The sequence below is a fragment of the Falco cherrug genome, chromosome 13 (assembly GCF_023634085.1).
Source record: "Falco cherrug isolate bFalChe1 chromosome 13, bFalChe1.pri, whole genome shotgun sequence".
NCBI lineage: Eukaryota > Metazoa > Chordata > Aves > Falconiformes > Falconidae > Falco > Falco cherrug.
Genome location: NC_073709.1, coordinates 17,744,814 through 17,815,567, shown reverse-complemented (window position 1 = coordinate 17,815,567; position 70,754 = coordinate 17,744,814). Strand labels below are relative to the sequence as shown.

Sequence of the window (70,754 nt, the reverse complement as noted above, 5' to 3'; positions counted from 1 at the left end):
GGACCTCCTCGCTCCTACTGTGATCCTGTCACGTCATGTGAGTCAAAGAGGTTTGATCCAGGTCAGCTCTTAGTTGACAGTCCTCAGAGGAGAGGCCAGGATGTCACCAGACCCGACAACCTCTTTTCTGGCTCAGCATGATCGATCACCCTAGCCTACCCTGCAAGGCTCGATGAATATTAACTCCTAGAGACTGATCTGATGAAATGGGGACTTCACATCACCGTGACTGGGAAATACAAGTGCAGGCCATGCATTCCTCTCACGCCAGATTTCACTCTTTTTCTTTGAGCTGTGGGTATTTTTATTTCTTGACCCAAATTGCTGTGCTTAGGGGTCATGCTTCTTTGTTAATCTGCAGCTGTATTGCTGGCTCAGGGGAGCTGTATTTGGGAAGTAGGTGGGTGATGCACCAGTGAGTAACGTGCAGTTCATAAACACTTTGCATCCCTTCAGCTCAATGGCTGTGGGAGGCACATGGACGCAAATGTACAGCTAATAGAGTGGCGAAGTGATCAGTGCCTTGCTATTTTTTCACTGTCGACAATTGTCTGTGAAACCCACAGGCAAAGTGTCCAGAACAGGCTTACACAAAGGATGACAAATAGCTATTGCCCTCACTTACCCTGCTAGTTCAGGGCCTGAAGTCTGCATAGTAGATCTCATGGACACAACCCCACTGATGGTCCCTTGGGGGTCCGAGAAAGACATCATGCAATAAAGTTTATTTCCTTTTCTCTCGCTGCGCTTTAAAAATAAACAAACTCTAAAATTGCTTACAACCACTTCCTGCCCCTACCATTGAACAATTAATTCTTCCACTGTGAACTTAAATTGTGCTGTTTACTGTTTTTTCGGAGTCGTCACATCTTTTATGGTGTTTTTTCACCAAAAAGGCTTTGTTCACATATGTGTCTCTGTGAGAGTGTATATTGCATATTACATCCAGCTATGGCCTCTCTGATGTCCATCTGCAGTGGCAGGGGAACAACACGCGGCAGCATGGTGGGTCCAGCAGGATGTGCATGTGCGTTGGTGTGTGCATGCGTATGCAGTGGGGGTACCACGCTGCAGATCAAAAGGAAAATTAATCTCCAAAATGTTTAGTTTATAAAGTATATTGTTGTTGCACTGCCACCTGAGGTCTTCAAAGGGGTCCAGATTTATTGTCTCAGCACAGCTCAGAGATATTTATTGTAGATTAAAAATGGAAGAAATAGGAAGGGGGTCAGGCATGTAAATTACTGAGTAAAAATAGGAAATCTTACATTTGTTTGCTTTATGAGTTTGAGGTTTTGTTTTCTTCTACCCTGCTGGTGCTTTTTCCCCCTCCCTCTTACATTAGCTCCTAAGAGCCAAGGGGTCATGTCTGTGTTTTCTTGTGTGGCCACATGGAGCATGTCCTGACAGCTCTGTTATCTCTTAGGTAGAAACTGAGATTATCCAGGCATGGCTTTTGGAAAGGAAAACTCACTACAGACAAATCTGTTTTGCTTTTATTACTGGAGGTATCGTTTAATCTCAGCCCCTGACTGTGTCTCTCCCCACAACTCCTCTGCTTGGAGGAAAGTCATTGACTCAACACATGACAAAGAAATTAAGTCTCCTTTGTGGCCACAGATTTTAAAGAGAGGAGCAGTCATCTGGATCCTGCTCAACTGGTTGTGCGACACAGCCTAGAGAGCCTGAGCAGTGGTACCCCGCTGGTCAGCGAGGGTGACATGTCCCCAGCACGATGTGCCCAGGCGCTGGCTGTGACACTGCCTGCGGGCAGGCATAGCAGGAACCCACACTGCCGAGGAGACCCTCTGCCTGGGTCCATGCAGGGGGGTTGCCCAGAGCTTCAGCCCTCACTTAGACCTTGTACGCTGACCTTCCCCACCAAATGCTTGGGCTGAGGCTGGAGGAGGACACCCCAACTGGGCAGTCTCCAGTCACTCCTTTCTGCAGTGCGGCTGGGGTGATGATGGGGGTGGCAGGGGAAAGCATGGACTGTGAGGTGGAGAGATGAAAAGCATGGAAATACAACTTCTTTTCACCTTTACTTGTTAGCATTGAGCTCTTTCCCCCAGTTCCAGTGGAAAGACAGAGGTTTGTTTATGCCATCATGATCTGACTTTGGCCTGGAACAGGACAGGATTGTCCACTGAGGAGAAATTCAGAACTGAGGGAAAACCTAAGATCTCATGATACTTCTCCTCACTGCCTTTTCCTGATTGTCTCCTAGGTGAAACGGGCTGGCTATGTCCTCACTGGGGCGCTGGCTATGACTTGCTAGGCAAAATCTCTGGGTCACCATGCAGAATCAACAGAACTTCTCCAAAAGCTCACACTGCAGGTGGAGAAGACAGCCACGAGGTAGGAGATACAAGCCGAGAGAGGGAAAGTGAGGTGCTGAAGGCTTTTGAACCAGAAATGGTACGGAGCCACTTGTGCTTGATTTATGGCAGTTGATGCTGAATCATACTGTCTTTGTCAGTCCTCTGAGATGCTCTCTGGTTCTCCAAAAAGCTTTACTCGGCAAAGTAAATTCCCCTGTGCAGCTCTGGGCCTCTTCTGACAGCCCTAGGTGATTTTAAAGATCTGAGATGCAGGAACCTACATTCTGTCACTTGAGGGGAGCATCACCTTCATACTAAATGTGAGCCTTAGCTGTGTGAAGCTTACAGCCACAGCTGTGAGGAGAAATACTTCATCCAGGCGGCAACCCTGTTGGGTGACGGAGCATCCCAAACTGATCGCCCGCTAGTGCTCATCTTTCAGCGACTTCAGCTAGCTGTCTGGTAGCTTTCAGCTGAAGAGCTGGAAGCCATGCCGTCTTGCAAGACACCAGGGACCCCACTCAGCTGTGTTTGTGGTAGTGGTTAATCTTATGGGCGCTCACCCCACATCCATCTTGTCCCCCTTTACCTCTGCATCCTGCTGTCGGTTGCAAAGACCACCACATGTTCAAAGATCGTTGTCTCCAGTGAGGTTTGTGTATGGATTTTAATATCATAATTACAGCATGTAAACAAAACACCACTTGATTATTGAAGCCATATTCACTGCAGCCAAGCTCCCATGCCAGAGATACACATGAATTTAATTGCTGTTAAACCTCTGCAAATGTATTTGCAGTAAGGCGCTGGTATTACTTAACACACAGATCAAAACAACTACTGAGATCTAGAGCTGATGCTGCAGATCAGTCGGTGCGGGCTTTGGCTGCTTCACTGTACAGCCGATGATCGGTGGGATGCTTCCTGCATGCTGGCAGCTGGCAGGACTGTGCCGTGCCCGTGACATCCAGCTCCAGCCACGGGTCAGACCCAGCCAGTGGTTTCACTTCAGCTGTCCTCCTCACTGGAGATCAGATCAGACATAGCTGCTCTTAACAACCAGGGGCCGGGCTGGCTTTCAGACTGACAGTCAGCACCGGGAACAGCCTTGCAAAGGCTGGCGAGGCCCCGGTGCGGCCATGGGGGAGAGCGAGGGCGATGCTGCCCTTGTGCGGGACGCCCACCCCACCAGTCAGCGCCCTCGTGACAGCCCCCCCACCCCTCTGGCTGCTCTGCTGCCCGCAGCTTGGCTGCTTAGTTCTGCTGCTGACATCTGGAGCAAAAGCATGTACAAAAGACTATACAAAGCAAAAACATGCACAGAAGAATGAGATTAGGTTCTTCTGAGCTTCTTCCAGACTCAGCCTCCCCCAGAGCTCTTTGCTATGTTTTGCTTTGTACGCTGGGAGGAGAAGAGCTTGGTTAGAGAAAAAAAGAAGATGTTTTACAGATTAAAGGACCTTAGATCTGATCCAGGTGTTGCTTCCCAGGTCCTTCCAAACTCTGGTGACACCAGAAGACATTTTGCAGAGCCCAGAGGTTGGTGGGGAAGCCTGGGACAGCTTATAGATGAGAGATTTCCCTGGCCTTTCCAGCCTGACAGCCCAGCGATGGCTGTCTTTGGCTAATTGCAGCAGGACATCTGCAAAAGCAGTGAGCTGTGCAAGTAGGAAGCCTTGTGGCTTGTGGACATCGACAGGGAAGCCTCTGGATGGCCGGGCAGCAGCACCACAGTGGCACGGAGCCTCCTGCTCTGGTCCTGTCTCGGGAGCTCCGGGTGCAGAAGGGTAATGCCCCCCAGGCATGCCTTTCTGTGTCTGCCAGCACTGCCCACCTCACCAGGGGGAGTTTCTGTCTCCTGACAAAACCTCTGTGAAAATCTGAGGTACTGTTGTCCTCATTTTACAGACAGATCCTCAAAAGTATTTGGACATCAAACTCCCAGTTAAACCCAAGAGAACTCAGTACCTAAAGTGCCTACCTGCATCTAAGTGATTTGCTGATAACATGTTGATGTTGAAAATGAAATTTGGACCTTCCAGACCTTTAGCTGGTGGCCTAGCCCAGAAGCATCTTTTTCTGCCAGAGTACAGGTCTGTGCTCCCACACCGGGCAGGCAGGCAGCGTGTGGCTCGCCTCTGCCTCCAGCCTGGCCGGTGCTCCCCTGTGGCACTTGGAGAGCCTGGGAGGCTGGTGAAGGGGGAGCTGCAGAGAAGGGCTGTGCTCACAGGAGATGGGACATCAAAGTCCTGGCCACACACAGCAGGAGATATTCTACAGCTTGCTTTTTTTTTCTTTACAGCAACGGGGTGCCACCCTTGTTGTTTTTGGCAGTTCCCAATGGGAATAATTACATCGTGCATGCCTTAAATTCCCTCTTTTGCAATGACAACTGGATGCAATTTCCTTAGGAGTCTCACAAATGAAGCTCTCACATTGTTGGAAGCCATTCAGTGAGTGCTGCAATGTGTTCAGAGGTGGCTGCTTCTCAGCAGGACCCCAAGTGGTTTCCAGAAACCTTTCCTTAGCCTGTCAATGTACTTTGGGACCCACTCAGTGGGTGAGTCCTGGGCAGGGTCTTTCAGCTAAATGCAAACTTGTTAGTTCTACACTGCAGAATACCAAGACGGCCTGGTTGGAGGCATACACTCATGTATGGCAGAGTGTGAGATGCGAACCTGGAGGTTTAGAGATTTCGTATGTTGTCATGAGTGGGCTCAGGAAATGCCAAACCAGAACTGAAACCTGCACTTAAGGTTTGATTCTGGTTCATGCTTAACATTAATATTACTCTTGCTAATGAAATGTTCCCTGAAATAGCTCCATGGAGCTAAGGATAGGTCTCTGCAGAGGATTTTATGACCCGGTTGCCTGTGATAGCAAAGACTGGACACAGCCCATCAGGTCCCTTCCATTCGCATTGTCCTGTGATTAAAGAACAAGACTCACCAGAGCAGGCTGCTCAGGGAATCCTCCACACAGCAGCAAAAAGCTTCAGCGGTCGTTGTTGTGGGGCAATGACTTGTTGTTGGACCTCATGCCTACGCATTAAGGTGGTCTGTTTGGCAGGAAGGGGCAATAGTCCTTCTGATCAGGAGACATGGAGGAAAAATAAGTATGTCCCCCAGCAAAAGACTGCAGGACATGGAGGAAAATGCCCTGATGACAACGGAAAGTACCACCTCTCTCCTCCCTGCACACTGCACTGTGCTTAAGATGGCCAGCATTTGGTGCTGCTTGTTCTTCAGATTGCCCCTGTTGACTTGCAAAGACCTTCATGCCAACACCTCACCAAAGCGCTTGACCACTGGTGTCTCTGGGCAGCTAATGAAAGAGCATGATAACTAAAGAGACCTAATGAAGCCCAGCTCCTGCCAAATGCATGGTCGAGTGATCTGTGCAATGTACGGCGAGAGCGGAGAGGAGGGAGGATCAGGAGAAAAGACAATGCCGCTCGCTCAGACTTGAAAATGAAGGTCCAGGGGAGGTAGATGAGAGACAAAGAATGCAAAGGAGGAACAATGTGTGTTGTGGTTGGAGGGAAGGCGTAAAAGAAAGAAAGAGCATGCTTGTGTCATCTGTAACTTGGGAGGGAGGCCTCGCACAGATATTTTATTCCAAGTGCCTGACCTGTTCTCTGTCTGGGAAACACCCGAATTAAATCAGATATTAACCAAATGCTTTGGTCTAGCTGGAAAGCAGAGTGCAGTTATCTGGAACAAGTGAGGCAGAAGAAGCAGACCCTCTCCCCGCTTCCCTTCTGGAGTGGGACCCTGCTGGTCACAGGGATGACATTAGTATTTTTTGCCAGTTCTCTAATTCAACAGGCTCAGGGGGCATCACTCTCCGGCCACCCTGAATTCCTGCAGACACTGCAGTGGGTGGTGGGGAGCAGGAGCAGGGACCTCCCAGGTCTCAGGTGAAAGCCACAGTCAAACACCACCTCAAAGAAACTTTTCAAATCGACCTGGATAAAGAAATGACATCTCAGTCCTCAAGCATGGTTGGCAAGGAGCTGCCTGGAGGGGAGGGCATGGACTGATGGTGGAGCAGCGAGGACATTCTGGGAGCCGTGGTGGCTCCCACAGAGCTCGATAAACAGAGCTGCCCTTCCAACAACTGGGCACAGAAGTGTCACACAGGTACTGTTGTGTTCGTGTCACTGTTTTTCCCTTTTTCTGACAGTTGTAGCACCTCAGGTGTCCTTACGGCAGGGCAGTCATCTCTCCTCTCATGCAGCACAGTGCTTGCCAGCCTGTGGTCCGTGCAGCTCTCAAAGCATCTGAAGGTGCTCAGCGAATGGTGCAAAATACAACACAGACCATAACATTCCTGCATTTGCAGTCCCACGTATGCAATCAGAACTAGGGGAATGCAAAGGAATAAACAGACACCCAAAGGTGAGCATAATTTTTCCTTGGGCCTTAAGTACAAATCACTGTGGTGACTCTGCCATGTGATGCCTTCAGTGTATTCGGAAAAGGCTGGGCAGACCTTTGAGTAAAAGACATACAGGGATGCCGTTCTAATGCATACAGGGTAGAACCTAGGAGAGCAAGATGGGAGCATGGCAAGCGTATGGTCCTGAGGTGATCCAGGCTCTCAGAGCCAAACCGTGCCCTGCCATCTGAGACTCTGCAGTGCCTAAGGGCGGCTGGTTGCCTTTGAGGAGTTCATCAAGGCTGTACTGCATTTCTGTGGGTGCTGCAGGACCATGTTCTGAACAGCATGGCAGGCTGGTGCCCCGGGACACTGCTGGTCATCCTTCATAGAGCACTGGGGGCAGGGCAAGAATGTCTCAACCTCAATAGATCCAGCAGGACAAACCCTTCTTTCTGTATACAGAGTGGGAGTCGGAAGGTACTGGCCATACTCAAATCCAGGTACAGGATACGATGGCTGTCCAGTCCCTGACCTAAGTTCTATCTGGTTTACTTAGTTGCTGTGAAAAGAGGGAATTTTCCCCAAAAGGAGGGAACCAGGGCGTTCTCTCTGGTTCTATTCCATATCCCCTAGTGATTGTTTATTCTTGGGGAGCATCACTACCCATCCAGTCATCAAAGCGTCAGGTACTCATAGCCAAAGTCCTGGCCTGGGACCATCACCGCCAAAAGTGGAATCGTCTGCTTTGTTGTGGCCCTCTTGGGTTTTGGCAATATTTGGAGATACAGCCCCACGCTGATGGTGCCTGTGTGGTCTAATTACCTTTTACTGCTACTCTTGCCTGCCTGCTTACTCGCACGTTAATTTATTTGTCTCGAGATGCGCTTGCGCATCTGTTCCTTATTTCCTGTGTATGCATTTGTTTTCTCGCTAAATACTGAAAGGGAAGGAGATGAAATGCATTGAAGATCTTGATTTAAAGCTTCAGCCTTTCTCTAAATCTGTTAAGAACTGTTTTCTCATCTCCCCCTCCTCTCTACCCTCTGTGATGGCAGTGAGACATCCCGTAAAAGCATAGCAAGCTGTGATGCAGACACCGAAACAGAGACAGACCCCTGTTGCTCCACTGACCGCAGCAGATAATGGGCATTATCTGCCCTGCACCTGATCCTGGGTATATTTTTTGTGGTATCTTGACCCTGTAGTGCAGCATCATACACTCACCATTTGGTTCTTCCATCAGCTCTCCTGTGTCATTTTGGAGTTGATGACAGCACTGGTGGTGATGCACAGGGGCTAGCCCAGGATTCAGCTTGTTTAAGGCAAGGAAGAAAAGATGTGAGCAGGACAGGGTAGCTGCATGAATGGCCAGCTCCAACAGCCACTGGTCTACCTGTCCTGTGGCTGCCGAGCTGCCTTTTCCTTGCGACACTTTGCTACAGGTGTGCAACTTCTGCCGGTGGACCAGACCTAACCTGACTTCATGATGGACTTCAGCACGTTCCTTCTCCTTCACTTGCCATGCTCTGGCCAATGGAGCCTCATGTGTGTGTATTTTGGAGCAAGCATGTGCTACTAGAAGGGAGGGGGCAAACAAAGGTCAGGAGAGGATGGTTCCCTGAAGAGATGTGACACACAGACTGCTCCAGAAGGTCATAGCCTGGACTGGACCTTCTTCTTCACCAAACTGTCTTGTTTGGTTTACTCAACTCAGTATCATAGGAAAAAGGAGGGCTGAATAGCTGCTGGTTGATCCAGAAGGTTGGTGCGTTGGCAGTTGGTGAGCAAAAGCTCTGTCAGCACCCATCTGCTTCCCAGTCCCTTAAAAAGGGGCTTCTTTTGGTGGTGGGCAATGTCACTCCTGGTTCCCCAACACCACATACTTGTCAATCCATGCCACCTCTTGGTTCAGCAGTGCTGTTGCGATGAGAGGGGTTTGAGTTGGCTGGGAAAAGGCACATGTAAGAGAGGTCACTGAGATAGGTCGTCCCTTCCCACTGCTACTGAAGACCTGCATGACAAGTAGAAAGCTTTCCCTAGCAGGAATTGTGCCACTCTGGAGTTTACTGAACCATTTCTCCCATGCTTAACCCTGACGTTTGTTTCCTCTCTATGACACTGAAACCGCCAAAGTCATGGTAACAGCATTTCTCAGCTGCTGAAAAGATCTTTACTTAGGCTGAGGAAGCAGCTGGTTTGAACAGGCTGTGCTTAACCACTCAGCTCACTTGACACCTGCCTGGACTTGGACTGGGAGAGGAAAAACAGAGACCAGCTTGTGCCCACCCGCTACACTGGGCTGCTTCAGGGCATCCTGCCATTGCATGGCTCAGGCTCATGTGCTTGGGCCTCTGAGGACCAGCAGAGGCAGGAGAGGTCTGCACGACCTCTGCAGGCCCTCTGGAGAGGCAGTAGGACTGGCATCCTTGGCCAGGACAATTCCTTTCAGGGGAATGAAGAACAAACGCCCCTTGCCTTTAATATCACTGGCAAAGGGAGGTGGCGGGCACCTTGGAGAAGCTGCTCCCTCACCTGCAGCACATGCAAACTGCCTACTGGGCTGGCAACCACAGCTGGGTTGTAGGAGGGACCCCACACATCCCTGGTGTCCCTCCTGGCAAAGCCAGCAGGAGCTGTTGGTGGCAGGGTGTGAGCTGAGGACCCCTGCAAGGCACCCTGGCAGCTTCCCCCGCCCCGGCTCGCCCGAGGATGCTGTGCCATCGGAACCCAGCCTGCCGCGTGGAAAACCCCTGGCTGTGCCATGGGACCAAGTGAAATATTGTTTCCCAGCTTAATGGACAGATTTGTTATGCATACAATGAATTACCAGCTCTTTCACTGCAGTAACTGTTCACACATTGTTTCTGTGCCTCTTTCGCTGTTTTTTATGATTCATGCTGTTCGGTTGCCCAGTTGACATTTCCAAAATGAGTTTTTTAAGCTCCAGCTTCCCCCCTCCCCCCCTCCCCTTTTTGTTTGCCCGGTTTATGGGCCTGAGAGAAGTGTTTCCAATCACGATAATATCTTCATGCTTTGTTGACAAAAGGTCAACCTAGGAATAAGCCAAACTGGTTTTAGGAAAAATATTTGCTTATTTAGTAAGGGGATGCGTGTTGGAGACCAAATTTATGAGGGTGAAATTGAGACGGGTTATTTAAAGGATTCTGAAATGAAAGCTTCCCACCCACTCACAAGGGGAAGAACAAGACCTATAAATTTCTTTAAGCTGAAGGGAATGTAGAAATAAACCAAGTTTCTGTGCGAAAGGTAATAGGATTTAAAGCAAGAACTAAAACCAGAGTTTATGAGACAACATCCCATTCACTCCCTCATGCACAGCACTCCATTGATGCTATTATTCCTTACAGAAGAAAGGTCATAATTTTCCCCAATATGTGACCTTCAAGTTCCATGAGAACCATCCTCATCCATTGGCCAAACACTTGCCCAGACTCACAAAAGAAAGATCCAGCAGCTTAGCTGGTCATGGAAATCTGTTTTGTAGCACACTTTCTCTAGTTTGACTTTCAATTATAGTTCTAAGTTAGATTTTGCAAATCCTTTCATGAGAATGGCCCATGCCAGGAATCCCACTCAGTTCCTCAATACAGGAGGAACGATCTCTTCATTGAAATTTGCATGAGTAACATTGCTGAACACGCGTGTCTGGAGGATCACGTCCAAAAGGTCCTCTCTCTTTTTGCTGAAAAGACTAGCCAACAGTGCAACAGGTTAAGTAAGTCACCCTTTTCCATACATCCTACATATGAAGAGGGAGTATACCTCATAAATACATACATATGTCTTCATGTATTTTAGAAATGGATATGTGTATGTGTGTGTGTGTATGTGTATGCATATACTTATATATGAATTAGAATAATTCAGGCTGGAAAACACCTCTGCAGGTGATCATATTTAATCCCAGAAAGCCAGCCCAGCCCAGGTCAGGTCGCTCAGGCCCTTGTCCACTCGAGTGCTGAGCCCCTCCAGGTGTGAAGAATTTTTCCTAATATCTAATTGGAATTTTCCTCCCTGCCACTTGTGACTGTTGCCTCTGTCCTACCACCCCGCACCTCTGAGGATAGTCTGACATGTAGGTGTATGTGTGTATATATACACATACACACATATATATGCATATTAGCATATGCACGCACATGGTTTCTTATGTTTCTTCCTCTGTGCATCCAAGAGATAACAAGCTAAGTGGAGCCTTGTCTGCCCAGTGCAGCTGTTCTATTTCTAGTAAACTCCAAGCGGCTGCAGAGAGGATCTTGCATTTTCTTCCTTCTCCTGCTGTTGCACAGCTCCAGTTCCTTTGTATTATTTAGACACACGCCCCCCTCACGGCTTGGGACATGACTTTTGTTTCCTCTTTAAACATGATTATTACAAAATACAATTTGGAGCAAGAACTGTAGTTAAAAAGCCCTCTTCTGGTGAAGTCCCATTGACACTGGGTGCTTGTTAAAAAACAAAACAAAACATTAAGCAAGCCTTCACAGCGACTAGAGACAAAGACAGGTCGTTATTAAAAGAGTTTAACTAACTGGTTTGGGTTAACCCTACAGTCATGGCACATTTCAGCAATTTCCAGCTAGAGGGCAGGCAGGATACAACAATGAAGTCTGATTTGCTACAGATTTTATACTGTTTTTAAACAAGGTAACAATATCGTTTGTAGATACCCTACATCTCTCTCTGTATACAGCCACCACAGATCAGCTCTACTGGAGAAGATGTGTCATAAAACGCTGCTGGGTACAGGAGCTTCTCAAGCACAGCTGCATATATCTTGGGCTTACAGCCATAAGAAGAATGAAGCCCATTTATCTCCCGGCATACAGGCAAATGTGAGGAAGCTGCTTGATTGTGAAGCAATCCTTTTGCTGGGGAAGCCAGTCCAGATTTCACAGCCGTTCTGTCCCCGAACAGACCATAGCTGGTGTGATCTAGCCTGTGAAAGGATGATTAGGGAGAAATATGTGGCCAGTGCTCACAGGCACGGAATCTATTTCTGATAGAGTATAAAAGAGATTAAGCTATCGTACCTGTGGACCACCCAGCCAATTCTCTCCGTAATGGATGTTAGAGGATTTTTTTTTTTCATTCATGCTTTTCTCATATTATAAGGTGAAAGCAATCATACAGTCAGGGCTGTAACCTCTAACCATTACTCCGTACTCTAGAAAGAGCACAATTTCACTGTTCTGTCTTTGGGGAACAACCTGAGCCTAATCTGAGGCAGGATTTTAATTACCCAGGTGCCACAACAGCTAACCAATGTAATTTTTCTGGCTGGCATAATAAAACTGTATCTCCTGCTCGTCTGCTATCTCTCAGCGGCCCATCCAAGTATCTAGAAAGCTTTTCCATAGTCATTTCAAGCACAGCTTGAATCCTGCCTTTTCCTACACAAGAGAGGTCCTGTAATCCTCCCCTCCCTCCCACCACCCCTATCTTCAGGCAGAGGAGACCCTTGATGGCACCTTTCAATCCCAACCAACAAAGCTCTTCACAAAAGTCCTAGACTTGGTGCCAGCGTCTGTCAGAGACATCGAGGTCTCACTCATCGAGTGCAGCTGCATTTCTGTGAAATCAGCCGCATTTCACTGCTGGGCGCATTGGGCAGCAGGAGGTAAATGCCGTAGGAAGGGCAGAGGTTGGGAATGAGCCCAGATGCAATCTCAGTAGTTGGTTCTGCTTGGGCCTGACCCAAAGCTGTTTAATACTCATTTTGAGTATTTTGAGCGGCAGCGGAGAATCTGCAGAGCATCAGCGCTTCACGGCACGCCGCCTTGCCTGCCTGCTTCGCAAGAGCAGATGACAGTTCTCAGGCAAATCTGCTAATCTGGAGAGAGAAAACGGTTTCATCTGTTTTGCGGTGAGACACCTGAGAAGCCGAGAGCGCTGTTCCAGGAGGAAGCACAGGGAAGGTCTGTGTACTTACAGCTGTGCTTTCAACACTGGAAAATAAATCATCTTTCCACCACAGACCCCATTATAATTACCCTAGCATGTAAGAGCAATTAGGATGTTAGTGCCTTGCTGTTACGGAGCAGCCTGGATTGCTGTTTCTTGAAGAGGTGTAGTGGGAGCGGGGTGGATATTTATGGTTGGGGAATAAAGAGATGAATGAGTAAGTTTTGTGATTTCACATCAATATTCCTCTGGCTTTTTGCAAAGAAACGTCATCCCACCCTACCATGAGCTGACGGTTCTGCCATTTCTCCCCAGAAGAAATTTATAAGAGCGAATCTCCGACTTTCCCTGCCTCTGCCCTGGTTAGGGAGCACAAGAAGGGGAAGCCTTGGCTACCCGGCTGCCTGGTGTCGTGCCGCTTCAGACTGCCAGCTCCTAACCCAGCAGCCTGCCCAGCTCGGCTCGCGTGGCCGACGTTCCTCCTGCCCAGGGCAGCTCCCAGGCTGGGCACCGGCCCTTTCAGCTGGCTCCTGGAAGAGGTAAGGGCACAGCCTACAGACTCGGGCTGGGGCTGGAGCTAAACCAGGCAACCCAGGTCCGGCCAGAGATACTGCCTACTTTGTTCTGCACTGGATGGACCCCAAAAAAGGCTCCCAAAGAAAAGGGGCAGTTGGGAGACAGGTGCCCAACAAAAAAATATTTGGCTCAGGTGCCACTGGGAATGGAAGCCCCACTCAAAACTTCAAAATGCAGATTCAGATTCAGTTTCTGCTTGGGGGAGGTTCTGGTTTGCTTCAACTTCCAGCAAAACCACTTGTGCCACTCAGGAGCGGGATAAAATTTTGAAGGGGATGTTTTGAGGTACAGGTAAGGTGGAGATGGGCTTGAGGATGAAGATGAACAAAGGAAGAGGCTCATCACAATGTGGTTCTGCCCCACGAGGAATGATGAAACTTGAACTGGATTCAATGTGCAGGAGCAGCAATGGCAGAACGGAGGAGCGCCAGCAGCAGTGAAACAGACCCAACCAAGTCTGGTGAGAGAAAAGATACAAGATTAAATTAAATCAGAGAAAGCTACTGACAAGAGATAGCTTCAAAAGGTGTCTGCTAGTCCCTGGATTCTGCATGAAAAGAAAATAATCGATTGCCAAGCAGGAGAAAGTGTAAGAAGCCACGAAGTAAATCTTTCCCTTTTGGAGCAGACTCTGCTCCATGCATATTGCTTATGCCAGATCTTAAAAATTTCCTTATGCATGAAGATTTTTGCAGTTCAGACGAATACCAATTTTTGTCAGAGTCCATGTGTTGCATTTAAACCAAAGTACTGCACACGTTGCACGCTGACCATATGGTCAAGACTTCAGCAAGTGTATCTTTATATAGAGGGATATAAAAATGAGTCCTACAAAAACGGAGGCTCGGTGCCTTTGCCTTAAGTCTGGGGGAGCTGGTGAGCCTTCTACAGTGTGTCCAAGTGCTCTCATCGCCTGGGCCAGCACAGGTGAGTTTTGATCTGCTGTTCCACGAGGCTGATCTCAATTAGACCTCCCTTGAGCAAACACCTGCAGGTGGATTCATATCATATGCTATTCTTAGCCTGCATATCTAGGTGTTACAAGAAACTGGGTTTGAACAGATACTCAGCATAAACAGGAGAGTCTCTCAAAATGCCCTAAGACTGCAGTTTCAGCAGACTGCATCCAGCAAAAGCATGAACCTGAGTTTCAAGTGGTTTAACAGGTCAGAGCAGAGAAACAAAGAAATATATTCATGGTCAAAAGCGTGCATACACCTGCATATACAACCACACAGCTGTACAATCAACAAAACACTTCCACAATTTAAAAGCGTAATTAAGCAAATTGGGCTGATATAAGGACCTTTCCTTTAACTTAAAGAATGTTTTCCACATCTTACCTCACATTCACTTTGAAAATGAAACTGAGAACTCCTAAGACAGCACTTCATTTTCAGAATATAAAAAAATAACCTACCCCCCCATCATGTCTACAGCTATGCTGAGTGTGTATGTATAATTCTGTGCTCCCGACCAGCAGAATGTGTTGCTATGCAGGTATCAAAATATATATTGCTTTATGCATAGAACTGCAAACCAAAATATCTTGCAGCCAGCTGCCCAAATATTAGGTGCTCATGGGCCTTTGGGCATTGATGCCCCATAAAATTAAGAGTATTTATTAGGTGAATACAGAACTGGAAGTTTTGTAGCAGTGGAAAGTAAGTATGATAATGAGGTAAACACATGTTGCAAAGAAAATACCAACTAATCGTGTGCTCTGCGCAGGAAATAGCAGCTTTAAACAATCCCTTCTTGAACGCTGGAGCAAGGCCTGCGAGCTGACTACAGGATGCTCTACTTGTTAATGACACATCTCTGCGTCCCATAGCTTTTTACAGTGCTATAAATCCAGTTCGACAGGTGGGTCACCAAAGAGGCGTTGTGTTCCTTTGAATGCTTTGAAGGACCTTGTGAATGCTCCTTTCCATTCCAGAAAGTGGTGTGTTACGTGTAACTTCAGTTTTCCTTAGAAAAGCAAGAGGAAGCGTTCTTCAGGGGGGCATACCCACAGGCACAGCCGGGGGTCCCTCCTGCAGGTACCGTGAGCTCTGTGCACCATGAGCTCCATCTGGAGGTTGTTTGCTCTAACCTGTGGTTTGGAAAGAAGTGGAGCGAAAATGAAACAGGTGCTGGGTCAAAATCACCCAGCCCCAGGGGTATCTGGAAAAAAAATGGCCTTGCAAACCAGAAGAGCTGGCTGATGTGGTGGGATGAGCTCCGTTTGCCCAGGGTGGTGGGGGACCTGACAGCTACGCCTGAGATACAGCCTTTCAGGTATGTTTGCTTATTTATTGGTCAGTGCAGCAGAGAAAAGTCAGGAAACCCAGCACGCAGTCCAGATTGTCTTGCTAGACTGCTTATGACAAAAGCAGCCACCCTCTGAAGCCCCCAGGGTGTGTGTTTGAAAGTCTGTCTCTACCCTCACCCTCAAATGCAAGGGTGGTGGTGGAAGGGGCATCAGCCCGACCCGTGGCTTCCACCAGGCGCACACAGCAGTGAAAATGGTCATTCCAGGGGTTCGGGGCTAGGCAGTACATGGAGAAGCACAGGTTTGTTGATTTGGGTGAGGTATCGCTGCATGAAGTTCACAAAGCGCTCGTTTGGGGTGTAAAGCAAAGTTCTGATGACTTATGCCAGGTGTTTGATCTGTCTCGAAGCTGTCCACATGCACAGCCCCAGCTAGACTCTTCCACTGCTCATTTGAGCATCACGAATTCAGAAAAAAGTTTCAGACTGGGTCAGTACACTCATATGACGTCAGAGAGGGCCGAGATGTGGCCAGGCTTTCTGCCCAGCTACCCTTATGGTAAAAGCTGCAGGGAGTGGGGTCCACAGGACCCTGCGGCCCATCTGTGTTCCAACACTACAGACAAAAAGCGGTGCTGTGTGACCGAGCGAAAACCCACCACAGATGGTTATCTCTATTTTGTGGGAGGTCTCACAGCGCTTACAGGTCTGACTGGTGCAGAACGGTTAAGAGGACTGGTTAACATGGACTTCAGTCAGCTGCTTAATGACACCGTCGTGGGGCTATGCTTCTCTAATGCCAAGGGCTACGATGGCTGCTCAGTTGTCAGCTTCTGAAATACAGAACAAGTGTGTAATTAATCATCCAGGGTGCTAAACTGATGTGCAACTAGAGTTTTCATTTTCATACTCTTTAAATTTTTTACCCTAAGTAGTCTTCCCTACATCCTGGCTATCAAGGGCTGCAAAAGTTATTTCCCCCATTTTTTCAGCGCTGCCGACAATCAAAGTTACGTAGGCTGTCCTCCACCATAAGGCTGTGGCAGGGTGCACAGCATGGTGCTTAGGGAAAAAAAAGCAATTCTTGACATGTACACAAAGATCATGAGATCTTTGACTTGCAATAGAACTGAGTTACTATTGCCAGCAAGATGTAGAAATTTTGAGGGAGGCCTGCAGATGATACAGAAATAAGATTATGGTGATGGTCTGTCACACAAGAGACGAGAGTGTAAGTGATGAGAAGGTGAAGGTTTATCCTTTCTGTATAATATGGTGGCCCTTACTTACATGTCCACATACTGGTTTTTGGCTATCATTGGAGGAAAAAGGTGTTTGGCCACTGACATATATACCTGGCCAAAAAGGGAAATACTCAAACCTGTCAGGTGTTAACACGGCCGTGAGTATCAAGACGGAGCCTGCTTCTGGGATGGCTGAGTAGATCATTGATGGGATGACAACAACTTTCAAATATAATGGGTGCTTTTTCCACGGTTGTACTGAAGGCAACCATGAAAGTGACCGGAACCGTCCGGTGGGGACTGGCTTGGCATATTCATACCACACAGTGCAACAAAAAATGGCCCACCTAAAGAGAGCAGGCTTTACCATCAGCTCTGTATGGGAGCACGAGTGAGCTGCTATGAAAAGAAACAGATGGGGAGCTCATGGTCTCAGCCAGGGCCAAACTGCCCAGAGATGTGCTTTCTGGCAGCCAGCCAAATACCATTTGTCTGTGCTACAAAGCAGCCCCTGATGAAAAGACACATCGCTATCATTTTGCTAGCCTCTATCCTTTCATCAGCAAACCCGAAAAATATCCTCTTGGGAACCCAGAAGTCCTTTTTTTGAGAATTTCAACACCTACTGACCATCTACTTTGGGATGGTCAAAGTAAAGGTCTATCCAACTTCATGGGCTCTTTTTCCCTCTGTTTCTCACTCACATAAACGGCAAACTATCGTTTCCCTTGTGCTTCACTGCCTGAAACCTGCCAGGCCCTCTGCACCCACAGCGGTGAGCAGAAGTCCCCTGCAGACCCCTGGTGCATCCTGAAACTAAACAAGGCTCTGGAGAAGGGCTAGAGAGTCTGTGAAACCTATGCGGTCTGGCGTTTTGAACGGAGGGGCAACAGCCTTTCCTTGGATTAGGCAAAGATACGCTTCTGCCAGAAGCGGGAAGCCTCAGGCTGCCCAGATGCTGACAAAAAAAAAGCTAAATATGTTGAAGATTACAGGCAGAAGGAAGATGCTGTTTTGCAGGTTGAGCATATAAAGTAAAACCCTACAAAATGCCAAGCTGCCGAACTGTTTCAGATTCTCTGTGGGGTAAAAACTGGGTGAGCTCCATTGCTCCAACACAACCATTGTGAGAACCAGAGGAGTTGTACGGTTATCCCTTCTTCCCAGCTTCCGACACGCCCACCTGCAACTTCTCCACGAGGATGCAGCCACTGCCTGATGGAAGCACACCAAAGGACATGTGACCCCGGAGTACAAAACTAGCATTTCTACAACTTTCCTTGCCCCTGTATGTTTGTGCCTGGAGTTTTACAATCCCATAGATGCCCTGGGTGACCCTTGGCTTTACCACAACACAGGGACAACTGAGAGCCATCCAAGGGACTGGGCACCACTCCCACCCCCCCAGTTGGTGACTGTTTAGGTGAGCTGATGATTCATGACCATGGTACTGAGTTGGGGTCTCCAGGTCCCAAATCCTACCACTACTTAAGCACTGCTTAGAAGTTAAAGGCTTGACTTCAAATGCAGCAAACAGAAAAAGATGCATTTTTCTCCAGGAGCCCAGGCAGGGCTGCGCAGGGACAGGCAGAGCTCTGGTAGCCCCTTGGTGGCCTCCTTAGAGGGGTCCACAGTCCCCACACTCCAAACAGGGTTTGATCTCCAGCCTCAGAAAGTGTGTGTGTGGGGGCATGAATCTGCCCTTTGCTTTTGTTTAATAACTTCCATTCACATTTAAACTTCTGTTATTCGTTCCATTACCTGTTAGCAAAGAGTGTTTATCCAAGTTATATCCACACTTTTATGGATGTATATTTAAATTGTAATTCTTAAAATATATATTATTCACTATGCATATGCTATAAGGACATATAGGAAGCGCATCCATGAACAATATTTACAAATACTTGTATCCTCCTTCAGACAGATATACTCATATCTGAGACAGAAATGCCGATATTGTTATACTTGAGCACTCCCTGGGTCAAAGGAAACAGCTGGCCAGGCACCCAGAGGGTGTTACTGGGATCAAATGAGCCGGACCATCTTGGAAATTAAATGACAATCAATCACAGAGCAGTATGGGAATTGGTAGGGCCTGGCCTCGTGGTCTGTGGAGGCTGCCACTGCTGTGGCAGGAGGGGGCTTCCTGCACTGATGTACCGCTGGGCAGGGGGAAGAGGATTAGGTCCTTCCAATAAATGTTTGCAGCATTGGCACCTCTTTATAAGGACACCTGTTCATGTGGTGTCTTTATAGTCACAGCTCTAGCAACCTTTGATGGCAAGGAATTTCATACCCCAATTATACAGATGTTCAATACTATATCGGTGATAAATTAAGAGCAGGCATGCCTTAAATTGATTAAGATGGTGCTTTGTGTCGTGACAGAAAAAGAACAGGCTTTGTAAGCTTTTCCAGGTTTTCCTTCCATCATTTCCTCTGTTCCCCTCCGATTCGAGACGAGCAATGCCAGCCTCTTCACTTCTTTGGCATTTCTACACCTTTATAACATTGTACACTCACCATTTCCAGTCAATGCCATACCAAGTATTCCAGCATCTGCACAAGGAAGAAGCAAAATCAATTTTCTTTTCAAATTAGACGTTTTTTCCATAGGACAGAAACAAAACCCCAACACCCTCAAGTTTTGGATTGCATTTACCATGTCGGTACTTTCAAACAGCAGCCACAGAAGCAAACCAGTATGTTTCTCATTTTAATTGCATAAAACCAACACAAATAAAATTTATCAAGCCTGTAAGTATGCAGAGGTGTTTGGGTTTTTTTAATCCTTTTTGTATACTTTTATTTACAAAAGGAAAAATGAGCCTATGGTTTCAAGCCAAATAAAAACGATAAGGCTAAAAGTGGAAGAAGTGGCAGAAGAATGCATGAGTTTTTACTTTTAAAAAAGTATCTGAGAGACAAACAGAAGACACACAGACACAGGGAGAGCTAACGGCCAGAGTGGCTGCTGATGCCCTTGAATTTGGTACAGCGTCTGAAAAACAGCTCTTTCATCCTCCGCTTAATGTGCAATGGAAGAGTCCAAAATAGAGTCGTCCTTCAAACCTCAGACATACTCTGGGGCACTTGAAGCTTAGTAGCCATATTTTTCATTGAGATGAGTCTTGCCATCACCGCTTTGACCTAATGGACAAAGAGGAAGAGTTGCATTATTCCCCCCACTTCATCCAAGATAACTGTGTATCCAAGTATGAAATAGTCTCTAGGTAGCACCAGTCAAGACAAGTACAAAAGGGATAAGAAGTCAGACTGGATATTACAATTCAAATTCTTTTGATTTATACTTATAATTCCTCTTAACCTTACCAACAGCGTCAAGATTACATCATATATTCTTGTTTTGCTTTTGGTTGTTTTTTTGTTGTTGGTTTTTTGTTTTTTTTTTTTTTTAATTATTGTTCTTGTTGTTTTGTTGGATTTTCTTCTTTTCTGGTATCCTCATTACACCAGCTTAGAAGATAAATTGTCTCACCAGCAGGCAGAGACAGAAAACCGAGCTCCCTCTTATGGACACAGCTCGCTTGGCCATCCCAGATCACACACTCGAGTTACTACACTGGGTATTTTGTTCCAGTGGATTAATATGCCAGAGAAGTGCAGTCTTTTCACTGAAGGATGATTCACCAGATTACAGTCCTCTTCAGTGAAATTTATTCTAATTTTTCTTACTCCCTTTGGAGCCTGCCAATATTATAAGATTTTATATATTAACAATGACAGCCTTAAAAAAATGTAGTAATGAACCTACCAAATGAAAGCTAAGCTTTGAACTTAATACAAAAACGTCAATGCATGAAAATTAATTTTCCATTTTAGAGAAACCAAAAATTCATTACACTGCTTAAGAATAGTCTCACTTAGCTAGAAATACTCAGGAACTAAAGTAAAAGATTTCTTCAACTGTAACATATAGTGGATGTGTTCATCGATTATACAGTGCCTTCACCAAAGTGCCACCACAACCTCTCTCCAAAACACATGACCCAAAGTCTGTATTCCAATGATTTTTGCCAATATTTGCAAAGATTTTCAGATTTCACAGTTTTACAAAAACTGAGAACACTAAGATTTCTGGAAGATTTATCCCTAGTGAAAGTTAGAGCTTGTCTTTCGACGAGATCATCGTATCATTATGTGTGGATGGAGTTAGCACTCAGGTGTTACAAAACAGAAAAATGTCCATTGACATGAAGCTACTACAGATATGGTCTGTATTTCACTGCAAGAGTTGCATAGCCGTACAATGAACATAGTGCATAACATGCCAGAAAACATCAGGTTCTGGGTTAAGTACTCCTCAATTACTTTTTTTCTCAAGCAGTTACAAGGACACCCTGACTACTTAGTAGGTCTTGAGTTGTAACACTAAAAATGGTAAGGAAATGGTTCATACCTGGAGGAGGAATCCATATGCAGTAGTCTGGGTCATCATCTGGGTACTGTGAGGAAAAAAAAGGTTGCTGGACCTGCAAAAGGAGAAAAGATTTTTAAGGTGCTGCACCCCTCCATCAATGGTCACAGCAGCTCAATCTCTCATTAATTCAGAGACAAGTATTGAAAGGTGAGGGTTATTTCTACAAGAGTCAGAGATGAAAACAATAGTACAGAGGAAAGAAGAAATATCAAACTCTCAAATAGCTCCACTTTATTCCCAGTAGAGTCACAGAATAACAGAAATGCTAGTGAGCTGGGACCTCTGGAGTTCATCCAGTCCAATCTTTCCCTCCAAACAGAACCACTGCCAACTGCCCACTTCCGGACAGTTTAATCTTATCATCCCGATGTTTGGCAGTATCATTTGACACAGAATTTGTTTATGCAGGGAAAAGCTTTAGAGTGGATTTTCAAGAAGTGCTTTACTGATTTCAATGCACAATCCCACTGAAAACTTAAACCTGAAGTTGACTGTCGACCTGGAGTATATAAAAGTTCATGCTGTTACATAAAGATAACTTAGTTTTTCAAAAGAAAAGAAAACCAAATTTTTTCAGGTCTCACTGGCATCACTGAAATGTTTGAAGCAAACCAAAACAGATCACTTGCAATGCAAATGTTGACACAGTAACATCTTTTTGTCCCTAGATTTTTAAGTTTTGCCACATCAGCATAACTCTCTCAACCATTTTTGTTTTCAACAACTGCATATAGCTATCAAAAAATTCTAGAGTGCAAGACTTAAGAGCTCAAAATGTAGTCAAGTTACTCAGCACTGATTTGCATTACCCTGTAGTATCATGACACAGCCTTAAGTTATGCAGTTGAAGCAATTTTTCATTCCCTAAAAAATCCTTCCTTCCCCAAATTAAACTCTAAAACAGTTATTTTGGAAGACTAATGTTTTCCAAAACATTACAGACTTCAGAGTTGAACAGTTTTTAAATATGGCTTGTGAACAGTCACTTTAAAATTGTTTTTCCAGTTTGACACGACTCAAAGCTATTTCTCAGATATTAAAAGAGGAAAAAAAAAAAGCTGACTTCTGGTTGGTATTTTCCATGCAAGATCTGAGCCCAAAGGCAGAGACAGCATGTGGAAAAAGTGATTTGTGATGGGAGAGAGAATACAGCAAAGCCATCTGGAATTTGGAGAATGTTCAGTGTTAGAGTGAGCTCTGCGCTGATGAGAGGTGCTGACTTGACTGCCTCAGCATGAGAAGCTGCCTTGTTCTCCTGTATTCATAGAAATGGTACAACTTGGGCTTTAACAGCATAAATTTACTCTTGCTTTCTTTATCAACATACTTCATAAGCCAGCAACAAAAGACAATTGTAAAGGCTGTGCCTAGCTAATCCTTGGGTCCTTCACCCAAGTCCCCAAGGACTAACAAGGTGACAGTAAGCACACATAGGTTGCAGGGAGTTAAGTTTCTTTAAATAAGCGATGCAGGGCTAAAATTAGACAGCCACCACAAAGAAATTGTCATAATGGTCAGAACTCATGGTCCACCAAGTACAGTAATCTTCTTTGATGGCAGTCAGCGGAATGGTGGGATGCACTCTAAGGGGAAGAGCCTCACAATAATCATTAGGCTAGGAGCATGCTGTCAGAGAAGTTCCTTTTGAGCTCCTGGAAGGCAACAATTGCCTGCATTCCAAAACGCGCAAGGCTCATATACTTTACATTTTAATATAAAATCTTATGCACAGGAGGAACAGTCTGGTACATTCACACAAATTAAGTAATAATTTGGTTGCAAAAGACAATCTCTAAGACTCATGTCCTTCCACATCTTACAGAGAAGGATGAGGTTAGACCATGGCAATACAGACTAGCTACAACTTCAGTACAGCATGTTCTGTGTCAGCCAGTCCATGCTTCCTAAGTTACTCTCCAAGGAAAGTTTTGCCGTGACATTCCAACACCCAGAGAGCACCCATGTTCTACAACCTTGTGATACAGGAGAAGCAACAATTAGCAGAGGCTAACTGCCAAGTGAAAAGGTGAGAAAAATAAATTTGTGATTTAATTGAAGGCCTCTATCATGCTTGAAATGCTGTGTTTTATCTTTTCATTGGAGACACCAAAATCTGCGTCCAATGGTAGCGTGTGGTTCTACATTTGGGTCTTAGTCAGCAGGAAATCACTACCGACTCCAAGTCATACTCAAATTGTTACTATTTCACTAAAAAAGAGCCTACTAGATAATTTTGTGAAACTCTTTAAGATACAGGAATCAGTTTCATGACTGACCTTGCCCGAGTTATTGATTTTCTTAACTTTCTCAGATGTCTCTTCAGGTTTCTTATACTCTGCCTCAGATGCTGGGAAGAAAAAAGACTTGTATTATGACACATCACAAAGACACATTCAAAAGATAGCTCACTGAAACAAAATTCACACTTCAGACTGCTGGACATCTCCTTGTTTTTCATAGGTTTATTAACTTAAATTTAATACACTGTCAGTCATCTACCTGAATGCAGTTTAGTAAAATTGTCTATTTGGGATTCTGTAACACACTTTAGTTAATGTTTCTTTTTAAAAATATATTATCTACCTGTAATCACTGCAGTGATTGATTTAGAATGAAACAGTAGGAAATGTACAGGACCAACATGGTTTTTTTATAAAAAAACCCAAACAAACACAAACCAACCAAAAAACCCCATTCATACAAAAGAGAAAATAGTATGTTTTGTTTTTCTGCCACTTAAGCCACAAGAGTCTCAATATGTCATGGATTAAGTCTATGGCTGAGATGAGGAGGATGGGACAACATTCTTTAGTCTGAACTATGAAAAAATAGAAAATTCACACAGATCTCCATGTTCAGTACACTGAACAGTCTTCATTTTGAGGATCTGATTTATTTTTTTTTGTGTACATGTAGAGGGGTCATATGGGTCATTAATAGATCATTAGCTAACATTATATAGTATTTATCACTATAAAAGAAAGTTCTGTTTGGTAGTGCTAAGAGCTACTGCAAGAGAAAAAGGAGGGGAAAAAAACATGTTTATGCTCCTAGATTAAAATAGTTTTTCTTCTCATCTCATATGATTATTTTTTTTTAGAACAAAGGATCTCAAAGCAGTTAATGGCTATGAAAAGCAAGGAGAACTGAAACATAGCTGAAGTGACCTGTCTTCACCATGTACTTACCACTTCCTAAGCAAAACACAAACTTTCAATTCTAGATTTCTACAGGCTCTAGATTAGGCTTCCTTCTGCTCAGAGAATTCCGTAAGTCCTTTAGACAGTTTCTAAACCCACATGCTACTGTACAACAGAGTCTAAATTGTACTGCTCACCTTGAGATTTCTCCCGTGAGGGTCCCATCCGAGATTCATTCCTTAGTACCTTTGGCTCAGGCAGAGAATGAACCCCTGTAACAAAAACCAAAACACAAACAGAGCGAGGTGAGCACTCTGCAGTAACCCTGATGAGCACATCCCTCAAAGTACAAGAGGGAACTCTTAGGAAGAGCTTGTCTCCGAAGTCCTCTATTTTGTCCACCAAGTCCATTGCAATACCATATTAAAGAAATACTTGTGATTAGTTAAAACATACTTTTCAAGAGCAACCTGTCCAGCATTAAGACAAAAAGTTATCATTAGATTTCTGGCATGAGGTTTTCAAATACACCAAGCTGATATAGAAAATGAGGTAATGGAGATGAACCACACGGATACTAGAAAATACCTCTCCATTATCACTTCTTACCATTATTTTTCCTCCTTACAAATGGATCTGAAGCTTTACACACATTTGTTTTCTTATTAAGTTACTCTCCCTGCCAACAACACATTGAGTTTCCATATGAAAACAACTACAATCTAATGAAAGCAGGGCTTATCAGAATAGGACCTTTCTTGCGTTCAGGAGATTTCTTTTATTTCAGCAAAAGCATGGAAAACTGACTGCCAGGCAGAATTTCAACCAGAACCATGTGAAACTCAGCTGTTGGCACACAGTCTCTGAACTCATGGCAAAAATCATGGAAAGAAAAGCTGCTGGACAACCTGTGACTCGAATGTTAGGAAACTGACATAGCTCTGAAAAATTCAGCAGTAACAGTCTCAGCTTCGTTACTAGAAAAATCAAAACCAATAGTTTACCATCCTGAAGGGATTCTAGATTCTTGTTATTACAAGGAGAACCATCAGGAGCATTAGTTTCTTTTCCTGTTTCTTCCTCTGTTGTCATTTTCATTTCCAGGTTTGATGCTCTGCTGTTTACTGCATCTACTTCTTGCTCCTCCTCCTCTTCTTCCTCTTCTTCTGGTCCATCATCTTTCATCTTTAACAAGCTTTCAGGGACGTCTGGACGCTTAACAGGCAACTTCTGTGGGAGAAAGATGTGCATCAGTGATAAGATAAATAGAAGTTGATGTCACAGATACTCATTACAGGGGAAAGCATGCATATTACTGTCACAGAGACAGCTGGCAAGGAAACACTCTCAGGGTGAGGGATAGTTAGATCTTAAGGAAGAGTTATTAGTAGAGATGGAAATTAAAACATATGTCCAGTCCATAGACAAGGAGGGCAGCCTTTTCATAAGAGGGACACTGGAAACTGAATCAATCTTGGATACGATCTTAGCTGTAAGATCAAGAAAAATAAGAGACAGCTGAGGACCTGCTGCTGAGCTACAGCCGTGGTTCAGCCATATGTCCCCACACCGCCTCTACTTAATCCACCACGTGCTGACCGCAGCTGTGCTCCTGGAGACTGGCTGTACAAGGGCACAGAACAGCAACTGCTGGCAGCAAACAACATCCAACAGCCACTGTTTGCTGCCCTGCGCACCTTCCACTGCCACAGGCTTGCGCCTCCACGCTGTTGCAGGCATGCGAGAAGACAGTTGCCACCTACAGTCTCCATAGCCGGAGAAGGTGTCTGAGAAATAAACTCAACTCACAGCACTGAGTCCAGCTTACCCCTAGGCTTCCAGTTTTCAGCTTGAATTTGCTCCCCCCTTTCATTGCACCAAAGAGAGGTAGGGTCATCTTTTTAGGCTTGCTCTCTGCTTGCAGACTGTAACTCCCACTCCTAACAAAAATCAGATACAAAGGAAAACAGTTTACGAAGTATCAAACAAGTCCTATATTTACAAATGCAAGAAAAATCTGCAAGTTACAAGTGGATATATAAAAATCCTTAATTTCTCTCTTGCTTGCAGCATTCCAAGGAAGCAGCTGCAGGAGACTACTCCTCCAAGCTAAACATGTATTGTAGGATTCAGACACCTGCCATAGCAGGAAGCAATGAATAAATAAGAAAAAAGAAAATCTGTATCACAGACACTCCCTCAAATTCAATTTGCATGCACACACTTTTATATATATGTATATATAAACACACACTCAGGGGCCAAACTTCAATTTAAGTAAATTAATTAATTAAACCTCTAATCAAGCTGACACTAGCAAATGATGAACCCAGCACACACCCTCTTGAATGAACGAGCCACTACACTTGACTTCCAGGTACATTTCACAGGGTGTAAGTGGCTTTCATGTATATAGTACCTGCAAAATTCTTCAGTTCCTGTTGGATGCAGGTCGGAGAAAAAAAATAACGAAAAAAGCAAGACACTCTACTTTGAATGCCTTCCCCCTCTCATCCTCCCAGTGTGGGCTTACACCACAACACTGGAGTAAGTGGAGTATCTGCCTCAACCATAGATGCTGCATCAGCCAAAAGGCTCAGCAGCTCTTTAAAAAGATGAGCCAGATAGTCCAGAAAGCTGTCCTGCTTTTGGAAAGCCATCTATTGACTTTGCTTGCACAACTGTCCATGGATAACAACAATGGTGAAACTAACTACTTTATGCTTTAGCCAAGACTTACTGGGGCTTCAGCTCAGGGAGTTCTGCCGGCTTGACAAGCTTTATTAATCCTTTCAGCCTTTGTTGCTCTTTCTTTAGTTCAAATGACCGCAAGTGAAGCTTCTTTCGTGCCACACTGTCCAAGGTGCATCCTGATTTTATTTCAGTCATGAATTCATCCAAGGAATCTTGAGCTGCTGGCTGGGACTGGACTAGGCAAGGTAAAGGGAAGATACATATTGTTACAGGTGAGAAGATGAGAGCTATACTCATCAAATCCTACCTTTAGAGAATGAGGTATGTAGAAACAGCTACCCCCTATGCAAGTTTATGTTGAATGGTGAAATAATGGAGGTTGTTAGCCCTGGAAAGATGAAAGCATTTCTCCTAACAAAAGCCTGACAGCAAACTTTAATCCACTTATATAACAAAGCCTCTCTTAAAACTGAACGTTTCTTTATGTCTAAGTGTCTCTGTTCACCTCACTTCAAGATCTGCTGTCCCTAAAAAAGTGGCTTACAGGTTCTTTTTGTAGTCACAGGCTAAAATAAACACACCTACAAAGAATCCCACACCACTGCAAGGGGAATCCCATTGTGGCTTTCCTGGAATGTTTATGTAAAACATTTGCAAAGCTCAAAATGAATCAACACATAATACTGCCTCCTACCCCAGGACAACTGAGTGCATCCAAGAACAGTTTCACATGTTAGGCCAATCACACAAAATTTACCTTTGTTTTGAATGGATTTTCTAACAAGGTAACAACTGCTCTTTACTTGAAAAGAGTAACAACAGTCTTTCTATACTTGAAAATTTTATTTCAAATATTAATAATTCTATGCATATTTGACTGATTAAAATAAAACTCAGGAGGAAAAATTAAGGCTCTAATGACCAAGAAAAATAAACACAGAATTATAACATATGGATTTCAAATAACTAAACAAAAAAACCCAGAAAACTCCTTTCTTGGGCTTGAGCAATGCTTCAGAAGTTTTTACATAGTGTTCAAAAATAACTTGGAGGCAAACGGGAAAATAATTGTTAGAATTTTAACAAGCCTTTCGACAGGCAGTCTTCTGCCTTTTAATATTATTATATGAGAAGTGGCAAACCCTACATTTATTTGCTGCATTATAAACATTTGCACAATGTACATATGCGCAAGCATAATTATGTGGCCAAGGAGCTATTTTCAGTTCAGCTCGAGCTAATGAAGTAGCACTTAAAATTTTAAATGTGTTCCAAGTAAAATGTTTATTGTACATAAACAAAATACTGTATTAGTTATGTATACATAAATGTATACGTACAAATAACAAAGTATTAACTCAGGTTTACATGACTTAAATATTGAAGTCTGATAAGACTCATGTTTACAAGTGGACTCAATTGAAAAGGGTATTTCTGATCTAAAACAAAATACAGTTTACAATTTGCAAATACATGAAAGCCACCACAGTAACTGTTCAAAGGTATGCAGAATTAAGAGGCTTCAAAAGGTAACAGTTGTAGCATCTCCCTCCACGCAAACATGATGACAAAATATGTCACAAAAGACATTCAGATAGAAATACTCTTTTTTTTCGTCACCAGTATTTATATGAACCAAGACAAAACACATCAATGAAAAACTACTGTTAACAAAATGGTTAATAACTCTGAAACACTCCGCAGGCAGGAGCTGAGCTGAAAGATCATTTAATTTAAACATCGCATTTCAAAGATACAGTTCAGTGTCTGGTCAGGTAATTCAGAACAATTAAAGGTACAGTTCCACAGCTCACTTCTTTAGCTGTGCAACAGTGTCAGCGCTTCAGTCAGTGAGTGATCTTCAGTAAGTCAGATCACCCCTCCTTGCAAACACAATTCTCTGCTGGATTCCACCAGCAGTGCCTACGATCGGGTAGTTCAGCTTACAGGGTTACTGTTAGCATTTGTTACCTGCTGCAGCAGTTTTCCACACTATTGAAGTAATATTTGACATTGCCAGGAGGTAAATCAATCATGGCTATTATACTTTACGTTCCAGTGAAAAAAGGCTATAGCGCTATTTACTGCACCATCAACTTATTGATAATTTTCTTCTGAACAGGCAACCAAAGATGAGACTGAAGAGCTCTATGTATCTGATTTTCATTCAGCTGCACCAACGAGAGAAAGACACCAAGTCAGTCCCTCGGTAATTAGTCCTGAAGAACGCCAGAGAACAATTTGTGAACTTCTACTGCAATTTTTAGACAACCACTTAATTTCTCCAAGTGCTTGGTAAGAGGTGTTGCAATTTGGCTTGTCATTCACTCAGTCTCTCTACACCCTTGCTCTTAGGCTACAAATAATCATTTAGAGCAAGCAAAAGTGTGTTAAGGTTTCACAATGTACGTAATGCAGCAGCCCTACCAGACTGCTCATGACAGTGTAAAAAATCATGCATGATCAGTACACATGCTCATGGCTTACACTTATGTTCAACATCTGTGATTAACCTGAAGCATCCAAATAAGAGAAACCACAAGTATCCAGAAAACGCACACAAAGTAACTGATGATGCAGTATTTGCTATGTTCAGTTGTGGCCTAGTTCTCAGAAATTCCCACGCGATACTGAACTACTCCATATTGCAGTACGTGCTGAGACTGCCATTTTTCCAAGGCTCTAAACTAGCTGTGTAACCAGTTAAAATTTACCAAACCATCACAACGTGTATCAAATCATATGATGTTAGAAGTCTATAAATGAACTGATTCTTCCTGCTCCCGGCCTCTACTACATGATTTAACAATCTTGTTGAGAAAACTGTCAACAGAAACAAAAGGCATCGTAACATATAAAAGCTTGGAATTGTATGTCTCTGACAATATAAAGCGTTAGCTCCTCTTGCTAGTCAGTCGTTAACTACTTATCAGAACAGTCACGCTGAAAACCAGTCCTTCAAACACACTGGACCGACCCATCAGAACGCTCAGTGAAACAGTACTGCTTTCTGAATAGCGATCTGGCATAATCAATCGCCAACAAAAATTTGATACAAATGAGTCTTGGTGTGGAGCTGAATTACTAGAAACAGACATATCCGTACGATGCACAAAAGACAGCCCAGCCCAGACTGCTGATAGGCTGCTTGGAGAGAAACTCTTCGGACAAACTGATGTTGCAGCCTTCATTAATGCCAACTCTGTCAAAAAGGTTTGTGTATGAAAAACCAGCATAAACACATTTCCTTTATGCCTGCCTTTTATTCCACAAGACATCATCAGTAACAAAGCAAAATGCAGCTGTTTGTATAGTATGCTTTCAAATCGAACTCACTACCAGATACAACCACCACTACAGAAAGGCTCTGCCTTCACAGACAAAGGCATAATCCTAGAACCCGAATGGCACCCTTATAAGCTAGCATGTTTGCTGAACATACAGGTTCAGTGTCAACTGCTTTGGGTCCACATTTCTTTTCCCACCTTTCCTTTTTAAGGTGCATTTGCTATGACAGAGGTGGAATAAAAAATACTGTCTTTTCTGTCAGCCGCTTGCTCTTCTCTTATAAATGGTTTTGGAGGGAATGGAAAAAAAAAGTGTTCCTCAAACCAGGTCAGTTTCACTAACATGGGCAGATAAACAAATAATGCTCACCTTCTTAAGCTCCAGGAGCTTGTACACTCACCTTCTTACCTTAACTTAGATGTTGCTTTCTGCATTCATTAGCAGAAAAAGCCGCATTCATTAGCAAGTGACTATACACACAGAGTACATAAACTATTGGATGATGAAGAGTGTAAGAACCCTTTCCAGCTGACTCAGTGACCTGCACATCTTCCTACCCCTTTGTGGAAATGGGCACTAAGAAAAAAAGTACTTAAGACAGAAATCTGTAAGATACATTTCCATCTCTGTTTTCTTTATGGAAAGCACTGCAATCAAACTTCATGCCTTACCTTTTCCTGAAGCTTTTAGCTTCTCCGTTATCTCAGAAAGCTCACTTTCAGCTTCATTTAGCTTTGTGACCTACAAAAGAACAACGCGTTTAGCAGACCTTTTAATCTTCTTAAAACGCCCTTTTAAAAGCTACTCAAATATCCTACCAAATTACCTCCATTTTTCTACTTCTGATCTTTGGCCAGGAGTGTCTGAGCTGAAAAAATTATAGTCTAGATTGTTCCTAAAGAACTTATCAATCCTTTCACATACTGTTCAAATAACTTTATTTCTGAAACACAAAAATATGTATAATGCTCCTGCAGTAATGTTATACCACCACCATGATCCTCCGACCCTCCCTATCCCTGCTCCCCCACACTCTGTTGTCTGTGTAGGACTTTTAGTTGTCATATGCCTGTCAGTCCAGGCTGCTTACTCCTTGAAATAGAATGAGATTTTTCTTTGGAATGTGCCCTCTGCACTTGAAGGCTTTCAATTATTTTCTGATGCTTTGAAACTACTTTAAAAGTATCCTGCTCTGGCGTCTCATTTACTGACTGCCATGATTCACCAAGCAGAAGGCAATACTAGACAGGCAGAAGCAAGGTAGCAGGCTTCTGCTAGAATAAAGCAAGCAGTATTTCCAGTTATTTATAGATATCATTCCCAAATCAAAACCCCATTATTTTATTCTAAGTTGGCCAATTGAGAGCTAAAGATCTGCATGATATCAGAGTTGAAGCTAACAGAGAAAGATCAGGAAATATTTTTGATTTTCCTTCTTAGTAATAATACACACAAGAGAATAAGTCTGGCATGTCATAATAATTCTTCTTACCAGGGAGTCGTAAGTCTCTGGCTTTTCTTCTATTTTACCAGCTTTTTTCATTCTGTTCAGTCGTTTCTTTTCTACAGCACCAGTTCGATCAAGGAAGGTGTCATCGTCACTGTCATAAAAATCCTCATCTTCCCAGTTCTTTGATTTCCTTTTTCGGGATACTAGGAAAGGTAAGGAAAAATGCAAGAAACGAAATTATTTGTATGCCACTGAGCAATAAAACAAATTCAAGATAATCTCAAATCCCTAGTTCAGGGCTATTAGAACGATCACAACGTTTGACTAATTATTCACCTGCTTCTTGCCTCAGTACTCCACGAGCGTCAAGTAGCCTGCAAGCTTCCAGTGCACACTGTATCATTGCTTCCTTCTTCTTTCCTGAATGGAGAATCTCTGCCACCAGCTGCTTCCCTGATGCATCATCCACAGGCAACCTGTTCAGTTTGAAGGATCAAAGAACAGCCCAGATATAAACAGCTGTTCAGGGACTCTACTCAGATATTTCTTTTATCACATCGGCACTGTTCTTCCCATTTCATTTGTCATTTTTTGCAGGTTAAATATTTTCACTTTTAATTTCATACAGTACTAATCAAAACACAAGCATGGATTTCCTAGAGCATGCAAGTAAATTTTTATTTCACTAGACCAAACAATAATGCTTCCTATACTCATTCCATCAGGAATACAAGAAGTTAAAGCATCAATCCCTGAATCATTTTAAGCACCAGTATCTTGCATCCGCAGAACACTAGTAACAAATACTTTCCATGCTGAAGCAAAGGTTTCTTATGAAGCATAATCATTGCAGTGTTGTACCTACCCATTTGAGACCTATCCTGTTGACTTAATTTCCACCTCGCCTTCTTGTCTTGTAAAAGAAGGTTAGTGGCCTCTTGCAGAAACCCATCAAAAAATGCCTCATACCATAAAAGAACTGAAATTGAATACACAGTAGAATTTTTTTCTCTCCTCTCTCCCATTAAGAACTGAAAGATAGTTTCCTACTTTCTTCTCTCTTATTCCAACTTCACATATTTCTCAAAGTAAGGAAAACTGAAAGAACCTAGACCCTTGCTTTCCCGATTTTCATCTCCGTAAACCAAATACTGCCAGATGAGAAAGAAGCGCAGACACTAGGTGCTGATCCTTCAACTCCTGTTTCAGTATGTGGGCTTAGGTCTGATTTCAGCTAGCCTCCTTGCCAAGTGTGATAAAACACATAATTCCTTCAGCTTTTGTTTGTGAATTCAATGAAGCCAGTTTCTATGTACAAAAGTAAATGGAGATATACATACTTGATCCTGCATAGCCAGCTATTGTGCCCACGATCATCATATTCATATTCTAACTCTTCTCCTAAAGAGGAAAAGAAAGTTGATGCAGTAACCAAAAATGAAATAAGCAGGAACAATCTTCACAGCAGAGAAGAATGTCATGGTTAAGCAAAAAGAGATAAAATGTGCTTGTTACATATCAAAGGCCTAAATTTGCCATTTTTTCTTTTTTTGTAGTTCAAAACACAAACAATCTTGCCTCTGTATGTATTAAAGCAAATGACATTGAAATAACAACAGTTTACAACCTGGATTCACAGATATTGTTTATCTTGAAAACAAATTTTTCACTTTAGTACATAAGTGAGTCATCTTTAAGTTTCACTAGCAACCATCAAAAGTTACGTCCTCAATCCGGTCCCTGGTATGTACACACACACACCCACCCACACACCCACCCACCCCCTCTGCCGGGGTCTGGGGGGGAAACCAAGCAGCCGCAGATGACTGCCTGCCACTTCATCCGCGCACCGGCCCCTGATTAAAAAGTTTGAGGACCCCTGCTCCAAAGGAATACAAGGTGTCCTCTGCAACTCCTAGTTCAGGAATATAACTAAATCTCAGATACACAATGGTGAGTTAAGTTAAAAACCCACCAAACAAAACCCAGTCACTCCCCTCCCCATCCCAAACTTGACCAAACAAGAAACCTTACTCGCAAGGTAACAGAAAAGAGTTAGCTCCCACACCTTAATTCCCAAAGAAAAGCATGAGCACAAATGTCAATTTCAGTAAATAAAAAATTTCTATTAAAAATAAAAAGAAAAAAAGTACCTTCTCTGTCAAAAAAGCCTTGTAAGGCCTTCCTAGGATCTTTCATATAGAAGGCATCTTGTACATCCTGAAAATCAATAGCAATAGGGTTTTCTTCAACCTCATCCTCCTCAGCATCCTCCCCTAGAAGACGACATACAAAGAAAAAATGGTGAAATATTAGAAAGGCAACACCAGTATATCTTAACTTTCATTAGTTTGAAAGAAGTAGCAGCTCTATCATCCTAAAATTATTTCCCTTAACTTGAATATTATTTCTGCACCCAATAAAAAAAAAAAACTTGCTTCTTTTTTGCTATTATTCCATTTTAAGATACAGTTTTGCCAATGAACTTCACTGCAGTTTCCACTCTTTCAAGGGTTTATGTGCTTACACATTTCCATTCAAAAAATCAACTTGTTTTCTACTGAAAAGCTCATTAATTACAATTTATGTAGCTTAAGATCTGGACTTCCTGCTTAAATTTAAAGACAGTTATACCGCATAAAAGTCTCGAGCAATTAAATTTCACCTCTGGGGCAAAAGCGTGGACATCTAAACTCTAGTTTCATGGCCTTTTATAGGCATAGGCAAACCATTCTCCCACTTAAAAGGAGCTCTAGCACACTCCTCACCAGATAGAAGCCTGCCTTGTTACAGCACCTTTTTTTTTTTTTTAAAGAAAAAAAGATTAATTTGTACTTTAAATTTGTACTTGAGAACTTCCACTGGATTGGACACTTGGCAGCCACCTAGAAATTCAACCCTAGTGTTCACTGAAAACTGGCTTAGAGACCTTCCAAGGCGTATCAGCTGATGTGTACATCATCACTTACCCATTCCCCACGAGCAGCTCATATCACTGTTCTGACTCCTCTCAGTTCTCTCTTCTTTTTCCTCTTCCTCATCAGAGTCCTCTCCCAACATTGTCTTTTCTAATTTTGCTTGCTGCTGCTTACGCAGCGCCTTCAGTTCAGTCACAGTTAGTTCCGACTCAGACTCCTGGTCCTCTTTGGGTCCCTACATCAGAAACACTAACTTAGCAGAAGTGGTTTTTTTTTTTTAAAAAAAAAAAGAAACAAGTATTTTCATCCCACATGCAGATAACATACAGTAACATAAACAATTCATTACAGTGCTTGTTAAAAGCGGAATTATTAGTCCATTTGTTATGGCTTGCTTTCCCAAATACATTAATTTTAATGCCCTTTCCAAAGGGGAAAGGAAGAAAGGATTGTGTACTTGTAGTCAGACCAACCTCCAATATAACTGTATTTTAAAGGCAGGAGGCAAAGGTTCCCATTAGTGCCATGTGGGAGACTCCGAGGAACGAGCAGCTTCCGAAAAGCACGCGTGGGGCACGCCAAGTGCTCTTTAAGTTCCTAGTAACCAACGTTGCCCTTGTTCTCAACGAACCGTTCGCACACGGCGCTCTGTTGCAGCGCGATGCCTTCGGCACTCACCGCACCCCTGCCGCTGCCGAACCCCCAAACCCACCAACGCCCCCGGCGGCGCTGGGCCGCCCCCGCAGCACGGCGCCTCGGAGGGGCCTTCGCCCCGGGCCCACGGGGGATGCGGCTGGGGCCGCCGGGTAAATCCCTGAGCCTGGTCCCGGGAAGCCTTTACCACAGCCCCGCCGGGGCCGACCCACCTGCAGGAGGAAGAGGCGGGAGCTGCCGCCGAAGCGGAGCCCGTGGCCCACCCGCACCCGGCAGTAGGTGCGCGGCGGCACCCGCGCCTTGTTGAGGAAGGTGCCGTGGGTACTGCCCAGGTCGTACACGTAGAAGCCGGCGGCATCGGCGCCGTTGGGGCCGTCGGGGGCGCAGCCGGCGCCGCGGTACTGCAGCACGGCGTGGTGCCGCGACACCGAGGGGTGCTCCAGGGCCAGGGCGCAGCCGGGCAGCCGCCCCACCAGGAACCAGCTGCCGCCCTCCAGCCGCACCGAGCCCAGCGCCACGCCGCCCTTCAGCACCTCCAGCCCGTAGCCGGCGTCGGCCGGCGGGCGGCTGCCCCACGGCGGCTCCTCGTAGCGCGGCGCCGCCGGCGCGGCTGCAGGGCGGGCGGGCGGCGGGCTGGGCCCCGGCTCGCCGCCCTCGGCGGTGCGGGGCGCGGTGGGCAGCGGGCGGCTCGGGCGCTTGAACGCGGCAGGCTCAGTGGCAGCCTCCGTCTCCATGGCCTCCGCCATCTTCCAGGGTCCGCTGCTAAATAGAGTCCTCCGGGGACGAGCGCCGTTGCAGCTGCAGTACCGAGGGTAGGGCGCAGCTGGAGCGTATCGCGCCGCGGCCCAAGGGAGCGCTGGGGGCGAGGCAGGGAGGCGGCAGTAGCGGCGAAGAGGTATTACCCGTGGGGGACGCTCCTCCCGGCACCAAGGGGTGCTACCGGTGGGGGACCCTTTTCTGGCGGCGGACCGGGGTCAGCTTCCGGCGCGCAGCCGGAAGTGCGGCGGCGCGGCGGGGGTGCTGTGGGACGGCGCGGGGGGCTGCGCGCCGGCTGGGCCTGGCGCCGGGCAGGGTGCGGGCCGGGGTGCAGGGCAGCCGCGGGCCCGGAGCTGGGCCCAGGGAGGGCGGCGGGGCCTTGTGGGGACGGTGGCCGGGCCGGGCCGGGCCGAGCGCGGCCCCCAGAGTTTCTCCGGGCAGGTCATTGCGCGCCGCGGGACCTGCGCAGTGCCTGGCCCAGGTGGGCCCGCACCAGCCCCTGTTGCAAACAGCAACAATTACCGCCTCACGGGTGCGTTTCTTTCTCCCCACCCCTAGGAGAGGCAGCAATGTTCTCTTAAATGCCAGCGTTGCCATCGTGGGAACTGTGCTGCTGAGTGAGGCTCTGAGTGACAGTTCTCTTGACAGTGGTAGCTCACTTTTTTTCAGAGCGTTACCCCAGCTCCTGCTGCTGCCTAGAACCTAGCGCTCTTCCCTGCCACAGGGCTCCTTTGTACTACAGTATCGGGAAGCCTTCCGGGCTCTGAGGACCATACGTGACCTGTGTAAAAATGCTGCGATACTGGGGTGAGATTCCAGTTTCATCTAACCAGGCCAACCGCAGCTCCTTTGACCTGCTTCAACGTGAGTTTCGTACTGTGGAAGTCCAAGATCCTCCATTGCATCAGCCATCTGCAAACAAACCCCGGCCGACCACCATGTTGGACATCCCCTCGGAGCCCTGCAGCCTCACAATTCACACCATTCAGCTCATCCAGCACAACAGGCGGCTGCGCAGCCTGATCGCCATGGCTCAGGCTCAAAACCAGCAGCAAGCAGAGGGCATAAAAACTGAAGACAATGAACCTCTGCCATCTTGTCCGGCCTCTCCACCTCTCCCCGATGACCTGCTTCCTCTGGATAGCAAAACCCCCAAAATGCCATTTCAGCTGAGGCACAGTGACCCGGAGAGTGATTTCTACAGGTGTGTTGGTATTTCTTTGAGTTAGTTCTTAGCTGAAGGAAAGTTGAGTGTTTTAAAATACATATGAAGTTACGTTGATTCCCATAGGCTGAAGGGTCAAACATTTGTATGTAAAGTGTAAAGCAGGCTTCAAAAAGGAGAGATTTAGGTTTCTCCTGTGTCAATAACATGCACATTGTTTAAAATAAGCGTGCTTTTGTTTCCTGACTATAAAATGTGGATGTGTAGTGCTGATTTCTGTCTTGTTAGTGCTGTGCTGGAAATTTGTGAATGGATTTGCTATCTTCAGTGGTATTTTGACAAGTTTAGTTGCAGGATGTGAAGTCTCTTCTACTTAGGTCACTTACAAGTAAACTTGCCTTGTTGTAACTGAAAATTCAGAATACTCATGGCTGAATTTTGGCTGTTTAGTTGTAGGTTCTGAAAAGATGATTTGGTAACATTGGTAAGATTTCAGTTGCCAAGGTCCTGTGACATAGTAGCTATCACATTTCACCCTGTTTGTTGCTGTTACTCTGGTGGAGATGGTGATGAGTATGGGTAAAGGGAATTCTTGTCTCTGATACTGGCTCCACCAGCCAAGGGCTGAAGAAAACGTAAAGGAAAGCTGCATTGCTTCTGCCTCAAATCTTTGATTAAATAGTATTGCCACCATCTCCCTGTCAACACCTCTGACAAGCACTAAATTCAAAAGGTGTTGCATTTCTTACGGATCTCGCGATATAGGTTATATGTGTTTAAGTTCAGGGATTAATCCTCCCTGCTTTAACTTTCTGTTCTTAGATTAAGGACTGTGCACCAATGAACATGACATGGGAGAGGATCATATATGTTAGTTTTTAAAACGGGGAAAATGTGCATCAGTGGAAGAATTTATCAGTTAAATGCCACTGAGATCTTTAATGGCCTGAGATTTTATAAAATGCTTTTTATCGAAAGATGTTGCTTTTGGTAATGTAGTCTTTCTGAACAGTAGAGTGATTTTTTTAAAGCTGTTTGTGGAGGAGCACCATCATCCTTCTTCGGAGAAAAAATTCGCTAGAGGTGAAGGAAAATACAGTCCTGTGAGAATAAAGTCTGAGCCCTGTGACTCCTGCTCTTTCTGGCCCTGTGGTTTGTAGAACTGACCAGTGTTCTGCTCTGTCCTCCCCGGTGGCTTCAGCTTTAGGTTCAGTTTTCTGTGGTTCTGTCCGTGTGTTGGGCGCTGCTTCCTGTTTTTGTTGTCCCTTCGAGTTTCTGGGGTCCGCGTAAAGAAATGTTATTTAGCGGTCAACCACATGGGGGAGTTTAAGGACTAGATTGTAAAAACTGGATAGATAATTTTGAAATGAAATGTTTTATGGCTGACAGAGTGGATTTATAATGAGCTGCAGTGTAGACTAGAATTTAATTGTGTGCTTGCTAAACCAAATACATTCCAGGAGGAAAGCTTTGAGTTTGTTGTTGTGTGTTTGTTCTTAACTATTTTAAGACGCTTACATGAGTTAAGAACAGCAGGTGCTGTTTAGTAGCAAAAATAAAGTTATATGATTTGCTGATGTTTGCTCTTAGTGTGTAGAAAAAAATTAAAGAAAGACCATTTTCCCCCTTGATAAAACATGGTAGCGCTTAATTTTATTCTGCCGTTGTCAGAGTATTTGACTAAATCCATATTTTAATTCCATTTTTTTTTTGCAGTAACCTGGGTCTAAGAAGCAGTGATAGGTATTTTTAGACATAGGAAGAAAGGAAGATAAGAGCAGCCAGCCTGAATCAGGCCACAGGTTTCTTTAATGTAGACATGTCCTCTTTTGTTTCCTTATTTATTCATTTCATCCTTTGACCCCACACTCTTGTCTTTTTGTTTTGTTATCACCTGGATTCATTTTTGTTTTCCTCCCTTCCACCCTGCCTCACACCTGAAACCCCTACCTCCTCATCCTTTTTGAGATGAGGAAGTGGCAGAAACTAATTTACTGCTATTTTCCAGTTGTTTTCATCCCCTCAACATCTGTACCACCATTAGTTTTAATCACTATGCTATTCCTTTACTTTGTTTTCCCAGTTTGTTTATAAATAGGTTGAAAAAAACTTGATTCTGGCACAGATCCCTGAGGGAAGACCTGTACTTCACAGTGGAGATCCTTTACATACTTGCTTGGTGGATTTGCAGGACTCCAGTATATTTATGAAGCAGGTTTTCCATTTACAGGAGTTGTCTGGACTCTTTATGAGTATAACGTATTTACCCATGTGTCATCTAATTCTGTTCATATAATTCCTTTGGATTTCCCTGATGCACCAGAATATATCAGGCTTCCCAGCCTGCAGTTCTTCACATCTCTTCTGAAGCTATTAAAAGAAAATGTTTTCTTGGTCCTCATGGGCCAAGGCAGTATAAAGCAAGAGGTGACTCACCACAGCTATTCAGCTATTTTATCCTTGAATTCCTTTAGTATTCCTGGATGAATTACCATCTGGTCCTGGTGATTTGCAAGTGTTAATGTTACAGTTCTTGGAATACACAATAACAGATTAACATTTGATTTTGGTTGGTACAGAAACAAAAGGTAAGCTTAACTTGTAGTCAGTGAAGAATGATGAGCAAGGAACTGTAGATTTGAAACCACCATTCGAACAGGAAGGTCTTACCATAATATGCCTGCTTGCTTTTCCTTCTTCTCTGTTCAACTTCCTCTGATTAGCATGGATCCGTCTTCAAAAGAAACCTAACCTACTCATCACGTGCCTCTTCAGATGCTTTTTCTTGTGTGTGCGTGGTTGGTTTCTTAACAGATATCTCTGCCATTCTCTCATTTGTGTTCCTGACTATGTTGGATGCGTGTTTTGCATTGAAAGATAATCTGTGAACAAAACTGGGAGCTTGCAATGGAAAGACAGTTCATGGCAGAAAGGCTTGAAGTTAAGTGGGAAGTAGGGGGAGTGCATGTGTCTGTGGGGTAGCAGGTTTAATATTGTGGAGGTTTTGGAGCAGTGGTAATTAGAGCAAGCAGAACATACTTCCCCTGCTGGACTAAGGACTCTGGCTTAGCCCCAAAACTGTCTGGTCTTCTGGGTTGTGCCACTGAGACTCCATTTTTTTTTTGCCATTATCTCTTGAAGCAGTTTCGTTTTATGTCTGTGCAGCCTTCTGTACATAGCAAAGAGATTTCACTAGAGGCTTACTCTGGGTGAGGTGGAAAGAGGCCATTTTCCAGAAGGAAACAACTTTCTGCTTTGAGTTAGTGTGCTGTGTTCTTTGATGCACTCTCTGACTAGTATAACCTTATTTTTCTAATGTTCTTCTTTATTTTACAGTTTGGAGGAAAATGGCTCTGAAGCGACCTTGTTGCACCTCATTTGGTAGAAATTCAACTCCACAATGTAATGTTTCATAAAATTGATGTGTTCATAGGAAAAACAATCCCTCCCTCCATCTGCTGCTAGCTTATGCTCACCTAGGAAGGAGCAGAACACTTCAATCCGTTACTGCAGCTGAGTGAACCTCAACTGTCGATCCTTGTACTAACTTAGTCCAAACACTTTCTCCTGAAGACAGTTGTATGGGAAATGAACCACAAGATCTCCTGCCCTCTGAGAAGAAGAGCCTTAGAGGAGAGGAGCTTAGGTGAATGGATTGTGGTGCCTTTGGGGAATGACTTGTTGTCATTTTAACTGACTGACACAAAAAAACGTGCCTTTTGTGAGTTCTGAAACCTTACTAATTCTGAAAATAAGTCTGGTTGCTATAAATGGACAGTTTTTTTCATGTGTTCTGTTGTGAAGTTCTGTGTGTTGCAGGTTTGCTGGTAGTGGTGGGAAAAGGCTGGGCTTTGGGTCTGATGAATTCATGGCTTGGCAGGTAGATTTCTGTCTGGAGCATCATCTAGTGTTGGTGACCCATAGGTAAAGATTCAGAGCTCTATTGGAAATAGAAAATCGAAGAGTGACAAGTTGGCCAGTATTTGTGAGAAATTTCACGCTATATATTCTGTAGAGATGGTCACCTCCAAGTCACAGGCCTAATTGCCAGTCATCTTAGTCGCTGGTGACAGAACTTCAGGGATTGAAGCGCTCTTGTTTACTTGCAGCTATATGACCCTGGTAATACGTGAAGTAGGTTTGGCTTGTGCTGCAGAGGGTGGCATTCTGCGTAATAGTATCTGTAAGGGTGCTTTTGTAGGTGTTGTGTATCTGGATGAGGTCTAAGACCAAGGCTCTTTAGCTATGATCAAGTTTGCTTTTGGGAAGGCTTGGCATTAGCAGAACATGGCTGCTCTGAACTTAAATTTGTCTATATGGCTGTTTTTGCTTATGCGCATTCTTACCAGACAGTACCTGAAAGTTAAAGAAGAAGAAAAAAAAGAGCATTTTTCTCATGTGTTGGTTTCCATTAACATCTACAACAATATTTCAGTTTTTGCTGTCTAATCAGGATTTTAATCGTCTTCCTCTGCTGTTTACTGTGGGAAACAGGAAAACAAGAGAAGAAAACATAAGAAAAACAGAATAAAATTGATTGACCTTACCAACAACAAGAGGTGGGGATTTGGCTTTGAGTACAGTACCTGGAAGTTCTTTTCTCTCTGTCTTTAATTGATTAGATTTCAAGTTGATTATATCCCTTTCGGCACAGTGACCTAGCTGCATTTTAATGCTGGCAATTAGTTTCTTTTCCTCTAGGAGCTTAGAAGAGATAGAACATTCTCTGCTGCTTCTGAGCAGTGATATGCATTGCTAAATGGTTGTTGTGTTCTACTTTACAAGTGGCTGAGTATCCTGCTAAGGCTTGCCAAAATCTGTGTCTAGTTTCAGTTTGCCCATAGTGTTTTGGGTGAATGGCAGAGCATCAATAACAGCTCTTTTTATTTGTCTCTATTAATAGTAGTCTGGTGTTCGGTGGGTTTGGCAGCATAGGATGCTCTCAACTGATGGCTACTGGACATCTAGGTACATCCTTTATAATGTGCTAAAAAGGAAGAGATTGTTTTTTATAGCCATACATTTTGGTGGTGGTTTTATGGTAGGTTTTGTTTAATGGTTGTTGGGTTTTTTTTCTGTTTTAACCTCCTGGTCCGAGTATTGTATGAGACATATGGCTGTTTGTGACCTTCAGAAATCTGTCGCTGGCAGGTGGAAGGGGGAGTGAGGGAGATGGAAAAACAGTATGGGTGACACTTGGTTTATAAGGGAACTGATGATCTTTTAATTCATCTTGTCAGAGCGCCTGCTGTTGTCTTTACGAAGTAGTTACATAATTGAGTAGGAATTGGGATGTGAGTAATTTTCCAGCAATTAATAACTGGGATGAATCCATGACCTGAGATCCACATGCTGTTCTTAATATCCACTTAGAAATATAATCATCTGCAGCTCTTAATACAGTGTGATTTCCCCCCCCCCCCCCCCCCCCTTTATTTGAATAATCAGAAAGTGCTGAACTGGTGTTCTTGAAAATAATTATTTTGGTCCTGATAGGTCTAAGTTTAACCTTCCATTTTCACTCCCCTGAAATGTTATCTTTTTACTGCTATTTTTCAGTGATTTTCTATGGGTGGGTTCTGAGGATCAGGGAGAGCTGAGGCTCTGTGACCCGGCGGCTCAGTGAGACTGAAGGATCCTAATACACTCAGAGAGACATAGTGAGAATTTTATCAAGGCATCAATGATGTCTGTGTACTGTTTAATCAGGTCTTGTTACTGGAAAGAGTGTGTGATGATATGCAAGTAATGCAGGGTGAGAGCAAGGCAAACCTCGGGATGGGCTGCGGAAGATGTTGGGAGAAATTGATCAGAAACAAATGAAGGGTGAAATTGTTAGCTTAATTCTGCCATTGGTGCTGAATGGAGCGTAAAACAGTATATAAATACCATACTTAGCAGAAGGGAAACTTGATTTTTTGACATCGGCATTTGAGGACTGTGTTACTGATATGGGCAAATACATTGTATGCATTTAATTGCAACTTGAGAAATCTGGTAGAAATATGTTTACCTTTCAGAGGCCTTGCCTTATCTCATCTTCTCTTTTTCTTATGTGGAATTTCTAGTTGTTAACTCATCTTGATGAAAAATTTGGTTACCTGACGGTAAAGGAAGGATGTTTGAAGTGCTTATGTAAGTTGTTTTCCATCTGCTCCGTCCTGCGTGGTCACTCCTTCCTGCTTAGCAACACTGAGAAGAGAGGTCTCAAACCCAAGGCCAGGGAATGCTGCTCTGCAGCAGAATGTCTCCAGGCCTCTTCCCAGAGCCTGGTGTTCCCTTCTTAGGTTGCATACGGGGATACTTCTTTCGGTGTCATGCTTAGTGGCTACTGGAAATGAGGGCAGGGAAATCTGCGTCTATTTGGCTATGGTGTACCTTTATGAAATGTGTGTGTATCCCTTTTCTTGCTTTTTATGTGTGTCTTTTGCATTGTAAATTCAGATCTTGTCTATCCCAGAAGCCTTTGTATCTGACTATTAGGCCTGTGACATCAGAGATAATAAGGAAGAGAAATGTAATTAACTGAGAGGGGAGATGATTTGCATTCATGTATTTAAAATGCCTTTTTTTGTTTGTGTCAAGGACCCATTTAATTCACGTCTCCAGGAGAAAAGCTCTTGGGTGGGAAGGGAGTTGCTTCAGGGTTCAGAAGATTTGCATCCCACATTCATGAATCACCCAAGGAATCTTGTGGCATTAGAAGGGAAAATGAGAATTGGCAGTGCAGATTTGGAGGGAGGGGAAGAAGGGAAAGCAGATAAACCCTTACTGGGTAGTGTTCATATGCAATGGAGAAGCAGCGGAGAACCCAATCAATCTACTTTCCCTTTGTGCAATCACCTTATTATTGATGGTATCTCTTCAGCTGATACGTTCCTTTAAGTTTTTGGAGGTATGCTATTTCTCTCTTTTCTGGTTTTTAGAGGAAAAGGGGAGCCAGTGACTGAGCTGAGTTGGTCCTCCTGCCGGCAGCTTCTCTACCAGTCAATGGCCACTATCCTGGCTCACACAGGCTTTGAGTGTGCCAACGAGAGTGTTCTGGAGACCCTGACAGACATTGCCCACGAGTACTGCTTGAAGTTCACCAAACTGCTGCGCTTTGCTGTGGATCGAGAAGCTCGACTTGGGCACACCCCTTTCCCTGATGTCATGGAGCAGGTCTTCCATGAAGTGGGCATTGGCAGTGTGCTCTCGCTGCAGAAGTTCTGGCAGCACCGCATTAAGGATTATCACAGCTACATGCTTCAGGTGAGAAGAGCAGTAGGGACCTGACAGCGCCAAGAAATGTACTCCCAGTACAGTTGCTTATTCCCATCTCAAGTCCTGGGTCTTACTTGGGTAAAATCCGATTAGAAAACCTCTTGGATGTGGATGGGAGTCATCAAGGGAAAGAAGATTTTTTTGACTGGAAGACAGAGCCCCTTATTTGTGTCCCTGCTGAGGCTAAGAACGCTCTGCTGGTGGTTTGTCTGGGTTTAAGAGGTCACTCGGATCTAGAGTGGCCCAGACAAAAGTATCAAGTAGAGGTTAAATGGGTACTGACTGACTAACTGAATTTTCTGCTTTAATAGGATATTTGGATGCTTACCAAAGAAGCAAACAAAAATTACTAGGCTGTACAGTGGCTTGTGTTTGCTTAAGCAAGGGGTGACTTGCTTAAGCTTTAGGAGTGTGGGGTAGTATTGTACTGATGTGGATTGTCACGCAGGTGGCACTCCCGCTCTAGAGGGCACTGTGCTTCTGTGGAGAGAAGAGGAATTGTTAAATTCCTTGGAATTAGAGGCATCATGTAAACGCAGGTTGTAAGAATAAGGCTGTGGTTTCTCTTGGTCTGTGCATTCTGTGAAATTACGGATAGGCATTTTGTTTGGATGATGTAAGACTGCCTGTTGTGAATGCAAAGATTTGAAGTGGGAATTTTACTCCTACTCATCAAGAAAGAAGACTTGAATCAAATAGGTAGCCTGTGACCAAAGGCAAAACCTGCCATCCCTTCCTGTTTGTCACATTATCTGAGTGCTAGTTGACTCATCTTGGAGCAGCTACCTTGTGCTCCTTCTTTTCCCAGAGTTAGCACCTTGTGGCTTACAGAGGCAGTATAAATCAGACACACTTATAAGTGCATGTAATATATAAATTGTGATAGACTCTGATGTTTGTGCATTAAAATATCATCACTGAGATCTGTCTTCATTAAAACCATTTTTGTTCAAAAAAATGGTTCTGTTCAATTTTTTTCCAAGTGGTTTTTTTTTTTTTTTCAGATGTTGTGTCCTTTTGGAATTTGGGTTTTCTGCATCGTTCTGCTGATGCAGTTCACTCTCATTCTGCAGCTGGTCATTGTTTCATTTGTTCTTTTCTTTATGGAGGGCTGAGGTCCACAGTAGCCTCTGTATTTGGAAGTCTTATCTAGAAAGGAGGTATAGGCTTTGCTATTCTTTTTCTTACTTCTGCTGTTAAAGCCTTGGGCTTTTCCTGAGCACAGTTCGCTGACTGTTGGGATTCAATGGTATAAACTAGCATTTGTTAGAAGCACATGAAATCTGAAATTTTTAATTTAATTGCTTACCGTTCTTAAGTTTCTAGAAGTACAGGGTAGTTCTAAATCTCATTCCTGTGTTTGTTTCACTTCTCTGACTGGAGAAAGCTTCTGTTTTTTTTGCTGTGAATCTGACAGAAGATGCCCAGGCTTTGCACAGTGGTGACTACAGAGCTGGTGAATATCTGAGCTGCTTGTTTTTAATGCTGGGGTGAATTTATTACTGGTGGATGGGGGACAGCCTTATAGGTAGAACAAAGAAACTGAGACACTTTGCTTTTGTTTTGTGCTCTGTTTAAATTTCTGTGCCTCATCATCTCTGTCTCTGAAATAAAGGTGCTCATATTTATCAAGCAGTTAATGGATTAAGCCTCATATTAAAGTCCCTTATTACAGGACAGAAGGTGTTCTTAAAGGGGAAAAAAAATCTTTACTGTGTAGCTGGTAACCTGTTTACTTGTTTGTTCAGGTCAGATGTTAGTAATACTGTGGGAACAGAGTGCACTGCGATGTAATTGCCATCAGGCTCTCTGAAGTCATTCTGATCTTTCTGGCCTCTTTTTCACCCTCACTGATCTTTGACAGGTTAGCAAGCAGCTCTCTGAAGAATATGAGAAGATTGTCAACCCTGAAAAGGCAGCAGAAGACACAAAGCCTGTGAAGATTAAGGAGGAACCTGTTAGTGATATCACTTTCCCCATAAGTGAGGAGCTGGAAGGAGATCTGGCTTCTGGTGACCAGTCTTTGCCCGTTGGAGTCCTTGGAGCTCAAAGTGAGCGCTTCTCTGCAAACTTGGAAGTAGAAGCTTCTCCACAGACTTCAGGTAGGGTTTTCTTGCTCTTCCTGGAAACAGTCCATCAGCAGTTCCATGTGATCTTGTTTACATTTTTAATAGCAGATCCCATTGTGAGGCAGGAGAGGGAGAAGACTTTTTTAGGTTTTAGTAAAAAGATTTGAATGGGAGTGAAACCCTTGCCTGCTTTCTAAATACAAACCCAAAGAATCAAAGATATCAATTACTGGGATTTGTTAAATATTTACTGCATTTGCTGACCCTGTAGAACACAAAATGCTTTATATGATGTTTCTTTTTAGGGGATAGTTAAAGTTCTTGGCTTTGTTATTGGTGTGAGGTATTGTTTTTCTCCAGTGCTGGCCCAAGGGCTTCATTGTTGTTTTTTGAACTAGGGTATTTCCTGCAGATGTGACTACCAGGAGGTTTTTTTTTCCAGTTTATTGTAACAAAGACAAATGTAACTTTAGGGTTTATATATATGTATATATTTTAGTTTAAAAGAGACTGGAATTTTATCTATATTTCTGGTAAGGAGAGTACTGGCTACTTTTTTCCTTCCCCCGCCCGCCCCGGGTAGTTTTGGATTCTTGCCCAGAGATTCATGTTACTGAAAAGTTGAAGGCCATATTCCTTGTGACTTGAGTAAATTCATGACCCTGTATAGTTTAGGCACTGAATGAGTTATGGAAATACTAGTGGTATTTGGTGCAGTCCTCCATACTCAGAAGTCACCGTGGTAGTGATAGTCACTGTTTTATGAAAGCGTATCAGGGACTTGGGTGAAAGGGGTGCGTGAGTCTCTCCTGTTCCAGCAGGTCTACCCCAAAGCCTGCTGTCATTAGCTGAGGTTGTAGAAAGTGAAAGGGTGAATGAAGTAGCAGTGTTATGGAGACTGTACTCTTTTCGTCAGTTTCATCCCATGATGTTGGCATTTGAAACACACTGGTGGCCAATGTGGGAGAATCTGCTACTGCTGTGACTTTTCTATATCTGTGTACAAGTTTTAGTCTGTGCACTGTTCAGTAGTGCTAAATTTTCTGGAAAACGAAGATGATGTTCTTCTCTCAAAGAAAGCCAATTTTGATTTTTGTATAGAGCCTTCTGAAGTCTGGAAATCCCTGCAATAAAAACTGTTTCACCTAAAAATCTGGTTAAAAAACAGTGAAACCTGTCCTTCTATTAACCCCAAACTAAGTAGCTTATATAGTGAAGTTAAGAGTGTACCTGTGAGTCCATTAGTTTTGTTTTTTTTAAATAGCACATTCTGTTGAGTTTTAAAATAGCACAAATGCATCTGATCTTTTTCTGGAAGCTCATATTGCTTTCCACAGTACTTCTGAAATGTGAAGTGCTCACATTTTTGTGGGAGAGGGAGCAACAGGCTCCTCTGGCCCGTCTGGGGTTGCAAGCGATTCATCTGGAAAGCTTTGTATTAGCATGTACCACTTGAGACCCAGAGGTTAGCACGCTAGCTGTATATTAAACGCCTCTTGCCTCTCTGATACCAAATTGATGTATTCTAATTAAGAACACAAGTGCTGTGTTCCTCCCTGAAAATCTCTCTTCACTTCACAAGGGCCTTTGGAAATCTCTTAAGTGTGAGAAGCCCCAGTCTAGAGCTGGGCAGGCTAGATAGTGTAATGTCATAGGGAGTGAGGAAAAGTTGCTGCAATTAGGTCACCACCATCTTGAAAATACAAGTGTGAGGCCCACAGAGAGGGCAGTAAGACTTCAGTGTCTGTGGACAAAACTAGTTACAGCCTTTTGTGTTCTGCTTGTGTTTCTGCATATGTCTGACATTGCGGTTGTGGGCTAGCTGCTTAATTTCATTGCAGCTGGGGAAATGGAGGCAAAATCGGAGCCCTTGTTACTCCACCCAGCAGGATAACATGAGGATTAGCTCATTTGTAAAGTACTTTGAAGTGAAAGTGCTTTGAAGATGCTTAAGTACTTTTAGTCATTAGTGACAGTCTCAATGACAGGTGATAGAGCTGAAAGGAATAAGACTGAGCAATGAAGAGCAATTGATGAAAGACATAAGTTTAGTGGTTGTCTTTGATTATTGTGTAGACTGGAGCTGCAACTCTGTGGAACTGATACTTTAATGATGTATGCCATTGTTGTTAAGAGGAATACATTTGCTTATAATTAACATAAAAAAGACTTTTCATTAAGGCAACTGGACACCAGCAAGCACTTTTATTTTGGCTTGCTGTCCTAGTGTAGGCTGTTGCAACAAAGGTCTCCTAAACCCTGGTTTGAACTATAGTGCTCTGGAAAAGGTTCCTCACTCCTTCATAAGGGAGAATTCTCAGTATAAACACGTGGTGGAAGATTTGTTCTCTGTGTAATTGCTAGTAAAATGGGTCTATTGTTAATAGTGTGTTGATAGTAGGGAATGGTAGTAGGTTTGGCTCAGTACAAGAGGTTGGGTTGTGTTTTCAAACTGTAGCCAAACTCCATAAGACACAAGGTTTGGAAAGCTTACTAAAACTTTTCCTAGGTTTTCTTTTATTTTATTTTCCATGTGAATTTAACCCCACACAAAAGGGACCAGATGTAAAAATGAGAAGACTTCAGCCTTTATTCAGTTCTGGGCTGTTTATGCCCATCTCAGCAAGGAGCCCAATTAGTGTATTTTTAATAGGATTTTTGTCTCTCTTAAAACTGTAAATAAGCAGAAATAATGCAATTTATAATTACTGCTCTTGGGAAGAAAAACAGTTGCTTTTATCAAAAAATGCAGTTTCATAATATTATATGGAAAATCCTCAATCTGCTCAGGTTGCACACTAGTCCAAAAGTTTTAAAAAACTAAAGGGGGGGCGGGGAGGGCAGCAGTGTGGGAACTGTTTCCTACCAGGGTGTCTGTGAGGTTGAGCCAGGAGAATTTATTTCCATTCTCCTGAAGGGTGGGATGAGACCTGCAGGTGTTGAGCGGAAGGAGGCTGGCAGTCGCATGCCTGACTGCAGCTTTGATGTCCCTGAATTTCCATGCTGGAAGCAGTGTTTGAGACTGTTCATCTGCCTGCTCCTCTGCCCTTTCACTTCCCCTGCAGAAGTCCAGTGTGTGACAGCTTAAAGGAGATTGGTGACATTGCAAGGACCTCATCATCATGAATGACTTCTGGACTGCCTCTAAGTCCTGCTTATCCAGGGTCTAGTCCACGTGCTGTTGGTGTACTCACTGCTGCTGAGATGCTCCTCAAGAGGGATGTGGTCTCTCTAAGTTGTTTCTCATGGAGAAAACAGTGTGGAGGATTGCTGTGAAAGGATAGCATCATATTTTTTAGAACAGCAATTACTGAGCTTTTAAAAGGAAAAAAGCCAACACATTTTTTAATTTATTGTTTCACAGTGCTTGGGTTGTTTTGCTTTGTTTTCCCCGCAGCCTAGTTCACCAGTAGCTTTGCTTTTGCTCCTTCTTTACCAGTGCTGCTGTCCTTTCCAATCTGTTCATGATTTGCCTTTTTACTCAATTACTGCTGTGTGCTTTTCCTTTCTCTAGGGGCTGAAGTGAATGCTTCCCCACTCTGGAACTTGGCACAGGTGAAAATGGAGCCCCAGGAAAATGAGGAGGCTAATGTACATGGCCATGGGGTCCTAGGCAGTGATGTCTTTGAGGAACCGATGTCAGGCATGAGTGAAGCTGGGATGCCACAGAGCCCCAATGGCTCTGAGAGCAGCTATGGTTCTCATTCTGCTGACAGTCTGATGGGATCCTCGCCTGTCTTCAACCAACGCTGCAAGAAAAAGATGAAGAAGATGTGAAAAGAGACACTATTTTTATTTAGTCCTGATGGTATGTAACAGGCTCGAAACTAAGAGAGTACTGTGATGGCTATGATTCATAAACAGGGCTGGCCCTGGTGTATGAGGGACCTTGCATAAAATTATTATGAAAGGTTTGATGGGTAGTGCACTTTAGCTCCCCTCTTTGCCGGCTTCTGTACTCAATCCTGACTCACAAGACTGAAGATCACCCTATGCATTTGATAGTGGCACGGCTTGCTTTGGCAGATTAATAAGGACGTTGCCAGTGGAAAGTGGTTGTGAAGAGATTTGCTCAGTCATGGAATCATTGAATAATTTGGGTTGAAGGGATCTCTTGATGTTTCTAGTCCAGCCCCCTGCTTGAAGCACTGCCAATTAGAGCAGATTGCTCAGGGCCTTGTCCATTTGAGTTTTCAGTATCTCCAAGGATGGTGATGCCAAACCTCTTTGGTCAGCATTTTCCCATAGTTCCCTCATAGTAAGAAAAAATGTATTTTTGCATCTAGTCAGAATTTCCCATGTTCCAACCTGTGTTCATTGCCTCTTGTTCTCTCACTGTTCATCTCCAAGAAGAGTCTGACCGTCTTCTCTAACCTGCCCATTAAGTGGTTGTATACAATGAAATCTCTCTTTAGCCCTTTCTCTTGTTAAGTGTGAAGAAAGCAAGCTCCCTGAGCCGCCTCTTTTATGCCTTGTGCTCCAGCCCCCTAAACAGCTTTGTGGCCTTCCACTGAAATTGCTGCAGTGCTCTTCTTGAAAGGTAGAGCACAAAAGTGGATGCAGTCCTCCAGATACGGTCTCACAAATGCTGAAGAGAGAAAAATAATGATTTCCCTCAGCGTGCTGGCTATATGCTTGCTGACTGTTGTGGACAACAAGACAATCTTAAGTCAGATCACTTAAGCGGAGCTGTCAGTGATACTTATGGTGATGTAGCAAAGATGCTGTAGAGTAGCCTCACAGTGCCATGAACCAGCTCCTTCAGTGCTTCAGATGCGTCCTGTCTGGTTCAGTGGACTGACGTATGCCCAGTTAGCTTAAGTTCTTGCTAACTCTGTCTTCCTCTACTGTAGGTAATGCTTTATTCCCACACACTCTGCTCGAAGACCCAGGGACCTAGCAGGCCTGAAGGCAGACCTTGTCAGTGAAAACAGGCAAAAAAAGTGTTGAGTACATCAGCCTCAAACTAGGAAGAGCTTCCTTTGTCGCCACATTGCTTGCATTGTTGAACAGTAACCCCATGTTTTCTTTAACCTTTATTTTGCTTTCAATGTACTTAAAGAAGCCTTTTGTCACATTTCATTTCAGTTTCAACTCCAGCTGAGCTTTGGCTTTTCTAACGGTCCTGGCATGCTTGGGCTGTGTCTCTATATCCCTGCTGGCTAGCCCATCCTTGCTTCCACCTCTGTGTTTAAACTCAGTCAGGAAGTCCTTGGTCATCTTTGCTGGCCTTCTGTCAATGCCTGCTTTAATTTCTGCTTGTCAGAAAGAACTGTTCTACTTTGAGAAAGCTATCCTTGAAGATAAGGCAGCACACTTGGGCCCCTTTGGGAGGCCTCATAAGATGCTGCTAAGTCATTCCTTGAATAAACCAAAATACGTTGTGCTAAAGGTCCAGGACTTGGTCTTGTACACATTTCTCAGGATTTTAAATACCACAGTTCCATGTCTGCTGCAGCCAAGACCTTCACATTCTCCACCAGTTCTTCCTTGTTAGTCCAGCAGAGCTTCTTCCCTAGTTTGTTTCTCAGTCATACTGTCAGGGAAGTTAATGCGGTTTTCTGGAGAGAATAAAGTAGCTTTTACTATTGGTGTGAGCCAGTCCTGGCAATGCAAACTTTTCCTTTGCTCTTACTGGATTGAGTGCGGCAACTTTAGGCTGGCTGGGGTCTCCTATTCAAAGTTGTTATCTTGACAACTTAGTCTGAAACAGAATCTATTTTGCTGCTTGCTTTTATGGCTCAGCTGACTGATGACATTTTTTTTGTTCTGCACAATCCTCAGTTGATCAACTCAGTCTTTAACTTGATTCAGTGAGTATCTCTCTCAAAAAAGCTAGAATGAACATGAATCAAGAATGAATAGCCACTTAAACTAGCTTTATACCTGTAACCCCTTGGGATGTTTGAGGGAGATTTACCAAATCTCCCATTTGTCCTTAAAATCGCAAGTTTATCTTCAGAAAGAATGAGCTCCAGGCATAGTATTTTTGTTTCTGTATAACAGGCCTAGCTTTAATTCTTTTTTCCTATCTGTATTTCTCTTCCATTTCTATAAAGTGGAAGCCAAACATAAAATTCCTCAATGTCTAATAAGAATGTGTGACCACAGACTTTTATGGACATTGGAGTTAAAATTGGCCATCACAGTTCTAAAGGTTTCTCCTGGGAGGTAAATTCTAGCAGTTTGAAGCCTAGTCAGTAGTAGAAGAGCATACCAGTGTATCAGGAGATCTTTATTTTGATTCCCTCTGAGTCACCATTAGGCAAGCTGCAATGTCCCTGTTTTCTCAGGTGTGAAGAAAGAATAGTGGTATTTGCCTCTTATAAGTGTGTTTGAGATTTAGTTACTATTCAAAAAAGGCATTGTGATCATTCAGAGAGTTTTGTGAGAGTTGTGAGCTTTTCTTCCAGTTCAGGAGGACTGTAGCTGGCTGGAGAATGCTTAGATTGAATGTTACAGACCTATATGATACTGGTTTTAAGGAAGACTGCTTATCACGCAGAAGTACAGCAAAACTGTGCTGTTCAGCTGCCCAGGTACAAGGAAGGCATTTGAGGTGGTATCTTCTTACTCAGCTTTAGATGTCTGCATCTCAATTTGTTCCTCTGGGCCCCATTTGGAGCTGAAGATAAATAGTCATTCTTGGGTCACCATTCATCTGGCCTTGAAGTAGAAGCATAAAGCAGGTCAGATGGGTGGCATTTTTAGAAATGTTTCTTTTTCCTTTGTGTGCCCATAGTGTGTTCACCTTGACTACCTCAGCTGAAGATATCCACACCATCAATATCTGAGTTAAGTGACCTGACTTTAGCCCTTCATGTATGGGAATCAGAGGAGACTTCATCCTGCTGGGCTGATGCTTTTTCTTTTTTACACCTTTAGTAGAGCTTGCTGTTCAAATGGTAGTACAGGGCTAAAAGCAGACTGCCCTTCTTGCCTAAACCAGCAGATCCAGTGTTCTGAGAGAATGTGCTAGGCTGGGGCCTTAAAGCTCAGGCTGGTTTAGCCCCTGTGTCTTTGATACTGTGTGAGAACACCTGTCGTTGGGCCTTTCCCCACAGATATTTTGCCAAACTGTTTTAGTAAAGTATTGTTGATGCTGGGGCACCTATGCAAAGTCCCTTGTACTATTTTCAGGAAGTAGAAGACACAGTGACTGCTGCCAGCATCACTTGCTTATTTGCAAGATTTCAAGTGGGCTAGAAAAGAAAATCTAGTGTTCTCCAGGGCTTTGGTTAAACCTCCTAAGTATCAATCTTAAATGCTTTCTTTATATTGCTCACGTGCAGATTTTGTCTTACAATTGTGTTTTTTTATTTCACATCCCTTTTCCACACCTATTTCACCCTGTAACACGCAGTCTGCAATAAGTCAAGCCTGAGTGCTTCAAGTATATTTAATACAGTGGAAATTCACCCTCCTTTGATTCAGCTGTGTTGTTGCAGTGTAAGAGAGAAGTGTTATTGATTCCCAAAGATGGGATGCATTTATATGCAGAGGTAAGAAATGCATTGGCATCACTTGTACATTTAAAAATGATGACAGTGAAATCTGTACCTCCTGTTTCCCGATTATGCTCAGTGTTGCTTCTGACATTTGTGTGCTTGACGTTTTCTTTTATGCATGTGGAAGCTTTACCTTCTGGGTGAGCCTTTCCCCTCTGAACATTAATAGTCCTTAGATTTACAGTGGTGTTCCTCATGCACGAAATGGTGACATTTCAAATCTAGCTCATGAGGTCAGATACAGCCAATATGCTCTTTTGATGAACCGGATAAGATTTTTCTAGGTGTTAATGTAGCCTTGGGCTGCTAGTGAGGAGTCCATTGACCATGTAATCCCCAAATTTCAAGCCGTGGTGAGGTTATGCAGTGGGTTGGAATGAAGCTCTGCTCTTGCAGTTGTCGTTTTTTGCTGGTTGCTAGTAAAATACTCTGCTGACCCACCTGCTTCACTAGTCCACAGTTTTGTTGGTTCTTTCATCATCTCCCTTCTCTTTCCAAAGGCGGGTGGATGGCAAATCGGAATGGTGAGTATTGACCACGTCCATATGCAGTAGCATTGATGGCTTTAGTGATTGATTTTGCCATGACTGAAATTGGTGAGAACTTTGATAGCAATTTGGAGAGCAAGATCTGTGAATTGCTTGGCTTTTGAAGTGTTTTGCATGGGGATTGTACAGAACTGTAGTTGAGAGAGCACTGTGTATCATACTCCTTTTCCCCTCTAGCAATACCTTTTTGTTTCTTTTGAAGAGTTTTGTCTGGTATCCAGCAGAGTTCACTGTATAAACGGCAGTGTAACAACTTCAGTATACAGCTGTCAGACCGTGCTACCTACTGATTTAATTCCAAGACCATCTATGCTAATTTGGATATGCATAATGCTGTGCAGAAAAAGAGATGTTTCCTGCATAGATATTTACAATTTAAAAAGAAATCACGAAAATAAGATTGAGTAGTTGAGGCCAATCTGATTATGCGCTCAATCCTGAGACTAATGCAGGTGTTATGTGTGAAGGATGTTTTACTTAAAACGTTTTTGTACATGCATGTGAATGAAATAGGTAACTTTGCTTGTGTTTTTATGGAACAAAATTGCTTGGAAATATTTCACGGTTGGCTTTTTTCCTTGCTCTCCTGGAGAGAGTTTCTTCATAATTTCTAAGAAAATAAAATTTAAAAAATCATTCAGAAATCCTAAAGGTGTTGTGTGGATTTTTTTTTTTTTTTTTTTTTTTTTTTAAGAGTGGTGCTGTGAACCCAAAGGCTGGTCTTGGAATTTTGTCTGCCCTTATGTGAGGTGTTGGTCTGGAGTAGACTTTTTTTTTTTTTTTTTTTTTCCCCAGGCCTAGATAAAGTACTGAGATGATACCGGTGTTAACGTCACAACTAGAGAGACAAGAGGTATTATTCCAGAAACTGGAAGTCTTATTTTTCACAGGTGCCAGTTCTGGTGAGCCCCAGAGGTGATATTAGTACCACAGTGCTAGTATTGGTATTCATCTAGCATAAGCAAGTGCTATTTCTGAAGCAGCCTCTTACATATACTTCTACTACTTATATCACCAGACCACCTAGGAGCCCTGCTCCAAACCTTGGCTTCTTCATGTGCTGGTCTACTTGTTCTACATACGGCTTTTTGCTCAGGGACTGCTTCGGACCGCGGTGAATGAAGCACAGCGTATTTTCCCCTCTGCTCTGCCTGTCATAGCAGCGCTGAGGGAGGATGTTTGATGCTTGATAGCCCTGCTAAGCAATTGCAAATAGGACGCCATGAATTAGGATATAGGCCTGTGTTGCTTGCCAGGAAAGAGAGAATAATAATCGCAGTGCTTCACATTGCCCCGTGCCTGAGAGCAGTCTGCCCACGCGACTGCCGTCCTCCGCAGCCTATACTGCTGAATTCATTTCCTAGTCCGTGGGTGAATGGGGCTGTGCTTTCCACTTCCCTGGCAGGGCCTGGAGCCAGAGGGCAGCAATCACCGTTCGCATCGCACCCCACCAGATTAAAGCCCGAGCCCACCTGCATCCCAGCTCCACCTGCCTCTGCTCCAACAGCCTGAAGTGCCTGTGCTGTGGCAGCCTGGAACGTGCAGGCTGCCGGGAGCCTCGATGGCAGAAGATCGCGGTGGGGGGACCCTGCATCTCTGCCACCAGGTCGTGGGCTCGCAGTGCCCGTGACTTGCCCCCTGCCCTGCTGGGGATGCGGTTTGGGCTGGTGGTCCATGGGGCCGGGGCGGCTGTGGCCGCGTGGTGGTGCTGGCCACATGCTGCTGCCGGGGGGATGCTGCAGCCCAGGGAGGGCTGCTTGCAGCTGCAACAACAACCTCTCCCCTCCCCCCAAAAACCCCCAAACTCCAAACCATGGCATTTTCACTGTGTCTTTCATATTGGAGATTAGAATCACCTCTTTGTTACTATGGAAACGCTCGCATGAAAGAAGACGACCTCATTACGAGTTATGATGAAAACTCCTTTGGGGTGGGCTCGGTGCCCGGCACTCTTGCAGTGGGGGGAGTGGGGCTGGGGATCTGTTGTAGGGGGGTGGGGGGCTGGTCACCCCTTTTGCAGTGGTGCTCAGCAGTTTGCAGAGCCTGTGGGTCTTTCCTTCTAGGCTCAGCAGGACAGAAACAGCCCGTGCTCCTGGACCAGCCCTTCCCCATGGGAACTGGCTTGAGAGTTGTGGCTGCATCACTTCTGTGCCTGGGCTGCACATACACTTGCTCTGGGGTGTGTGTGTGGTCTCATTGCAATAGGCAGTAGGACCCCAACAGTGAGCTGGACGAAAGTCTTGGGTGTCATGAGGGGTTTTCTTTGCTGCTGGTGTCTGTCAGGGCACTGGCACCCACTCTGTGCTTTTCCTTCAGATCTGGGCCGCCAACTCTGAGCCCAAATGGTCCCTATAGCTGTGCCTCACTCCCAGCATTGTGCGCCATCCAAGCATCCTGCTGCTTCTGCTCACCCTGCCCACCCCTGGCTTCTCACCTAGGTGTGCCCCCACCCCTCTCTTGGCCTGCATTGCTCGTTCTTCTCTCAAGCTCCTGCCAGATTTCTGTGCCCTCACTGCCCAGCTTCCTGCAGCACATTTGCTGCTCATCTGGAATTGCAAAGCAGACTTAGGAAGCAGCTTTTTTCTCCAAGTGGAAAAAAATCCGATAAGATTGTTTATCTTAGTTTTAGCCAGAGTTTTGGGGTTTTTTTGGGGAAGAATGGAAGGTGGAATTTGGATGTACTTTGAAGGAAGGGTGCTCTCTAAAAAGGGCAAGTTTGGCTGTGATGAAATTTTGGGGAGGTGACCCTCTATCCTTTTGCTAAGAGCATTCCATGGTCCCCTGGGCTAATCTGTCCCCTTGCCCATGGAGTCCATCTGACTGGGAGGCAAGGGAGAGGTGGGATACTGGATTGTCGGGAAGCTATGGACTTTCAGGTCATGTGCTGAGATAATCTGGGCTGTTATTAGGATTGAGTGAGTGCTAATGACTTTATGTTCCTCTTGAGAACCTGTGGAGGTTGGTGAGAAATGAACCTCTTGTCTCTGGTGTAAATGTTTTCAGCTTTTCTCAGCTGCTCCATCTTGTTGCTGCTGGACAAACGAGTGATCCAGCATGGAAAGAGTGCTGGATTCCAGCTTGGGCATAAAGCTTCTCCATCCCTGATGCCTTCAGACAGAAGGAGGGGGAGAGGCAGGACTTCCACAGTAGGAGGTCAGGCGGGGGGTTGCTGTAGCAGCCTGGACCGGCATGGACCATGCCCTGGGATCTGTGTTGCTCCGCTTTCCAGAGCTGGTGTTTGTTAAAAGGTAACCCTGTGAAAGGCTTTATGAATTACAAAAGCATACCCTTTCTGCATATCCATTTCAGAGTAATTTGAGAAAGGCTTGGAAAATGATGTGTGTGCCAATACTAACACAAACAAGAAAAGCGGGTGTTATTTGGGGTTTTTTTTGCTGATTTTTTTTTTTTCCTTTCTTCCTCTTTTCATTACATTTTCCAAGTGTGGAGCAGCCACAACGTTGGTTTTGGTGTTCCTGATCTTGCTGGAGAAGATTTCATGTGCTTGATAAACGTGACGTGTCTGCTGCTGCTGCAGCTCCTTTGAAGACTGTGATGCTGAATGTTGAGCAGAACCTTTCTTTTTCATCTGCAATGCCCAATAGTGAACGGACTTAAGTGAACATAACCAGACCAGTTTAACACTCTCAATCTTCCCCCATTGTCATTCTCTTGATTCTTGTAATACTATAATTTTCCTATTATCCAAGTCGATATAAACTCTTCTATTATACAGCAGTCCTGAATTTCTCTAGTAAAGAAAAGAAGCAAGGAAGCTAATTGCTGCTAACTCTTAATGCCTAAAGAAAATGACATGAAACAATTCTAATCTAAAAAGTTTTGGTTTCTAAAACCTTTCTAAGACTTTCTCATACCCTCTAAAGAAACAAAGGCACACCTCCACTTCCCAGCTTCTTTGATGGTCACATGGAAAGCAAAGTAGTTGCATTTATATTGTGGTACCTGAACTACATTTGTCTGATATCGCTGAGACGTCACAGCCCTATTAACTACAGATATTCTGTAATTCAGTATATTTTTAAACAGGCAGGTAGGGTGAAATATAATTGTTTGTCTACTGAATGGATTTTTCTGTGGGAAAGAGTGAGCAAACGAGTTACATCTCAGTTTATCCAAATCTTCTGCAATGACTTCAAAGAAGCTTGAGAAATTAAATGAATAAAAAGATACTCTCCTTCATGTATTCATATCCTCTAGCCCAAAACTCGGAGACCTTCCTGCGCTCATTTCATCTTCAAAAAAATGAGTTTTGCACGACAGATCAGGGGGAGCTCTACAGCTCTCAGCAGTGATTGCTCTTCCTCTTTGTCTTGTAATTCTGTTTGCACGCTTGTTTTTGATAATCTGTGTTCTTCTTGAATTGGGTGCAAAATGCACTTCCATAACAAAGGAACATACTTTTTATAGAACTTCTAATCAGATACCCTATAAGATGCCTATCTTATAAGGCATCTAAGTAGACAGAAGCATGCCTTGAAAAGGTACTAACTCATGGCCGGTCCTACTGAGTACTCCTGAAGCTAGTGGGAATTAAAGGTGCCTGGTCTTGCAATCGTGGGCCAGAAAGGAGATTGCTTGCTGGCCTGGCACAGACCCTTATGCATAGACTGTTTATTTTGTAAATTCTTCATGAGTCTGGCATCTTCCAGAGTCTTAAGCGGTTTCAGAACATTCAGATGGAGATGCCGGTGCTGTTCGTGGGAGTTTCTAGGGTGCTTTAATAAGGCACAGGGCTAGTTTTGCAGAGTCATGCTGCAAGTAGATGTGTACCTGTGAGTGCCAGTGTGGTACTGTGAAAGAAGTGGAGTTTCTTTATGGAAAGGCAGGTGGATGAGACAGTGACAGTCTGTGCAAAAACATCTGTGAGCAGCCTCACCCAGAGAGAAAGCATGAGCTCTTGGAGTGTCTACTAAAAATTTATACAGGGGTAAAGGATCTAAAGGTGAAAGGAAAGGCAGAGAAGAGAGAAAGATGTGACAAATTCTTCTAGGAACTGCAAAAGTTAAAAATTACAAGTCTTGATTCTTCCTTCTCTCCCTGCCCTGAATTCTGCTGCATCTGTGAGATTACACTGATTCAAAGTGCCCTAGGAAAGACTGAAGAGACGGAGAGGGCAATCTATGTTGGTATGTGTCTGGGAAATACTGATGTGGTTAGCATTTGTCTATGCATTTGTCTATGCAGAGATGTACAGAACAGTTATTTATGTGGCTATGCAGTTACCGTTACATCATTACAGTTCCCAAAGGATTTTGAGCAGTTCCCATGCTACTTCTGTCAGCATCTTGGCTTCGTGGGATGTGTGACCAGAAGAGTTTTGGGTGCTTGAGAGAACCATGTATTGCTCCTAGTCTTTCATCTAGCAATTCAGATAAGCATGTCTGTAATTTTAAGTATATGAACAACAGGGTGTGATGTGTTTTGGATTATGCGCATACCTCAGTGCTTTGCTGCATAAGAGCAGGACAGGAGAGTAATGAGCAAAATTTTTTAAAAAAAGTTCTTCAGGCTAAATTTAGGTCAGGATCTGCAGTTCATGTCTCTGGACACCTGATGCCTTTAGCTAACTGGCATGACTGGGCTGCTCCAGGAATGATTTTTTATTCCACTGATCTGACAGCACCCGTGGTTTTCTTATACACAAGCGTCCACATCACTAAATCACCTCTGCCATCGTTAGCGCTAATTGGCTCCCTTGCTGTAGCCTCAGAGGAGCATTAAAAGTCTGAATGGAAGCTGAAGGCCCATCTCCCCACAGAATGGCACTGGGACAACCTGTGAATCTATAACAACTTCTGCTTTCACATTATGCTCCCTGGTCTCACTACAGAGAGGCTTTCAAAAGCCACAGCTGTTACTCTCACCGTTTTCTGTCAGGACTGAGTTTGCCCATACAGAAGTTACACTAGTAGTTGTTTGCTTTCAGTCATGTTTTTCTGCTAGTGGATGCCTGTGTGCAGTCTGGTGCTCTGGGCAGGCTCCAGCCCCTGGTAAACAAGAGAGACAAAACGGGGACGTGAGCGGAGTGGGAAAGCAGTTGGGTGTTGGCATGAGGTCAGTCTCTTGTACAAAACAGCACCCTTCATTTACGCTGTGTCATGCTTTCTGATGTATCATATCTTCTGATGGATAAGACAAAGGTAGCACTTTTTTGACAGACTGAACAAAGCTTATGCAAGAGTAGGTCTTTTTACAAAAAAATTCAGGACCCTTCTGAAAAATACCTAACTGTCCTGGATATTCTCTGTTTTACATGTAAACGTTCAGTGTGTAATCCTGAAACAGATCTTCACTTCTGAGCAATAATTCTTTGAAGACTAAGTAGAAATACAGTCTTTGTCTTGCAAAGAATTTTTCTATCCTTTTCCAAAAGGAGTGATAAGCTTCTCACCTTCATAAAGACAAGAGAGAGGGAGAAGGGGAGAGGCAGAGCTGGCATCTGCAGTTCATGTATCTGAATTAGGTTCCATTATTTATTTTATATAACCAAAGAATCTTGAAATCTGCTTCTGAGAAAGGAGAAATGGAGCAGGCTGCGGAGAATGGAAGCATCGCTATTTCATTCCAAGGAAAATAAGGGAAGAAAAATAGAGTCCCGCCAACAGAAAAACAGTGCTCTGTGTCCTCTGTCACCTCCCATGCCATCCCCCCAACTACAGTGGAGTCCCTAAGGGAAACAAAAGTAACCAGAAGGCACAGAAAAAAATTCACGTTTTCAAAGCCTGTTCTCAGCTGAAGCTATTTACATTCTCTCTTTATCTTGTCAGTTCTAAGCCCTGAGGATCTTCCTGTCCTTTTCATTTCAACGTGTGTGGGTGAATTGTAGCATCCTTTCTGCTGTCCTCCACCTCAGCTGAGGTTCTAAGCCCTGAGGATCTTCTCTTGGTTTGGTGGTGAGATGCACATAGATTTGCTGTTTGGCAAAACACAGCATCACAATTCCATACTCAGCTCTAAATCTTATGGTTTTGTTTGCATAGATGAGTGGGCTGCTACCAGAAGAATCTGGATTGGCAGCTCTGCAGGCTTTAATCCTATTTTCATCCACAGAGCAAAAATAAGGCAGCAGCAATGTGACTGGGATGAATGCTGTGCTGGCTAACACCGGGGGCTGAACTGGGAAATTCCAGAGCTTAAAGGCATGACCCCCTTTATAACCTGAGCTGAAGGTCGGAGGTCTGTAAGAGACCTGTAGGCTCTAAGGGACTGGACATGCAGAGGGAGAGCTAGATCACAGACTGGCTGCTCAGTTACAGGAGTTCCCTCTGAAAATTAACTCTTTCCAAGTGTCTGGGATTTACAACATCGTGAATCCTGTGCGAATCACTACCTAAGTAATGACAGTCATCTTACTGGCCATATCAAACTGTGATTCAGTCCTAAACTAGAGGAAAAACAATCCTTAGGTCAAGTTAGTCTTAGATTTACTGCAGATGCTACTGGCATATTCACTGGGGTTGTTTTACAGTATTGATTCTTTGTGGTTGCAAGGTTAGTTGTGCCCCTGGCTGTCCCAGATCTCAAGCTTCTGTCCATCTCCAGGCCTTGGATGAACTTGGATGAACTGGTCCTCCTTCTCCCACGCCCTGGCTGGAGTCCCCTGTGCAACAACACAGTCATCCTGCAACAGGTCTAGCTCATAGCTCCATAGAAATATAGAGCTGGAAGAGGTGTAGAAGGTCATTGCCTTGTCTCATCCAAGATTACTGGTATGCAAATCATTCCTGACTGAAATTTGTCCAGATCTCTTCTTGAAGCTCTTGAGTGATGGAAGATTCCACAGATGGGAGACTCCCAGGCAGCCTATGTGACCACACTGCTTTCGTATTTTAAAAGTATTTTCTAATGAACAGCCTGTATGCTTTTTTTGCTGCAGGTTAAGGTACTGCAGGGTCTTTTGCTGATTTTCTATAAAACCACTATCTGACCCACACGCTTCCATCCTGTTTTTTGTGCTGCTAGTCGTTCAACAGTGTAAAATCTTGCACACGCACTTCTCTAACCTGTTCCTTCCCCAGACCATTTCCAGCCTAAGGTCAATCTGAATCCTGACCCTGTCCTACACTGTACGTGCAGTCCCTTGCAGCTCAGTGCTAGCAAATTTAATAAGCATAATCTCTCTTCCCTTATCCAATCTGTGGTGAAAAAGCTGGATAGAAGCAAACCAAGGTCAAGACATGCAGAACAGTTTTGGAAAAACAGGCGAATAACTGAAGGCAGGTCACATGATTCTCAAAGCTAATACTTTTTGGTTTTTTCCGGTAAGTACCAGGATGTCTTTATCCGGAAAATCCTTGTTTGAATTAAAGCTATTTATTAATAATAATATTCTCACTAGCTGTCATACCACTTGGATCTTAATCACTAGGTTACAGTTCACTATTATTAAATTATTGCACAGGACAGCATGGCTTAACTCATAGCCTGGATCAGCCCTTGGGCCACTTCCATCCAGGTGGCTTACCTCTCCCTGAAGTGTGCTGCGTCTCTGTGGGAGGCATTGCACTGGCCCCAGATTGGCTGCGCCAGCCAGGCATCCTTCACCAGCCAGGACTGGGACAGCTCATGGCAGCAGCTCTCCGATTGACAGAGGCAGTGGCAGAAAACACAGGGTCTTCCTGGGAATGTGGGAAACATTCCATGGTGTAAATCTTGGCAGAGTTCAGCAGCACGATGTCGAGTCTGGTAAGGATGGGAGATTCCACTTTGAGGAGCTCTGGCACATAAGTTTCACAGCCATAGCTGATGCCTGCTCATTCAGAGAATAAATAAAGCTGGATTTAAGAATTAGTACATTTATGAGGTGGTGGTTTGTTTGTTTGTTTGTTTTCCTGGGTGCTGATGTCATTCACCCAGGCCTTAAGAAAGGTATCTGAAATAACTGCTTGCAGAAAACCACAGGTAGGTGTGCAGTTTCCTCCTTTGCCCATCTCTTCCTACTCCCAGCTTGAAGTGGGGGTGGAACATGCAGCTGGAGAGCTGTTACAAAACAGGGATCAGGCCTCCTTGTTTCTCCTCTACCTGGGTCATTAGTTCACTCTGTGACTATAAGCAAATGCCTTATGAGTCCTGAGCCACAGTAGTAAAACAGGGATAAAAATCCATCCAGCCCTCAATGAATTACTTGAGAGACTGGGGGACCGTCAGTAGTCTGGCTGCTTTTACAGTCTGCTGAGGAGTTCAGGACCATCCCACAGGACTGACAGCTCAACGAAACACAGACCTTGTCCCCAGCCTGTGGCCAAGGGTTTTGTCAGTCCTAAAAGCAACACTGGCCACCGGGCCCTTCTTCAGCTGGTAGGAAGAAAAAGATGCCAGCGACGCACATCTCAGCCCAGATATGTATGAGTTGTTGTGCTTATCATTACCATTGTTCATTTGCTGCAAAGCAGGTGTTAGCTCAGAAAAACCATAAAAGCTGCATTCTGGATTGTTTGTTCCTCGTTAAAATGATCTGGGCCCCTGTGGGCATGTGTTGTCTTAATATTCTGGTGCTGAGAAGTGCGGCATTTTCATAATGAAAGCTGTTGCAGGAAAGCAATTCCGACCTCAGATAAAAGGAGAAGATTACACTTGCCACTTGAGTTATGGTATTAGAACAACTGATTTTATTTGTTTTCATTTCATTTTCCCTGTCAGCTGCTGCTGAACCTCTGTGCAACATTCTTCAGAGATGTTAATTGTATTTTGTGTGTCTGGATCCCCCTAAGAAATGACAAATGTTTTCACTCACAAATTAGATGTCTCTTTTCATTTAAACACCAACAAGGAAAGCCAGTTAAGAATGGTGGAGCCGTTGCTCCAGCAAAGACCCTGATGTGTGATAGAAGCTGACAGATAGATTTAGGGACATAGAGCAACAAACTCCGTGATGGGAATGTAGATCTGTAAGATACTCATTCAGTTTTTCCCTCAGCTAGTTCACAAGTGAGAAAAAAGGGCCACATCTATGCAGTGGGACACAGTAATAAAGTAATTTCATTCAGTTTTCAGGAATACGGTCACCTAATTTATGTCCAGCGTTGAGGCAGACACAGCAACCTTCAGACAAAGTTCCTGGGGACACCTGTAGATGCTTTGCCTGAAGAAAGTCTGGAAGGCTTTTTCTAAGTCTTGAATGAATGAGAAGTAGGAAAGAACTGGTAAATAATATGCAATGAGATGGGGAGAATATTGAGTACATGTGTCTGTGCAAAGTGGGATGTAGGGAATATATTGTTGGGACTCTGAACAGCTGAGCTGCTGAATGGAAAGGGAGGGTGACCAGAACAGACCCTGCTTTTCTGGCAGAGGCACCTAGCAAAATTCACGCGATGTTACCAAATCACGCTGGAGTTGCACCGAAGCATAGCCGTTTGGCTCTGGGAACTCAAGCCCAGGCTTGAGACTGACAGCAACACAACCAGGTGTTTCCAGAACAGCTCCTTTCCCCACGCTAGTTACTGGGACTTGCCGATGGCTGCAACACAGCTGCTCAGCAGGTGTTAATGATTCTGTCAATCACTCTGGAGAAGAAAAGACACCGGCACAGCATACTTCCCTCTTTCAGGCAGCTTTCCCCTCCTACCTTCTGATTCTGCATGGCTAGATTGCGTGTGGAAAAAGAGCATACAAACAACAGGGAGGCAGTGGAATATCTTCCCCTCCTTTGCAGGTCAGTGTCCGACACTTTTTTTTTTTTTTCAGAGCTGGAGTGATCGTGTCTGTTTAGGGTCTCAGTTTTTGTTTGATTTTTGGCTCGTGGCTCTCAGGTTTTCTGGGCTAGTTTTGTTGTGCTCCAAGCAGAGGCAGCTGCGCAGCATTCAGGCAGCAGACACTTTCTGACCAGCCTTGTGCTGCCATGTGCGAAGTGTGACAGGCCTTGACCAGAGTCAGTCACTGTGTTCATCAGCAAATGCTTGAAGGTGACTGCAAATGCATGTCCTAGCCACATTTTTCTTGCCTTGATCCTCAAGAGTAATGAAGTCATCCTGTAGTTACTGGAGCAGGAGTGCCAGCTGCTGTGGATCCTGTTGGACCGTGGCCTCAGCTTACCTGTTGTGGAACAGACCGTCTTATCTGCATGCTGGGCCAAAGCAAGTTCCCAGCTTCACACTCCTTTGTCTTTACCTGTCGTACTACCTGTGGCTCCAATGACTTCTCAAACGGGAAGTTCAAAGGAATTTAAAGCAACCTGGGTCCCCCTTTTGACTTGTGCCACATGTAACATAGACCCTTATGGAGAACGATGGCCCGTTAACGTGGAAATTAGCTAGCCACCGGGCTCTGTGCTGGGATCAGCCAGGAGGCTGAGGGGACGGCGGCTGCCACGCCGTCAAGTCTTTCTGTGGCAGCTGTGAGTTCAGCCCTGTTAAATGAGAGGGTTGCTAATATCTCCCCTATTTATTTTCTAATGTCATCGGGCAACAGGTGGAGCTGCAGGAAAGCTAATTCCCAGGGGAGATGGCCCTGGCTGCCTGCATCCCTCAGGGCATGCCTCCTCAGGCACTGAAAGTACACAGCATCTGCAGCACAGCCTATGGACTCTAAACCGGGTTCTGGCAATTCTGCCTATGCTAAGTAGCATCTGCCTCCCTACGCAGTCCTACTGCAATCAGCAGAGTAAGTTCGTACCTGAGTGAGGAAGTCAGGCTGGTCCTCAAGAGCTGTGAGTTAAAAGTCTAGCAAGCAAGCTGATTTCCATAAAAACAGAAATGAGTCAGAGAGGGGAGAACCATATTTGAGTGCAAATGCAAGCAATTACCTCAAATCCATTACTGCAATGGCTAGAAAGACTTTTTTTTTTAATTATCATTACTGAAATGCATTAGTGATATCTTTTTTTAAAAATGCAAATGTACACAGCACAATCCCATCTATCTGCTAGAGCATGAAGTAACCCCACTTCAGTGGTACGTGCAGAGTCATCTGTGGAGGCTCTTAACCACCGACACAGAACAGTACAGAGGAATATGAATGAAGGCATTACTAGGGAGCACTTGAGAAAGTCAGCTGTGATTCGGGACCAACACAAATATTTGCTCAAACTGAAAGCCGAACTTTCAAAACAATTTCTAGGAACACCTGCCTGGCACTACCAGCCTTCCTGGCCTTGACCTGTGCTGATGTCCCTCTTGCCCAGAGGACTGCTCTTCTCTCTTCTCCTTCCACAACAGGCCCTTGGGAGGATGCCTGGCTCAGGTGTGGGACTCACAGGTCCCATCATCGGGTACGGAAGCTAATCTTGCTGCATTTGCAACTACAGGGTTAAAATAGATGGTCAATGAATTCAAACTCTTTTCTATGAAAAATGTGATGACAGTGAAAATGTTTGGGTTCATTCGAGCTGGGAGATTGTGGAGAACTCCCTGATTGTCAGTGGAGTGGGTTGATTCTTAGTTTGCTTTTCTCTCCATCTTCTTTCTTCCCTTCAAACAAGAAAGAGACAACAAAAGAGGATAACCCTCAATTACAAACTATAACAGTTGTTTTGGCTGGGTTCAAAGTGTGCAGATCAACATTTTGGAACCCTGTTACTGACCTACAAGGTGCATGGTGCAACCCCATGTCCTGCAAACCACTTTCACATCTCCCTTGTATTTCTTTGAGGGGAATTGTAGCATCAAGCTGAGATAACAGTATGCAGCATTACCTGTATGAAACCAACCTTAGAAACACACAGGAGGTTCTCAAGTATAGTTCAGAGATGATCAGTCCCCTGAGGGAGACACCCTGCCCTGGTGTAAAGAAGATCAACTAGCCATGTAACTCAACCCGGTAAGCCTGATTACAGCCATTCACATTTTCCCAGTGCTGGCAGAGCCTAGGACATCCAGGAAACATGTTCTTTTGGTGTGCTGGGGAAAGTATCCATGCCTCCTAGGTTCTGAGCGTTGCTGCTTCTTCAGTTATAAATGTGGGACCTAAACTTTGCCTTCCTTGATAAATATTTGCATTTGTAGGGTTTTGCTGGTGTGGCTGGTGGCATAGGGGCATCAAGCTGTGCTCTCGAAGCTCTGCAGCCCCGCTGCGGTTCTGGAGGAACTGCCCTATTCCTGACATAATTTGGTAGGAAAATACCTGGAAAAGCATAGTGTTACCAACAGGTGCATCTTCCCTGGCAGTGCCTTGTTCACGCAGAAACGCTGAACGGCTCTTCTGGCAAAGTCTGTGTACAAGTATAGTTTTATTCACACCAGTAGCTCTGCTAGTAGCTGAGCTGTTAGTGTGATGAAAAGGCAATGCCGCGTGACAGTTGGCTTGTTTGAAAATACAGGGGTTTGCTTCATTACACAGGTAAGGTGAAAACACAGGCCAGCCTCTGCCTCTGAGTACACTCATGGCTCTCACCGAAGGCAAAGTAGAAAGAAATAGGCAGCAGGGGGGTGGGACGGGCCATTTAATCCTCTGTGCAGTGGTTTCCCCAGCAGGCAGGTGGTGGATTCACCGTGTTTGGTGCTCGTAGACGTACCCCTGTACGTACATGTGCGTGTCATTTATACCTTCCTTCAGGGGCCTCAGTGGGTCTGAATCTGGCCCGCAGGTGATACGGAAGGCATTGTCTGCTGGAGAAAGATGTATCATATTTTATACTTGTTGTTTTGGATTCAATGAGGTGACAAATATAAGCCTGTTTTTTATTACTGTTGGCTGCTGTATTTCTCACAACTGCTTATCGAGGGTTGTCTGACAAAGACAGAAAATCCTGGGTTGTGCGTTTCTGTTATTTATATGCAAGGCCACTCTCTGTAATCCTTTCAGAGAGATGACTGATGCCCTCGGCCCTGCCAGCTCAGCCTGGCACTCATTTGTCTGCACAGGGTGCTTCCATCCCCCAAAACGGTGTGAGATGAGGGTGCTTTCAGCTGGGATGCTCCCCATGTCTTGCAAGCCCTTGATTCAACGGCACTTTAAACCATGTGCCAAATTTTAAGCATACAAGCAGCCCCACCAGTTTGTGGTTCAGTTCATGGACATGGCTGCTTCCACTGAACCCACGTTGTGGACAAGGAGAAGACCTGCGGGCAGCTGTGGTGGGTGGCCCCGTGCAAAGTCAGCCTGTGCTGATGCTGTTGTTCAAGCACTGCTTGGACCCTCTGGCTGTAGGTGCAGAGGGCATCCTGAGCCCAACCCCTGCTACCACCAAGGTGGGCTTAAAGTCACAGCACCGTGATGCTTTGGTGATGGAAAGTTGGGGATGCAGTTCTGGAAGGATCTGACAGCAGGAAGGGGAGGTGCCATTCCTTGCCTGTGGGAGCTTTGCCAGGATGTTTCCACTGAATTTGGGCTCATCTCTGGACTTAGGAAATGGGGGCTGGTTTCTGCGATGGGCCCAGAGCTGGTGGCTGGGGCACTGCCTCGGTGGCTGGATGTCCTCTGTTGTCCTCTTTCTGATCTACCTTTGTGAGAGGCATCTTCCACTCCTGGCATGTTTTCTGTGTGGGAGTGGGAGAGCTAGCAGGAGGGAGCAGTTGCCTGCCTGTGCTTCCCCAGCAGAAAGCTTCTGAATGGACATGAAACACTGCCTTGAGCCTCTGGCTGGTGATGGCTGCCCTGCACTGTTTAAGTGGCATAAGGAGGCAGTGCCGGGTGAGGGAACTGCATCTGCTCGTTGCATGCACCACAGCCCCTCAGAAAAAAAAGTGGTGACACTGGCTTTGAGAGGAGAGCCCTGTGTGGTGGGTCTGGAAGGATTTCATGGGTCAGCATGTGGACTGCTGCCAAAGCAGGGAACGCTGGGGTGAAACAACCAGAGAAGGATGCAGTTCATTTCAGCTCAGGATGGACATCAGTTACTGACACAGTCCATTAGTGGAGCTGTTTATTATGCCAACTTAACGGTGTTTTCTGAAAGAAAAGGGTAAAAATAATCAATATGCCCAGTTCATTTTAAAACAATAAATAACCACAAGTCTTTCTCCTGCCTCATTTATAGTATCGCTCTTGGCTGGGATAGCAAAAGGTGCTGTGCTGGGTTGTTTGGCCAGCAGAATCAGGCACTACAGCTCGCTCTGAACTCTTTTCCTGCCTCCAGGAAAGAGATCCTGCTTCTCGAAGGTGATACACAGAGCAGCTGCAATACCATTCTTTGACCCGGGCTTTCACATCCATCGTTACTTCTTGCTGCAAACTGCTTTTTCTCCTCCAGCCATTTTAGCATAGCAGGTCCCAGCACTCACTGCCCCAGTCCACAGCCATGGAAATTATTTCCTCTATTCATTATGTCTAAAAGAAGGCTCTGAACCAGAAACTCCAATGCTTGGTACAAGGACTGTGAAGGCAATAAGAAGACAAAAATGTCTCCTAGTGAGCCTTGCCTCAAAGCCTGAATTGTTTTTTGCTTTGCCGTGCCCTGAGACGCCGTGGTCAGAGGGGTGGGCAGGAGCCACAGCAAGCCCAGACCCCCGGATTAGAGGCTACCCAGTGCGTGCATAAACTGTGCTTGCAGTCTGGAAGAGATCAAAGAGCATTTCTTTAGTATACTCTCATGTAGCACGGTGTAGGAAACATGATCATATGTATAAAACATGGGGGTATTTCCTTTTGCTGTGCTTTAAGAGTGTAATTTTACCACTGTCGGCTTTCATCCAGTTTTCTCATGAGTCTTCTGTAGTTCTTGAAAATTCATGGGATTGGTTGGGAAATGGTATGATTAATAAGAATACACTAAAGATGTTTTCTTTTTTTCTTTTTAAGACCTGTTAGGTTTCTAGGTCTGCTGTATCTCATTGCAAACAGAAGGAGAAGAAATGTCCATAAAATAAAAAGAAAGCTGAAGATCTAGGTGGTGGGCCTTTAAGACACTGTAATACTGTAAATATTGCAGAAATTATGATGAGCTCATAGCAGTTTGTGAGAAAAATCTGTCTACTTAAAATACAGCCTCTCAAAGATTGGGACCATAATTTAGTCTTGTGTGTGGAGAAATATGCTCTAAGTGCTTAACAAATTATAAAAGTAATAATAACAATTAATAATAGATGAAACCTGAAGAAAGATAAATCACTGCATTAGAGAACCCAGCAAAAATCTTTTTTTTTCTTGTCAAGGATCCCATGCTGACAACTGGCATCTACTATGGCAGCGTATGCTGGAAAAATGCTCTGAGATAGGGCTTGGTTACAGAGATTTACAAGCTGGATGATGGGAATCTGG

The 70,754-nt window shown here is 44.4% G+C and overlaps 2 protein-coding genes across 4 annotated transcripts; one reads left to right on the top strand and one right to left on the bottom strand.

Annotated features, from left to right (window-relative positions):
- Positions 1 to 19,408: 19,408 nt before the first annotated feature.
- SLC4A1AP (solute carrier family 4 member 1 adaptor protein) lies at positions 19,409 to 36,160 on the bottom strand. Its single transcript, XM_014277583.3, has 14 exons — positions 35,503 to 36,160; positions 34,688 to 34,871; positions 33,872 to 33,994; positions 33,059 to 33,119; positions 32,055 to 32,194; positions 31,761 to 31,921; positions 30,940 to 31,009; positions 27,027 to 27,216; positions 26,115 to 26,226; positions 25,291 to 25,516; positions 24,484 to 24,558; positions 23,423 to 23,493; positions 21,126 to 21,198; positions 19,409 to 19,855 (listed from the first exon to the last, which is right to left on the bottom strand). Exons 1-14 carry the CDS (start codon positions 36,034 to 36,036, stop codon positions 19,806 to 19,808), a joined length of 2,070 nt encoding a protein of 689 aa, XP_014133058.3. The 5' UTR covers positions 36,037 to 36,160; the 3' UTR covers positions 19,409 to 19,805.
- Positions 36,161 to 36,369: 209 nt separating this feature from the next.
- Positions 36,370 to 55,250, top strand: SUPT7L (SPT7 like, STAGA complex subunit gamma). Of its 3 annotated transcripts, none has more exons than XM_027801170.2 (5): positions 36,392 to 36,487; positions 36,605 to 37,250; positions 44,138 to 44,462; positions 46,339 to 46,576; positions 50,058 to 55,250. In XM_027801170.2, the coding sequence occupies exons 2-5, from the start codon at positions 36,838 to 36,840 to the stop codon at positions 50,318 to 50,320; spliced, it is 1,239 nt and encodes a 412-aa protein (XP_027656971.1). In that variant the 5' UTR covers positions 36,392 to 36,487; positions 36,605 to 36,837; the 3' UTR covers positions 50,321 to 55,250. The 3 variants fall into 3 exon arrangements, with proteins under 3 accessions (XP_005436339.1, XP_027656971.1, XP_014133083.1); XM_014277608.3 differs by lacking the exon at positions 36,392 to 36,487 and adding an exon at positions 40,548 to 40,857 and having other exon boundaries at positions 37,129 to 37,250; XM_005436282.4 differs by having other exon boundaries at positions 36,370 to 37,250.
- Positions 55,251 to 70,754: the final 15,504 nt, after the last annotated feature.

Bases quoted from the DNA above. Each gene is read 5' to 3' on its own strand.
- SLC4A1AP (XM_014277583.3), bottom strand. From the start codon at position 36,036: ATGGCGGAGGCCATGGAGACGGAGGCTGCCACTGAGCCTGCCGCGTTC. The intron at 34,872-35,502 runs GTGGGTCGGCCC...TTTCTGATGTAG, and splicing joins CCCGCCTCTTCCTCCTGCAG to GGACCCAAAGAGGACCAGGA. The intron at 25,517-26,114 runs GTAAGCTGGACT...TTTCTCCCACAG, and splicing joins TGAAAACTGGAAGCCTAGGG to AAGTTGCCTGTTAAGCGTCC.
- SUPT7L (XM_005436282.4), top strand. From the start codon at position 36,838: ATGCTGCGATACTGGGGTGAGATTCCAGTTTCATCTAACCAGGCCAAC. The intron at 37,251-44,137 runs GTGTGTTGGTAT...TCTGGTTTTTAG, and splicing joins CCGGAGAGTGATTTCTACAG to AGGAAAAGGGGAGCCAGTGA. The intron at 44,463-46,338 runs GTGAGAAGAGCA...GATCTTTGACAG, and splicing joins ATCACAGCTACATGCTTCAG to GTTAGCAAGCAGCTCTCTGA.